Raw genomic sequence first — 72,089 nt, forward strand, 5'->3', positions numbered from 1 at the left:
TCAAATATGTCCATAAGTTTTGCTATCTGTTGGTACTTGTACGTATATATAATGTAAATATGTCAATAAGTTATTAAGAATATTCTAAGTATAGTAAATATCTTATTTAAATATATCTATATATGTATATCAATATGCCAATATTGCAAAATACAATATTGTAGACTATATAAATACAATAAAGCGTTACAATTTACAATAATATGTTTTATTTCTCCAAAGAAATATTGATATCATACGAAGTATCTGTATTCTATATAAGATAAAGAAAGAATACGTATGCTTCATATAAGGTTATTTATACGTATTTTATGTTCCTACAATAAATGATTCCAAGTTGGAAACCATAATGATGGCATAATGTCTACTATACGATGAACAAGCATCTTAGAAGTAAGTAAAGGTATCAATATAAGACATTAGAATACTGTAGTGAAAAGATATCTATATGTAAATGGTTATAACACAGTGATATCCTTTGTGCTTCAAATATCCGTACAACATCTTTGGCATGCTCACATTTTGAGGTAACATGATGTGTTCAGCCTCACAGTTTGAGTAACAAACGATCCAATGAATATTACGAGAGCATAAATACGTAAAAATCACATTATATACATTCTAACATGGTATTCAAGGTAATCTATATACATAAGGAATCAATTCATGTGTTTGCATTCACATAACATATCATCACAACAACATATACAACTCTACAATATATATAACCCTACAATAGAAACACTTCAGGTGTTTGCATCCAGCCTAGTATAGCCCCTAAAGCTACGCAACCAACAACACATGCTTAAAACACTTACATGCAAACGAAAGATAATATGTCTACAATATGATACATATATTCCTGTCCCAATATCAAAAACCAATATACTTACATACATCTACCTACTTACAAACTAATCATATATACATGCAATTTGTCATTCGTCTAAGCTTCGTACACCATTAGACCCATACAGTATCCAAAACATGATATTCTATGCTAAAATCCCATATCACCTACACATACATGTACCCACTTACAAACTAATCACATATACATGCAATTTGTCATTCGTCTAAGCTTCGTACACCATTAGACCCATACAATATCCAAAAGACAATATTCTATGCTAAAATCACATATCAGCTACACATACATGTACCCCACTTACAAACTAATCATATATACATGCAATTTGTCATTCCTCTAAGCTTCGTACACCATTAGACCCATACAATATCCAAAAGATGATATTCTATATTAACATCACATATCAGCTACACATACATGTACCCCACTTACGAAGTAATCATATATACATGCAATTTGTCATTCGTCTAAGCTTCGTACACCCTTAGACCCATACAATATCCAAAAGATGATATTCTATGGTAAAATCCCATATCAGCTACTGAAAATACAATATCAATACATAAAATACCCCTCATTAATATTCATTACCATCTCATTAATATTCATTATCATTTCATTAATATTCATAAATAATTAATTCATTACTCTAGTTTTTAAAAGGATAAAATCATTTATGTGAAAATACCTAAAGAAATCTTGTTTGAACACTTCTTCCAAAAAGCACAATAGTGAAAGTTGTCTTGCGTACACAATTCATTCAGTCTTTTTCCTCTTTGCAAGTCAGGTAGGAAGGGCCACCCTTTCTCTCCCCTCTACGTATGTGGCAAGGTCTTAACAAAATGCGTAACAATTCCCACGCCGGTTTAAAGTGGTCCTTTGCTCACAAAACAAAAAACACACTTCACCCCTCCATCTTATGTGCGGTTCCCTCAATATGGGGCAATACATTAACTTTTAAAAAGTGACACGTACCTATCTCATTCTTAAATTCTCTGTCGTTAAAATAATGATTCCTATTTCTTTCTTTTTTCACATATTTTTCAGTTTCCATGCAGTAGAAATCACAGTCCCCCAATTAAGCAATGTCCAGAGCACAGTTCGCTCCCCCCAACTCCAGCATTCTGGAACACACACATACAAGCAGGTGTCTATGTTACGTTCGTTACTCTTCACCCATCAAAGGGCTCCCTCCCTCCTACGCCTTACATCTTAGACAGTCAATATCTTTTAACATTTGTTGTTTATCCAGAGTTTCCCATGTTTCTAAATACATGAAACTAACTTATTTGACATGTCTTTCTCACCTCCCATGGTTAAAGCATTGTGCGACATCTATATGTCACATTAAATTGACACTTTCTTACTTCCTTAATTGACACAATGATGAAATTACGAGACAGCTCCAAAAGAAGCATCTGCTACGCTTACAATGGTGTTTGTCGGCAATCCAATGAACAAAGAACACCCACGTTGGATAGATTCAGCCCCTAGACTACTGAGCTCAGACACAACACAGACACTGCTAGCGTCACGCAACCTCGTACAGAGCAGGCAGACAAGCCACTGACGCGGTCTGAGCTTGCCCAGCGGCTCCCCGAGTCGTCAGCGCTTCATGCGGCGCAAACGGGTACCACTTTCCGGATGGCCCTCGTATATTACATTTAGGAACATACATTGTATTTTTGTTACTATTGGCGTATTGTAGAATTTTTCCAGAGTAAAATTTACCCATGAAAAGCATAATATTTATTAAAAGCAAGACTTGCTTGACTCTTGCAGCAAGACCAAAACCAAGACCAAGACTGGGTGTGCAAGTCCAAGACCAAGACCAAGACCACCCCGGTCTTGGTCTTGGTCTTGCATTTGCTCCTCACTAGTGTAGAGGTGGAAATTAAACTTCTTCCGACAGTTTTGAAACGTTATGAGGAGGAAAAGCATGCAAAATTACCTCCGTTTCTCAGTTTACTGAAGTGATGGATCGTTTCAAAATTGCTTTTCATGAAATTCACAAATTAGCCGTAATTGCTGTCACCATTCCTGTATCTAGTTCACCTTGTGAACGTTCTTTCTTGTGTCTTAGACGGGTTAAAACATATCTAAGAAATAGAATGGCAAACTGTCGCCTAAGCGATCTTTGTTTCCTTTCAGTAGAAAGAAAACTTGTAATGAATATTGATGTAGAGAATGTGGTAAAATTATTCGATGTTGGACATAACAATCAACGCAATGTACTCCATTAAAGTGCAGGTATAAAAGTTTATTGTAAGCTTGTTCGTACCATGTGATCAGCCCTTCATAGTTCAAAATACATTGTTGTTTCTGTGGATTATGATGAAGTTTTGTTAATTGCTATTTACTTCTTTATCCAATTTATAATTGTTTTATTTTTTTTTCAACTTGAGTTTCAATTTCAAAGATTTCTGTGTAAGGTATGATCAAACAATTATGCTGTCGAATTTCCCTATTCTTTTAGTAACATAGATCTTTGCTGTTGCATATAGAGATCACATCAAAAAATCTAATGTGCACAAATTAAGGATATTCGAGAGAAAATATAAATGATTTATATTTTTTTGTATCTTGCTTTTTTGTAATCAATGCTTCAAAGATAAAAAATGTTTGCAATAGCTTATTTTATTCTTGTTTTACTTACTTATTGTGTATTTTATAATATTAACGAAAGGTAGAATATTATCTGTTAGTCTGTGTTGTTTGAACCTTCTTTTATTTCTATGCATTCATGTGCATTCTTGGAGGGAGAGAAAGTAAAGCTGTTTTGAACTTCATCGACCACACAGTACACACCGTTATTATTGTTTTTTTTTTGTTTTTTTTTTAAACTGGAAGTAGAGGTATTGTGTCTGCCATGCGGAATTTGGTAGGTCGAGAGTATAGCCACGAACTCCCGCAGCCCATCCTAAGTCCTGCATTTCTTCAGATCCACCAGGCGAATGTCGGAATTGCACCTTCCATAAGGCCAAGACAACTGTTTTCCACATCCTTGTCCCTCCCCTATTTCGGTCTGAGCCTTAGCTAACTAAAGAGTTTAAAGATTGAAAATTATTGTCCAAAAATATGTCTACATTGCCCAGTTCTTATTTTCATTGTCCGCCCACTCAGCAACTACGTCCGCCTCTTTCCGCCCACCCCATCGAACGTTTTTGGCGCCGTCCCTGACCCGTTTCATACATCCACACCAATAAATACACATATTAGTTTGCTGGCGCCCGGGCAACTGCCCCGGTTCCAGTATCTTGTTTTGATCTGGCCGTAGTTCAATTACTTTTTGTTACTTTTACCCTTGAACTCTAACACTGAGTAATGAATGTGCCTTTACGTTATTAAAATGATGAAGTGAGCAGTCTTTGAAGCAAAAAGAGGAAATATGTTTTTCTTTCCCTAATATCAAACAGTGTTAGAACAGACATTTAAATCGGGACTCCTTACAGCAAAAGAAGCATACGTGGTCCTTTTCTTTCTTTCGTTTGTTTACCTTCACTACATTTTAGAATTTGACGTGAATTCAAATACACAAACACTTCACACCCACACCAATGGCCAAAGCTCAGCGGTAGAACATCAGCTTAAGATTCGGAAGATGGTGTGATTGATCCCTCGTGGATAAATATTTCAACTGAGGAGATTACCAAGATTCTTCCTCGGTGGCCCTATTGACTAATTTCACTGTTCAACAACGAAAATGTAAATTGAACAAAATCAGCTAATTCTTATTGATTTTGTGGTGCTGATCACGAATTTGAAAGTTATTTTCGAATATTAGCTCTACTTTTCGTTTTACAGGCATGTCTAATAATAACGCTTTAAAAATAAATATATTCGCTTCGTTTGGGGTAAAATTTTACACTGATCCGGCAACACTGGAGAAACTATATGAACGCTTGGTTTCATTGTGTTCCTTATCTCAGTAGTGATCTGCTATTGTTAGAAAAGACAGGTTTAGTGCAGTTATCAGCGTTTTGGGTGTGACGTTTGTGTAGTGCAGGACATAAAAATACAACTACAAGTACGCAAAAATACTGGTATTTCGAATGTATATTTTTAAATAGTTGTCGGAACTATTTCAAGTGACATTTTGAGGATTTCAATAAACAAAAATGCCGCGAAATTGTGTAAACAGTGCGGATAGCTTCTGCTACGTGTGTGGGGAAGTGACATTTTCCTCACAAAAGCAGACTATAACACCACTAATAAGAAAAGCCTATCAATATTACTTTGGTTGTAAAATTGGAGACCAAGATAAATCTTGGGCACCCCACATTGTGTGTAACACTTGTGCCAGCAATTTAAGAAATTGGGTTAATGGGAAGGGGCGCTCAATGCCTTTTACAGTGCCCATGATTTGGAGGGAGCCAAGCGACCACATCAGAGACTGTTATTTTTGTATGGTTCCTTCCGTCAAGAAGGGAATTTCCACGAAGAAGAAGCGGGCCTTGATCTATCCTAACATTCCTTCTGCAATGCGCCCTGTTCCACATGGAGAAGGACTACCTGTTCCTGACCCACCTAAAGAAAACGATCTTTTTTTCTGATGATGATCAAGAAGTTGAAGCTCCTGAATCAAGTACTTCGAAGGACCCTACGTTTGTTGTAGAACCTCCATGTGAACCACATAGACTTACTCAAGAGGAACTAAGTGATCTAATCAGAGACTTGGACCTCTCGAAAAGCAAAGCCGAAATTTTAGCGTCACGCTTAAAGCAATGGAATTTATTCCAGGAAAAAGTAAATATTTCAGTGTATCGGAATAGGGAGAAGATGTTCACTTCATTTTTTACTATGGAAGACACTTGTGGCATGTACAGATGTAAATGGTCTCATGAGGGCACTTAAAATTAATTACGAACCTACGGAGTGGAGGCTCTTTATAGATTCGTCCAAGGTGAGTTTAAAGGCAGTGCTTTTACATATTGGAAATGAACTTCCTTCAATTCCTGTAGGCTACGCAGTTCATATGAAGGAATCTTATGAAAACTTGAAACGTTTACTTCAAGCCATTAAATATTATGATTTTCAGTGGCTCATTTGTGGTGACCTTAAAGTAATAGCACTGTTGCTAGGTATGCAGTTAGGGTATACAAAGTATTGTTGCTTTATATGTGAATGGGACAGTAGAGATCGTGGATCTCATTACCGCAAAAGTGATTGGAGTACCAGAGAAACTCTTCAGCCGGGAGTGAAAAATGTGCAGCATGAACCACTGGTAGATCGTAACCGAATTTTGCTTCCCCCTCTACATATTAAATTAGGTCTTATGAAAAGTTTTGTTAAGAGCATGAACCAAGAGGATGAGGCCTATAAGTACCTAAGAGGACAATTCCCTCGATTAAATGATGCCAAAGTTAAAGAGGGTGTTTTCATAGGGCCACAGATAAGCAACTATTCAAAGATCACAAGTTCGACGAAATTCTCCAAGGTGAGGAGAAAGCTGCGTGGGAATGCTTGAAGAGTGTTTGTTCACAGTTCTTGGGAAGACACCGAGCAACAAATTACAAACAACTGGTAGCAAAGTTGTTATTGTGCTACGAAAATCTTGGTTGCAATATGTCTCTGAAACTCCACTTTCTTCATTCACATCTAGACTTCTTTCCCGAAGATTGTGGAGCAGTAAGTGACCAACATGGTGAGCGTTTTCATCAAGATATTGCAGCCATGGAGAAGAGATATGAGGCAAAGTGGAGTTCTAACATATTGGCCGACTACTGTTGGACTATTGCAAGGGATGCTCCAGATGTAACCTACAAAAGGCAAGCCAAGCGAAGACGCTCAAAATAAAATAAACATAATCCTGTACAAGGGATCACTTGAAACGTTTGTCTACATTGCAGTGTAGTTCTTGCACAAAAAGGTATTTGCACATATTTTTTAAATGTTTTGATGTTAATACTGATTTTTATTACGGAATTGTTAATGTTTAACTTGACCACGGTTACTTTATTTTCTGTATCGCTGTAAAACTGGTATTTGCGCAATTTTGAAAAAGGAAGTACAAGGGTATAGAAAGCTCTAGGTTAGGGTACTTCTTAACTCCCCAGCTTATCACATCACAGTGAAATAGATAAAAAAAAGTGAAATGTAGGTTTTTACAAGGATTTTGCTTAAATGTTCTATAAATGTTAATATATTTGTATATATACAGCTACTGTTGTACAAGGGCGTTTTTTCACAACCTGAGCTAAGAAAATTCTTCTATTATCATTTCATTTCATATTATGCTTAAATGAATGTAAAAATCGCAATTTCAAAGAATTTACATACTTTCGATCAAAATTTGTTGAACAGTGTTTCCCTTATTTCTATCCTCTGAGTCTCGGATGTTTCAAACCCTTAAAATAAATTCAAATGTAATTGAAATAACGCTACTATCCTGTAGTCGATGTTAAATTAATATTGTAAGTTTTGAGATTAGATTTGAAGGAGGGGTATTAATTAGTATATCCTGTTGAAAATCCATGTCACCACTGATTTACTGTTCTGCATAATTCCTACAATGTAATATTCTCAGAAATGCTTAATGCTTAATTTTCTCAGAAATGCATATTTTGACGCAGAATTAATATAAACCTGTGATAAAAATTGGTATTCACTGTCTGAACTTACTGAATGGAATATCTGTAGACCAGTCCCACAAACATCAGATAACAGGATGATACAACCTGGTCATGGGAGTAACTACACTTTTACACAAAACAGCATTACTGCCGCATCTTACCTGATGGTTAGTAATCAGGAGATTGTAGCACTGGCTCTGTGATAAATTTCGGAATTTCTCTAGTAGTAGCAGTTTTGGGATTAAGCTACAGTTAAAATAGTTTAAAAGAAAATACTTCTGAAAGATTTATTTATAAAGAACCACTGGTTTTTGTTAGCCTCATTTCGCCAGGCTTTAGTTAATAGAATAGGTCCACCAAGCGCTGACTCCGTTTTCCTTGGAGATCGCTAGTATCGCTTATTAACATCGCAGCAGAAGGTTTCTACTTAGTTGCCACGGCCAAGAACGTTAGGAAATTAGACGTACTAGAGACAAGACCAGAAGGTAGACGAGAAGGAGAACCAGTACCAGTAGCAAATAGTAGGTGTTGATAGTATTCAGTATCTTAATTTTCTCGAACTATTGGGAAAAAATGAAATGAAATCTTGAAGTTTAACGTCCCACGGTTATGCTAAAGGAGACGGTGATAATGAGAAATGAGTGAAATGGTGGAATGAAGAAAGTGGGAGGAAACAGGAGAATCCCAAGAAAACCCACAAGCACGGTATTTGTTTACCAGAAAGTCCACACGGCTCGAGCTGGGATCGAACCAGGGACCCCAAGCACCGGAGGTGAACGCTCTACCACTGAGTCACCGCCTGTATTTTTAAAGATGTAAGTATGTATTCAATGATGTAAGAAATATTTATATGACAATTAATGACTCTAAAGGTTGTCTGGAATTTTAGTGGACCCACCAAAACCTTGAACAGGTATTTTTGTTAATTTTGTGATAAAACAAGCGTTATGAGACTACAATAGACTTCAGATTTATGGGAATTCAATGTTGAAACTAATCGTAGTAGTTCTATCTATAACTTCCAGTTGGAATACAGGAATACAATCAGAGAGGAAACTTATTCTTGAAATGTTGAAACTATAATAAAAAACATTTATTGTTATCTCTGTTATTTTGACATTTTTGCTATATTAAGTCTGGTTCATCAGTGCCAGATTAAGGAGGAACTTTGGGGGTTATATCTCCGGGACTCTAAGTGAAAAGGGGCCTCCATTCCCGATCAAAATCGCAACTCGCTGTCTAAAAAAGAAAATCAGGACGATATAATCATCATAAAATAAAATATGATCAAAAATATCAAACATATTTCCTTAAAGGAGGAGTTCGAGTTGAAAACAAGTTTAGTGCAATAGAAAGGGTTTTTAAAAAATAAAAGACAAGTATTTTTTTTTAAAAAAAAATCTTGATAAGCTGTCTCGTTCAGCTTCTATAAGCGTTTTTTTTTTTTTTTTTTTGATAAATCGCAAATGCTGAAGTCACCCGTGGGCTAGTGAGGAACGCGATATGAGTCAGGTACCACTTCCTTGTGCGCAGCTGATAATCCTTTAATAGTGCAGTGGATTTAATAGATTGTTTTGGGTTAGTTAGCAATCTTGCTTTGTGTTAAATTTTTGGAGATGTTTTTGTTAGTTGTTTTCCTACAGCATTAGCATAAAAAATAGAGAGAGAGCAATGACTACGTATTGTTTCTTCTAGACATGTTTTTGGGATGCACTGTCTCCCGGAGCTCTAAGAGTACCCCCACCCCTCGGAGGAGACCAAAATAATACGTCTATAATATAATAAAAAATAGAATACAGTAGTACCGTGTGAAAACAATATACGTTCCTCCGAAAACTAGTGTGGCAACCCCGGAACATTTTGTTTTCTGAAAGTAACACTGGTGCGAAGTGCAAACACGTGCTAGTACAGCGCGTGCTGTGTCTGTGAGGTGAGGTAGCAATGCCTAACACGTGCTGTCTTTTCGGTTCTAATTCTCATGCGATTAAAGATGACGGACATAAAGTATCTTTTTTTTACGTTGTAGTCAAGACGATTCATTAGAGATCAATAGCAACGGTGACACTCATGATGCTGAAGGTGCCCTTTAAAAATAAATGTAAACACAACTGCTATACGATGTGAATTGGAAAGTGAAGCATACCAGATTGTATAAGGAATCAGTGACGTGTCAGTGTTCCTTAGGGCATTGATCTATCTTTTAATTTTTCTGTATCAAGTGACAGTGATGATGAAACAGATAACGAGAGTTGTTCCGCGGAAAGTGATGCGAATAAGACAAATTTAACCAGTAAAGTCTTTTTATTGACACCTTAAATATTAGACATACTTTGAAAACATTGTACAATGGAAATCTTATCAGTTTAAAACTTCCTTTTAAAGATCTAAACCCCAGTCCTTATAGTGTCTTTTCTGGAGGAAATTGTACTGTTTCCACAGGGTATTCAAATTAATTTCTGAATACCACCATAGTACTGAATACGAAGTGATAACCTTCAGAAGAAATTGCAATAGAAATGTGGTTTAAATTGCGAGAGTTTGGTGGAAGGAGAGTGATTACAAAAGGAAAATTTCGTCCAAAGCTTTTCCCGGAGGGAGAGTTCCTAGCATCGCTGCTACGTTCCCTCTTTGCACAGCCATACTTATTCGTTGTATAAGATAGGATGAGGCTCGGGTGTCTCCTGTGTTAATAGTTATGCGGTGCCCAACCTCATTAATGAAGTTTAGACCTTCCTGACCCCAGGAACCACAAGTTTCAATGGCTATGGTGACGAAATGGTATTTGTCCAAGAAGTTGTTATATTTTCGTCTCTTTTCATATTCTCTGCGAGTTGCAACCGTCCCAGCTTTTGTGGAAGATGAAGGAAGATTAGAGGGGGCTAGGATATCGGTACAAGTGAAATCCCATATTAAAGCCTTCCCTCGTTTCCAAGGCACCAAAGACATTCCGTCAGGTCTCTTGCCATCAGAGCGACTACACCCCATTGGCTCTCTCACGGAAGGCGTTCCAGAGGAGATGAGGGCTCTCATAATGAGATCGTTAACAGTGGAGTGTCGAGAGTATCTGCCAGCACTAGACCATGTATACCTTTCTTATCCACTAAACTTCCGCAAGCAGGGCACTGGTGTTGTTCACAGACATCTGCTCCCAAACGTAACGCACAAGCGATTCGAAAACTTTCGTCGGGAAGATGCAGCCCTAGGGATGAAGATGGGATAGCTTGTAACCAGGCACCTGCTTTAGGAGAAGAAGTAGCAAGAAGACGTGCCTTATCTTCAGGATTTGTGGAGGACTGAAGAATAGAAGATAATCTGGAGTCTATAATAGGAGCGTCCCATGAACTTTGAAAACTTCTCTTATCAAAATCAGGTAAATCGAGTCCGCCGCACGATATCCACTGGGACATACAATCATTTATCTCAGCTTCTGAATCCTGATGAATATCCTGGCGAAGAAGAGAAGTGATCAAAGGCATAGAGCTATACATGGATGAAAGGAAAGATGGAGTAGCCAAGTCAAGGGCTCGACGAATTCCTAGACCTCCGTGATCCACAGGGAGAGATCCTTGTAGCCATGAGTTATCTGTGAGAGAGCAGTTGAGAAGAGAGATACCACTAAAGTATCATTCGTAATCTGGCATAAGTTACAGATGTTATTTCACTTTTGCCACATATGCCGCTCCTGTACATAGCTTGAAGCACAAAATTATAAATTCACCATTAAAAATTGCAACAAAACTTGAAAATGTTTCACAATTGCAACTAGGATTAAAGAATAGGTACTTAGATGTTCTAGAAATCTCGTTCGAAATGTATTTAAATGTTTTCGGTTTCGAAATTCTATAGTTCCTCCTATAAAGTGCTGATCTTATACCTTGCAGGAGAAACTAAGTTTTAGAATGTTATAAAAGAAGTGTGCAGCTCACCATCAGACATTATTTTCTACATGCAGATGGCATTTCTAAATCTTTGAAATCAGTTCTGGAAAAACAAATCCCACTTCAGAACGCCACTGTATCACTCACGAACGAAATGCTTGGTACTACATGTATGGAAGCCAGCTCTCGCAGTATGAACACGGATGACATCATCACAAAATCTTTTTTTCTTTCGCTAACGACTGAACTTAACGCGATCAAACAAACACCATTCTTTTTAGAATTTTCAACTCTACAAATGGAAATAATTTAAAAGTACATTTCCAAGTTCGACAGCTCTTTTAACTTTCCTACTGTACTTTCACAGAAATGTATTAGGTGAAGTCAGCAGCAGTCACAATTTTTCCTAGCCGCAGGTCCCCCGATGGTTTAATCCAGCCCTGCGGTTCATACAATTTCCGGTTGTAATGAAGGAAGGAACTTGGAGATGCAACATACTCGGTTAATTGTGTTTTTGTTTCATTGTGATCACCATTGAAACCAGAAATTCTTTGCTTCTACACTTCTGCTTTGTATAGAATGTTAACAGAGGAAGGAGAACACATTCCTAAGAGACTGAAACGATTCGAAAAGACCTTTTCTCAATATCTCTTATCGGTTTTGGTCTCTGTTGATCAACATTGAAATTAGAACTCACTTAATTTCTATCACTTCGAGTTTAGATAGAGGTTTAACGGAATAATTGGAGCTTATATCTGGAACGTTGAATTTATTTTATAAAGCCATATTTAAACTCTGCAATTCTCCTGAACGTGTTCACCTTCAATGTTTATTTACTTTGCAACCACGTTGTACTATTTTCTTACTATTGTTTCTCCTAATTTAGTGATTGAGTTCGTTGAATAAGCCATGGCATTGGAAAGGGTAATTACATTAAAATATGATATTTAGGGATGCGCACGAGACAATATGTGTGGCTGTCTCGTCTCGAAAATGTGCTGTAAAAGTAATGTCTCGACTCGAAAAATGTATATTTCTCTATTGGAAGAGCAGTGTCTCGACTCGAATTTTGTCAGGAAAATCCAGTCTCGACTCGTCTCGTGCGCATCCCTAATGATATTGGTGGAGTTTCACCACTGGCAAGTGCCCATCAATGGTTTACTGACACTGTTAAGTTTTCTGTTGATGATGAGTTCAGCATAAAAGATGATGTATATAGAAAGTTGTTCTATCTCAAGTACGTACAGAAGAACTACGCGGAGTCGCTCTACGTGGATCTGAAGGAATTGTGTATTTTACCGGTACAGATGAGAAACATGTAGTATCAGTTTTTTGGCCTGATGTTCAAATTGTTACCGTTAAGTTATTATGTACTCTAATAGAACTAGCAAATTTGTAAATTAGCCATGGTGAATAAGGTATGATGTTTAAAATATCTGATAATTGTATTCTGTAGATCATGAATTTGCAATACGAACGGGACATAAGCTAATATGCACAGAAGTTTGAAGACCTATTTCATATTTTGTACTTACACAAGGACAAAAGTTTGGTCTAGCCTATTGCAATAAGATAAGGACATATCTCAAGTGCAATAGGACATATGTATATTTGAATTGAATTGCCCGTTTCGAGTTTCCACTGATCTTAACACCTATTCTGGAAAGGTAGTTCCTACTTAGAAATAGCAATCCTTCAGAACTCATGCATAAATTTGATAGCATGCCAATTGATCCTATCAACTGGAATAAGGTATCAAGTTCAATCTCGTGTCTACCTGTACAAAGCACCTATTTGTGACATAAATTCCCGGAACTAATAAATAATATGTATATAAGTGCCATGTCCGAGCTGGACAATGCTAATCTAATTTCATCAGAAGTTCAAAGAGATGTATGTAGTAGTAAGCCAGGTGTAAAAATTAAAAATAGAGAGGAGTTTCTGTTCGAGCCGCCAAATTTGTAAAAATTAAAAATAGAGAGAGAGAGAGAGAGAGATCTATAGAGATGTATGGGTGGTTGTTCGGAGCGCCAAATTTTTTAAAAGTTGAAAAGAAACTGTGAGATTCTGGGTTTTGGGTTCGTGTTCCGGATTCCACAATTGCTATCATGTGCACCACCGTTGAAGTCTCCGTACTTCGAACTAAAATGTTTTATGACTTGATGAAGACTGATTTCCCGGTTTCAAACTCCTATCTCTCCGCGGTATCCCAGGGCTTTAGGGAAATAAGATCTCTTAAACAGTGAGAGCAAATGAACATTTATTTTATTTGCATCTGTATCCGTGTATTCACATGCTGCAATGCTGATAAAGAATTTTGCTCTAATTTCTGGTTTGCAGAAACGAACTAGACTGATTTTCACTTTCCATGAAAATTGGATAATAATAATAATAATAATAATAATAATAATAATAATAATAATAATAATAATAATAATAATAATAATAATAATAATAATAATAATAATAATAATAATAATAATAATAATAATAATGTTGCAAGAAATAAACTTATATCTTGAAATTAATATTTTGATTGAAAGTCATGAAAATCAGTTCAAAAAGTTCAGTCCATGGTAGATAGAATTGGAAAATTGCCTAGATTGCCCTATTAGTTTAGCCTAACAAACCCTTAAAAACCAATGTTGTGTTTCAGGTGAGAGACAACTTGTTCATGAAAGAAAAAATTCACGAATTTAGGTTAACAATATAATAAAAGCTTTAATGAGTAAAAACAAAAAAGAAATGTTTAAAAAAACAAGCAAGACGAAAATTGACACTGAACATGTAATTTATGATAAAGATGAGAAGTAAGGCATAAGGCCTTAGCAACAAAATTAAATTAAGTAAGTTACATTTATGTTGTCTTTCTCGACCTAGAGCTCGAATGAATTATTATAAGTAACCCGACACACATAAACAAACTAATGAAACCGATATCCATAACCAGTCCTAGGTGAAATTTATGATTGTTTATCCCCACATAATGAGCTCTCATGAGTATGTGCAATACAAAACTGGTTCATTTAGAACCTTACATTTGAAAATTCTTATTCACGTGATAATGGGGCGAAAAAATATATGGTTAACGTTGATCAGCTGATACTTTATGACTAATGACATTTTCAAAAAATATTGAATTTAAGAATGGTATAGTTTTCTGGAATCTGAATTTAAATACATACGATTTAGGTTCGATGAAGTTTAAAAAAATAATAAGTGGAATAATCTAGAATACGTGGATAAGGTGAAAAAGTTGAAATAAGGTGAAATAAGTTGAAATAAGTCATGACTTTGATTTGAGATTTAGTGAGAAATTTTTGAAAGAAAAATGGAATGATCTAAGGAAATTAAGTAAGCCTATGCCTGGGTTCTAATCGTTTCTAATCATAACTGAGAGTAGGAGATAATTACACCAAATATGAAATTTGATATCAACATAAACAAGAAGAACACACCATACATACATAATATCAATGCGAGTAGTATTGTTATTTAACCATGCATAACATATACACACATATTGGCGAATATAGAAAAACTACCAAGACACAAAATATATATAGATATATCATAAATATAGGCATGCATACATACATAGAAGACAATTAATACTCAACTATTCATATTAAATGCAAAGACGTCTTTTAAAAGAATTCTCTGACAAATGTGTCTATTTTCCATGGTTTTCCTTATGTTACAACAGTAGCATATGCATTAGGGTGGAGTGAAAACAGACCAAAATTTGTTTTTTCGAAATTCGATTTTGGATAGGGGGCAAAAGTTGCATCATATTATAGTACTTTACCATGGAAAATTTCAATTCTCTAAAATAATTTTTAGCCGGGGCGCATTGGGCCTTAAGTTTGATAGATTATGCAAATAAGTGAAAAGGGGCCAATTTTTAAAAAATCTAAATTCGAATTTGGATATGGGGCAAAAGCTGCATCATATCGTAGTACTTTACCATGGGAAATTTTAATCCTCTAAAATATTCTTAGCTGGGGGTCAATGGGCCTTAAGTTTCGTAGATTTTGTAAACAAATACACGTTTGTTGTGTATTTGTATAATTATTAGACAGCTCTTCGCTTGAAGTAGACTGTAATTTGAAGGTGTTAAGATTCGTTATCGTGACGAGTTGAATTTCTGAAGCTACCGAAGTTCATATTCTATGTAACAGGATACATCAACCCAGAATTCATCACTAAGAGGTGGCTGCCGTCGAGTTCAAACCCACCCACTCGCTAACATTACATTGAATGTTTCATAAGTTTTGTTCACGTCTTCCTGCAAAATACTGCGACTTTGTCTCAAAAGTAGGTATGTATTTTCTCGAGTAAATTTTGGAACGAATACAGAAATCGCTCTCTCGTGCCTCACATACTGAAAGAAGTTTCACTAATTATTTCCACTAATCTTTCCACTACTTACGTATGATATTTCAAATTTATTTTCTGAAGCGCGAATTTCTTGCAATTTTTCATCTGTCTTACGAGTCAGTATTAGCGTTCTGTTATATTATACTCATTCCAGTTTATCATTTCTGTGTAATTATTATTCTCGAAGTTTAATACTGGCACTTCGAAGGAACGAATTTCAGAAGGTTTACACTGCTTTCTGGATTGGAATATTTTATCAGCAGCAAGGATTCGTGTAGTTGATCTGTCGACATTAATCATGGCAATGAGAATGTTTTGAGGATACGCATAGAATGCATTTCTGGAAATTACTTTATTGACGTGTCTTGTATAGTTCTTGCAAACATCGCGGAAGTTTTATGGTCAAGAACAAATGTTTAGCTCCGTATTTGACAAGAGGTTTCAGTTTGATGTTGAACCACACTGGTGCATATACTTTTATCAAGAACTGTGATTGAGTATTGAGCTCCTCTGAAGGATTTGGCATTGATATATACACCTATAGACGCAAAAGTCTGTCAGCCATTGTTAACCACCGAACATGCTCAAGTTTCTCAGGTTTCTTAATCTGCTAGGCTTTTATCAGTCTCATCTTATTACAGATTGGAGTATTTCACACAAGTACCTCTGATCATAACTGAGATCAGGCACATTTAGGAGTGTAGGAGGTTCTGAAGAAATCTTTTCGAAGCCGTACACTGAATTTGTTTCACATTTCACAAATGATCTACCAATAGAGCCAAAGAAAGTGTAAGGGCCAGTATTTACAACATCGATTTCTTTTAGTAAATGACGAAGTGGTAGTTCAATGAACTGCAATAAGCACATGCACCACTGGAAGGACCTCCGTAAATGGTTTCCGAGCACTCTAATCACTCCTCCTTTTGACCCAACATTAATATTAGTGCCATCGCAGGCCGATAGCTACCACATCTGATAGATCCACATTATTTTCTTGTAATTCGCGGCAGATGAAACTAGCAATATTATTTGTAGATGCTGATCCGGTCAAAGCATTTCCAGCATAGCCGAGAAATTTGTTACCCGTTTCTACATGATACAATAATGTTCTTCTAGCTTCATATGTCTGACTGTCGAACATCGTGAGCGTTTGGTCTTTCTTCCAATCAAAATAGATGGCACGAGGTTTCACTTTATTAACAGTCTCTTTAGTTCTTACACTTATACCATTTTCACAATCTTTCTTTGAATTTTACTTCTGTCAGTTATGTTTTGCGATTGCTCTAGACTCACATATTAAAAATCTTCCAAAACCGCAGTAGCAATTGCTGCAATTTTTCTTCTAGTCAGGCCGGTTTTCTCCTTCACTTTTGCTAATGTTGGGACGAATTTTCTAATTTGCGTGCATCCAATCTGTGCTTACTCTCTTATCTTCTTCAAAGGATATTTCCAACTAAAATATGATCTCCTCCAGCTTCAGTGTGTTCTTTATTGTCTTCCTATCTTGTTTCCGAAGATGGCAAGTAGTCTGAAGATTCGATAATGTAACTAGTAGAGTATAATACTCTTTGATTGAAAGCTTCACGGTAAGGTCGCTTTTTGGCTTTCCTTCCTTCTCTTTTTTTGAATTTCTTTATCTAAGTAATATCGATAATACCGAATATCATTTTTTACTCACCACCCAGCAACACAAATAGGCTAGTTATCGCCCGGGGCAAGAACTCGCCTTAGCACCTCCGACCAACCAAACCAAAAGGCACCCCAATTATACCTGATATTGGCATCAGATAGTTCTATTCCATTCTTTCTTCAAGCGGTAAACCTTGATTTCAAAATTGTAGTACATATTTTAATTTTTAGTACAAGATAAAACACTAAACTACTTGGTAACTGATTGACAAATAATCTGAGGGTAGCATGCTTGACACATTCTTACAGTCTTAACGAAATAGCTGCAAATCACAATGTTTTTGGAATTATATCAGGATTTGGATATGTGTAGAATGAATCAACAGTCTTTTGCTTTAAAATAGAATATTTAATTATGAAAAACAATCAAGCTGTTGTTTTGAGTACACTCGAACATTTTACAAATCTCTTAAATCGATGTAAGTTAAATGAAAACACAAAAAGCTGGAACTAAAATTTAACCTTGCGGGCTCTTTTGGATGCAGAGGTTTTTACAATGTCCTCAAAACATAGCTTTGAAGCTAACTTATGCTCTATGGATATGATCCTAAGGTTTGTGAGTCGTTGTTGCCCTCTTAAATTTCTTAGGTAATTTTTTTTATGATCTTTAGTTTGCTAAAACTCCTTTCTTGCTTTATAGTGAAAATAATTATTTGCCCAGTTTTGCGCCCCCCAATTCGGCGCCCGGGGCACAAGCTCCCTTTTCCCCCTTGTTACGTCACTGTCACCACCAACCAAACTATTATACTATTAACAATACTGCCAAAAGTTCATTGTAGGATATCAGAAGACTTATTAAATAGCAAAATGCTTTTTTCTTTATGACAAACTCGCAAAATGCTTATAGTTAGTTGATCACTTTTCGTCTTATTATTCCCAAGTTTCAGGACCATTGCGCCCTGGCTAAAAATAATTTTAGAGAATTAAAAATTCATGTTGTTATCTATTGACAAACGATGCATCTTTTGCCCTCTATCCATAATACAAATTAAAAGTCTGCATTCAGCGAAGATTTGCTAAATAGTTACATAGTAAACGGAAATTGATTTGCAAACTTTCAAACTTAAAGCCCCTTGCGCCCCGGCTAAAATTATTTTAGAGAATTGAAATTTTTTATGGTAAAGTACTACGATATGATGCAACTTTTGCCCCCTATCCAAATTCGAATTTCGAAAAAAAAAAATTCGCTCCACCCTAATATGCATATAGCAGTAGGGTGTCGTCATTAGTGAGATCTATGCGCATACTTCCGATCGCTCTATTATTTAGAGGATTAGAATGATACATTAAATGCGGCTTTGCTTAGCCTACTTTATGTTTACTAACCCATATGTATTCTTCATGACAGAATATAATACCTGTTTCCTTTTATTGACGGATTCCGTATCTCTAACACAAAAATGACTGATTATGAGATTATTTCCGTTTTCTAATCACTAATTAACCTTTGAGCTTTCTACGTCAAATACTTTTATTGAGACATTACTGCAGATTATTCATTAAGCTCCTGTTAGCATATTGATTGAAATAAATTCATTAACTTACCAACCCCTATGTGAATAACTTTACAAACAGTGAGTTTATATAATTTAAACAATACACTGAATGCGCTTCTACAAAATATATCAAGCTTTGTTTTTAATTATCTTACATCCCAAGAGTGCCTGTCAATAACGTAGATGACACACTTTCACATCATGTTAATTTAAATATTCTAATTTAAGTACTTAGATTACCTTGTTTTATCAAAAATTTGCAGTTCGAACTACTAAAAGTCTACATGTTATTTTGTTTACATTTAGTTTGTCTTTCTTTATCCACAATTATGAATCATGACTGACAAACAAAAAAAAAAAAAAAAAAAAAAAAAAAAATACGGGAATTAATATGTATTTAATGAGAACGATGCAGTCACTAATATCACAAAATATATAAATAAAATTGCTAAAGTGAAAATGAAATGAAAATGAAATTTGAATTTTACGTCCCACGGTTATGCCGGTTAGGCTAAAGGAGACGGGAAATTGCTAAAGTGTCTCTATAGTTCAATGTAAGAAGACTTTAAGGTAAAAATTTTAAACTTTGATAGCTTAAGTTCGAAATAGAGTACTTATTTTCAATGAATTGAAATTAAGTTTTTGAAATCTCAACTATTTCCGGCTTTTAATTTCTCTACAGAGAATGTCTTGCATCTTTATTTAATGCTGAGAATCGCCCTTTCAACACCAATAAATAGGGTCCTACCTTTCGTTGTCGCCACTGCGCTGAACACACATACAGAGAGGTCCTTATGTTTCCTTGTTTCGTGCCTGTGCGACGAATATTCTGGATCCTGGGATCTCTCATCGGGCTTTTCCTGTGTCTTCCTCCTAAACTGCCAGGAGCGGCTTTGGTCTGTCCATCTCCATCGAAGCAGGGCTTCCGTCGATAAATCTCTTCCACAAACCACTTTTCTGCACTAGCATTTTCAATTATCACACTGCATCAATATCACTCTTTCTATCGTGAGTAGGTGCTGCACGGACTAATTATATTAAGTGTTTTTAAGAAGTGTTCATGGTAATGCAAACTAATCGCGTATTCTTAAAGCTAGTCTAAGTGCTGTCTGGAAATTTGTCAGCAACATTCAGGTTTGTTTTCCCGACTCGTTACTAATCTTAGCTGAACCAGTTCGTTAACGCTTGTTGTCTGGAATTTTTCGTAAATATATGTGGTGTATATCCCTAAAAAAGTATCACTCACACAAAAGGTATGTAAATATTTTATCACACAAAAGGTATGTAAATATTTTAATGTATTTCGGAGTTTCAAAGTTTTTCTTAGTTGAAGAAAATCTACGTAAAAATGTCTATACTTTAGTGCCGCAGAAAATCGTCCACCGGGCTGCTCTCTAAGTTAGCTGATCATTATGTCTCTTAATTAACGTGTGGTATGTCTTAGAGTGTAGTATGTGTGCCACTTTGGGTATGCTTGAATGTTTTTGACGCACTAGTTACCGGTCTTCAACTGCCACTGACTTCAAAATTTTGAATTCCCAACTCGCCGATCTTTTAGGACACGCCTGTAACTGCGTTTTTGATTTCCTCCTTTTTCTCTCATTCGTCAAATTATTTTCGTGTTCTCAACTTATTTTATTCGTACCCGCCGATTTACGGTGCTCTAGCATCGTCTCTCCAAGGTACGTGATTTCTATAAAATTTGCAAGTTGTATCTAAAATTTTTATGAAAGTTCATTTGGAGATTTCTTGTTTGGTTCGTACTATTGGACCAACATACAAACCTGTGCCAAAATATTATCTAAGTTCTACGTGGAGACATTCTGACGGAAATGTGAGTGTAACAGATTTATAAAGATTAATTTCCACTTCGATTCTATTCAATTTGAGTAGACTTTACTATTTTTTCTCCTCTTCCACAGAAGGATGTTAACAGCTCTTCTGTTTCTTTGCTTGGGTTCAAGAAACACACTCTGTATGTGTAGCCTCGTGTGGCTTCAAACGTTCAGCGAGTATTGCTTAAGAGACAAAAGAAGAGTAGTTTGTATTCCTGGTTTCAACGACAGGTATACAGAATTTTTTTCTTTTAAAAAAGCATCTTACTCTCGGAAGTAGAAAGAAAATAAAGAATGTCACTTCAGTTCCCCTTGCTTTTTAACACGCAAAATTTAAATTAACATTCGCTTAAGTTGTTTCAATCATATGTGTAATTGAATTTTTAAAAAAATATTAAAAATTAAATAAAAATGAATATGAGGGAACTATCACACAGGTAACTCACGATTATCAACACTTTTCGCTGTATTCAACGCAAGATATGTCAATGGATGTCCCTCCATTTGATTCTGCAAATCAGATGGAGAATATACCTGATGACCGAGAAATGTCAATGGTTCTTAAGAACAAAGTAACTTAGCAGATAAAAACGTAAAAGATCAAACCACTTCTTCTTAGTTTAGTGACACACAGGTTGATAGCTTCTTTATATTGTGCATCATGTAACACTGAAATAGTGTTTTTGATCTGAGAAGGTAAACTAGTGTTGACCACGACACTCGAAACATATTTCGTTCCACTCTTCGTTGAACGTGTGGAGATGATTTTTCGTGGAGGAAAGACTCTTTCTACCGCTATTTCATCTCGTAATTTTAAATTTTCTGTTTGGTTTGGTATATAAGCTTCCAAAATTTCAACTCACAGTCAGCATCCTGAAAAGAACCAGATTCACGAGAAAACGCATCAAACCGCACAATCACAAAAGTCTTGGCCAGTGAGGGGATCGAACCCACGACCTTCGCGTTATTAGCACGACGCTCTAACCAACTGAGCTAACCGGCCACGACGACAAAGGCTGCAATTTCTTTTTTTAAAATCTAGAATATATACTGACTCGATCAAAATTTATAGCTGATTTACGCGTTGATGCGTCTATTTAAATACCATGGCATCTTAAGAATCGACCAATGATTATCATAATACCAGAAAGAGTCATCAGATCATTCAAAGCATTAATAGTTGTATTTTCGAAGTAAAAATGAATCTTTTCTCGCCCGAACAGGGACTCGAACCCAGGACCGTTAGGTTAAAAGCCTAACGCTCTACCGACTGAGCTTTCCGGGCTGGCAACAATTGGCCTGGACATAAAATTTCTGTTCAAAGTCATTTCTCAGCACGTGCACACAATTACATGTATAATTTAAGGACGAAAGTATGTACCCCTGACATCAAGGGAATAATAAGGTTTTTAAGAGGCTGTGTGATCACCACGGACAGAGATACAAGCTCTGCGACCTAATTCTATGCTTCTCAAATCTCATGTATCTCAATGTCTACGTCTTTCCATACCGTTTTAAACGTGCTTAATAGCATTCAACTCGAAGCAACAGGCAGGCCAGTCCATTCACCGACTATTCTGTGTTCTCAAGAGCTTCACTACCTTTATTTTTCGATGCGGCCACTCATTGTCACCCACTAATAAAAAGTTGTAGCCGATCACCCATCTGAAAAAAAGCACATCGGCAGAAGCGCAGTCTACAATAACCTTCACCGGTAAATGTACCGCGTTAATACATAATAGGGGTTCGTATGTAAATGACATATCATATTTTCTCATACAAAAACACCGGAACATCAAAATGATCATGTTAGACAATGTTTCTGGATTCATTGTATGTTCTCACTTCTCGTGAGAAGAGTATATGTGCTCAGTTACTAGTCACATTGAGTCTGCTTTCATCGGAGATTGGAATGCGAAACAACTCCTCGGTCACTCGTGATGTTGTTGGAACAATACCAATCGTTTCCACCAGTGTGACAGTGTCAACGAAATGTAACGCATTGGATTTAGGGAATGAGATCATTCCCATGCAGTCGACATACTATGACAAGCGTGAGATTGGGCACCTTGGAGACCTCTTAAATGTGGTTGCATTTGTATCGCCACCCGGATAACTCAGTTGGTAGAGTGTTATGCTTTCAGCCTAACGATCCAATGGTCAAATCACTTTTTTTTGAGATGTTGCGTTTGTCTTTACTTTTAAAATATCGAATATTAATGTCTTGAATAATTTAAAGACTATTTCTGCTATTATGACAATTAATGATTGATCCTGAAGATGGTACGGAATTTAAATAGGCATATCAAAGCATAAAATAGGTGTTTATTTTGATCGAATAAACACTTTTTTCTCCCGAAAAGAAATGAAACTTTAACTTACGACAAGCGAAATGTCTCAAGTCTTATAAGCAACAGCAGTCTATGAAAGGTTTTGATCTCAAACACTGTTTTAGTGTCCGATGATTTACAGTAACTCCTCGTCTCTCGTCTCATGCTCAACGATGAACTCCCTCGTGTTTATATGAATAGCTTTCGCGGCATTGATATAGGATACTTGAGATCGACTCTCAGAGGTAGCTCATGCGTTCCGGATACCACGTAAAGCTTTCGGTGCAAGTATGTTATAGCATGGTTGCTGAACGGAACGCTAAATTAAATCAATTCATCTCGATTCCGTGGGCAATACTAATTGAATTAAGATTACTTAAAGGACCACAGAGACAAGTGTTCCGGTTGGGACGATTCAAAAACAAAAGGGAAAGAGGATAAAAACCATATTCTTAAAACAGAAAGGTATAGGATTCGTGTGTCTATTCGAGCGATCGTTTCCATTTTCAAAAAAAGTTACTATGCATTGAATGATATAAGAAATATTTATGCTAATATGACAATTAATGATCCTAAAGGTGATATGGAATTGAAATTGGTGCACCAAATTCTAGAAGAAATATTTTTATTAAATTTGTGGTCAAACACACGTTATTAGACCAAAATAGACTTCAGACTTATGAGAACTCAATGATAAAACTGATCGTAGCAGATCTATCTATAACTTCGGGTTGTAATACTGGAAAAGATCAAAGTTGAATCTTATTCTTGAAACTACATGAAAAAGCTATTTATTGCTATCTCTGTTACTTTAACATTTTTTGCTATATGAAGATAAGTAAACGGTTCATAGAATTTCTGGTTGCAATAAAGGAATGAAATCCGAAGTGGAGCTTACTTTTGGGACATTTAATGGATGTTAACTGGATGCTACTCACTATCTATTATAGCTTTTGTTCAATTGCGATCAACATTGTAACCTCAAATTCTTTACTTCTATAATTGTGGTTTGTATAGATTGTTAACGGAGGAAAAAGAACAATTTCCTAAGAGGCTGAAACGATTCGAAAAGACCTTTTCTCCCTATCTCTTACCGGTTTTGGTCTATGTTGATCAACGTTCAAATGGGACATCACTCAATTTCTACCACTTCCAGTTTCAACAGAGATTTAACGGATTAAATGGAGCTTATCATTGGGGTGCAAAATTTATTTTATGAAGCCATATTTGCGTTGCGCAATGGTCCTGAACGTATTCACCTTTAATGTTTATTTACTTTGCAACCACATTGTACTATTTTCTTACTATTGTTTTTCCTAATTTAGTGATTGAGTTCGTTGAATAAGCCATGGTATTGGAAAGGGTAAATACATTAAAATATGATATTGCTGTAGCTTCACTACTACCAAGTACCCATCAACGACTCTCTGACACTTACAATGATGATGTGTTCAGCATAAAAGTTGATGTTTATAGCAAGTGGTTGTTTGTGAAAGCACGCACAGAAGCACTACGTGAAGATGCTGTACGTCATTCTGAAGGAATGATGTATATTACCGGTACAGATGAGAAACATGCAGTATCAATTTTCTGGACTGATGTTTAAATTGTTACCATTAAGTTATTATGTACTCTAATGGAACTAGCAAATTCAGAAATTAGCCATGATAAATACCTGATAACTGTATTCCCTAGATCATGAATTTGCAATACGAACGGGACATAAGCTAATATGCACAGAAGTTTGAAGACCTATTCCATATTTTGTGCTTACACAAGAACAAAAGTTTGGTCTAGCATATTGCTATAAGATAAGGACATGTCTCAAGTACAATAAGACATATGTATATTCGAATTGCCCGCTTCGAGTTTCCACTGATCCTAACAGTTATTCTGGAAAAGTAGTTCCTACAATTAGAAATAGTAACCCTTCAGAACTGTTATGCCTAAATTTGATAGCATGCCAATTTATCCTATCAACTGGAATAAGGTATAAAGTACAATTTCGAGCCTACCTAAACCATGCCAGGTAACTGTGACCATTATCGACAGTTTTCGTTGCATTCAATGCAAAAGATATCAATTTATGTCCTTCTATGTCATTCTGCAAATTAGATGGAGAATATACCTGATAACCGAGAAATGTCAATGGCTCTTAAGAACAAAGTAACTTAGCAGATAAAAACGTAAAAGATCAAACCACTTCTTCTTAGTTTAGTGACACACAGGTTGATAGCTTCTTTATATTGTGCATCATGTAACACTGAAATAGTGTTTTTGATCTGAGAAGGTAAACTAGTGTTGACCACGACACTCGAAACATATTTCGTTCCACTCCTCGTTGAACGTGTGGAGATGATTTTTCGTGGAGGAAAGACTCTTTCTACCGCTATTTCATCTCGTAATTTTAGATTTTCTGTTTGGTTTGGTATATAAGCTTCCAAAATTTGAACTCACAGTCAGCATCCAGAAAAGAACCAGATTCACGAGAAAACGCATCAAACCGCACAATCACAAAAGTCTTGGCCAGTGAGGGGATCGAACCCACGACCTTCGCGTTATTAGCACGACGCTCTAACCAACTGAGCTAACCGGCCACGAAGACAAAGGCTGCAATTTCTTTTTTTAAAATGTAGAATATATACTTACTCGATCAAAATTTATAGCTGGTTTACGCTTTGATGCGTCTATTTAAATACCATGGCATCTTAAGAATCGACCAATGATTATCATAATACCAGAAAGAGTCATCAGATTATTCAAAGCATTAATAGTTGTATTTTCGAAGTAAAAATGAATCTTTTCTCGCCCGAACAGGGACTCGAACCCTGGACCGTTAGGTTAAAAGCCTAACGCTCTACCGACTGAGCTATCCGGGCTGGCAATAATTGGCCTGGACATAAAATTTCTGTTCAAAGTCATTTCTCAGCACGTGCACACAATTACATGTATAATTTAAGGACGAAAGTATGTTTCGGTAACTTAATGTATGCTTTGGCATATATTGCTGAAGTTTAAACCCTACGTAAAATGTAGTTCTACACTAAAGTATGATTCAAGAAACAACAGAAAAAACACACGTGGTTAGAAGAACGTAGATGACGCTTTTAAACAGATCCAATAACTTCATTGAAAGCACTGTAACTCATGATGTATCCCTGACATCAAGAGAATAATATGGATTTTAAGAAGCTGTGTGATCACCACGGACAGAGATACAAACTCTGCGACCTAATTCTATGCTTCTCAAATCTCATGTATCTCAATGTCTACGTCTTTCCACACCATTTTAAACGTGCTTAATAGGATTCAACTCGAAGCAACAGGCAGGCCAGTCCATTCACCGACTATTCTCTGTTCTCAAGAGCTTCACTACCTTTATTTTTCGATGCGGCCACTCATTGTCACCCACTAATAAAAAGTTGTAGCCGATCACCCATCTGAAAAAAAGCACATCGGAAGAAGCGCAGTCTACAATAACCTTCACCGGTAAATGTACCGCGTTAATACATATAGGGGTTCGTATGTAAATGACATATCATATTTCCTCATACAAAAATACCGGAACATCAAAATGATCATGTTAGACAATGTTTCTGGATTCATTGTATGTTGTCACCTCTCGTGAGAAGAGTATATGTGCTCAGTTACTAGTCACATTGAGTCTGCTTTCATCGGAGATTGGAATGCGAAACAACTCCTCGGTCACTCGTGATGTTGTTGGAACAATACCAATCGTTTCCACCAGTGTGACAGTGTCAACGAAATGTAACGCATTGGATTTAGGGAATGAGATCATTCCCATGCAGTCGACATACTATGACAAGCGTGAAATTGGGCACCTTGGAGACCTCTTAAATGTGGTTGCATTTGTATCGCCACCCGGATAACTCAGTTGGTAGAGTGTTATGCTTTCAGCCTAACGATCCAATGGTCAAATCACTTTTTTTTGAGATGTTGCGTTTGTCTTTACTTTTAAAATATCGAATATTAATGTCTTGAATAATTTAAAGACTATTTCTGCTATTATGACAATTAATGATTGATCCTGAAGATGGTACGGAATTTAAATAGGCATATCAAAGCATAAAATAGGTGTTTATTTTGATCGAATAAACACTTTTTTCTCCCGAAAAGAAATGAAACTTTAACTTACGACAAGCGAAATGTCTCAAGTCTTATAAGCAACAGCAGTCTATCAAAGGTTTTGATCTCAAACACTGTTTTAGTGTCCGATGATTTACAGTAACTCTCGTCTCTCGTCTCATGCTCAACGATGAACTCCCTCGTGTTTATATGAATAGCTTTCGCGGCATTGATATAGGATACTTGAGATCGACTCTCAGAGGTAGCTCATGCGTTCCGGATACCACGTAAAGCTTTCGGTGCAAGTATGTTATAGTATGGTTGCTGAACGGAACGCTAAATTAAATCAATTCATCTCGATTCCGTGGGCAATACTAATTGAATTAAGATTACTTAAAGGACCACAGAGACAAGTGTTCCGGTTGGGACGATTCAAAAACAAAAGAGAGAGAGGATAAAAACCATATTCTTAAAACAGAAAGGTATAGGATTCGTGTGTCTATTCGAGCGATCGTTTCCATTTTCAAAAAAAGTTACTATGCATTGAATGATATAAGAAATATTTATGCTAATATAACAATTAATGATCCTAAAGATGATATGGAATTGAAATTGGTGCACCAAATTCTAGAAGAAATATTTTTATTAAATTTGTGGTCAAACACACGTTATTAGACCAAAATAGACTTCAGACTTATGAGAACTCAATGATAAAACTGATCGTAGCAGATCTATCTATAACTTCGGGTTGTAATACTGGAAAAGATCAAAGTTGAATCTTATTCTTGAAACTACATGAAAAAGCTATTTATTGCTATCTCTGTTACTTTAACATTTTTTGCTATATGAAGATAAGTAAACGGTTCATAGAATTTCTGGTTGCAATAAAGGAATGAAATCCCAAGTGGAGCTTACTTTTGGGACATTTAATGGATGTTAACTGGATGCTACTCACTATCTATTATAGCTTTTGTTCAATTGCGATCAACATTGTAACCTCAAATTCTCTACTTCTATAATTGTGGTTTGTATAGATTGTTAACGGAGGAAAAAGAACAATTTCCTAAGAGGCTGAAACGATTCGAAAAGACCTTTTCTCCCTATCTCTTACCGGTTTTGGTCTATGTTGATCAACGTTCAAATGGGACATCACTCAATTTCTACCACTTCCAGTTTCAACAAAGATTTAACGGATTAAATGGAGCTTATCATTGGGGTGCAAAATTTATTTTATGAAGCCATATTTGCGTTGCGCAATGGTCCTGAACGTATTCACCTTTAATGTTTATTTACTTTGCAACCACATTGTACTATTTTCTTACTATTGTTTTTCCTAATTTAGTGATTGAGTTCGTTGAATAAGCCATGGTATTGGAAAGGGTAAATACATTAAAATATGATATTGCTGTAGCTTCACTACTACCAAGTACCCATCAACGACTCTCTGACACTTACAATGATGATGTGTTCAGCATAAAAGTTGATGTTTATAGCAAGTGGTTGTTTGTGAAAGCACGCACAGAAGCACTACGTGAAGATGCTGTATGTGATTCTGAATAAATGATGTATATTACCGGTACAGATGAGAAACATGCAGTATCAATTTTCTGGACTGATGTTTAAATTGTTACCATTAAGTTATTATGTACTCTAATGGAACTAGCAAATTCAGAAATTAGCCATGATAAATACCTGATAACTGTATTCCCTAGATCATGAATTTGCAATACGAACGGGACATAAGCTAATATGCACAGAAGTTTGAAGACCTATTCCATATTTTGTGCTTACACAAGAACAAAAGTTTGGTCTAGCATATTGCTATAAGATAAGGACATGTCTCAAGTACAAGAAGACATATGTATATTCGAATTGCCCGCTTCGAGTTTCCACTGATCCTAACAGTTATTATGGAAAAGTAGTTCCTACATTAGAAATAGTAACCCTTCAGAACTGTTATGCCTAAATTTGATAGCATGCCAATTTATCCTATCAACTGGAAAAAAATAAATCTTTGAGTTTTCCGTCCCACGGTTATGCCGGTTAGGCTAAAGGAGACGGTGATTATGAGAGATGAGTGAAATGGTGGAATGAAGAAAGTGGGAGGAAACTGGAGAACCCCGAGAAAACCCACGAGCATCCTATCAACTGGAATAAGGTATAAAGTACAATTTCGTGCCTACCTAAACCATGCCAGGTAACTGTGACCATTATCGACAGTTTTCGTTGCATTCAATGCAAAAGATATCAATTTATGTCCTTCTATTTCATTCTGCAAATTAGATGGAGAATATACCTGATGACCGAGAAATGTCAATGGCTCTTAAGAACAAAGTAACTTAGCAGATAAAAACGTAAAAGATCAAACCACTTCTTCTTAGTTTAGTGACACACAGGTTGATAGCTTCTTTATATTGTGCATCATGTAACACTGAAATAGTGTTTTTGATCTGAGAAGGTAAACTAGTGTTGACCACGACACTCGAAACATATTTCGTTCCACTCCTCGTTGAACGTGTGGAGATGATTTTTCGTGGAGGAAAGACTCTTTCTACCGCTATTTCATCTCGTAATTTTAGATTTTCTGTTTGGTTTGGTATATAAGCTTCCAAAATTTGAACTCACAGTCAGCATCCAGAAAAGAACCAGATTCACGAGAAAACGCATCAAACCGCACAATCACAAAAGTCTTGGCCAGTGAGGGGATCGAACCCACGACCTTCGCGTTATTAGCACGACGTTCTAACCAACGGAGCTAACCGGCCACGATGACAAAGGCTGCAATTTCTTTTTGTAAAATGTAGAATATATACTTACTCGATCAAAATTTATAGCTGGTTTACGCTTTGATGCGTCTATTTAAATACCATGGCATCTTAAGAATCGACCAATGATTATCATAATACCAGAAAGAGTCATCAGATTATTCAAAGCATTAATAGTTGTATTTTCAAAGTAAAAATGAATCTTTTCTCGCCCGAACAGGGACTCGAACCCTGGACCGTTAGGTTAAAAGCCTAACGCTCTACCGACTGAGCTATCCGGGCTGGCAATAACTGGCCTGGACATAAAATTTCTGCTCAAAGTCATTTCTCAGCACGTGCACACAATTACATGTATAATTTAAGAACGAAAGTATGTTTCGGTAACTTAATGTATGCTTTGGCATATATTGCTGAAGTTTGAACCCTACGTAAAATGTAGTTCTACACTAAAGTATGATTCAAGAAACAACAGAAAAAACACACGTGGTTAGAAGAACGTAGATGACGCTTTTAAACAGATCCAATAACTTCATTGAAAGCACTGTAACTCATGATGTATTCCTGACATCAAGAGAATAATATGGATTTTAAGAAGCTGTGTGATCACCACGGACAGAGATACAAACTCTGCGACCTAATTCTATGCTTCTCAAATCTCATGTATCTCAATGTCTACGTCTTTCCACACCATTTTAAACGTGCTTAATAGGATTCAACTCGAAGCAACAGGCAGGCCAGTCCATTCACCGACTATTCTCTGTTCTCAAGAGCTTCACTACCTTTATTTTTCGATGCGGCCACTCATTGTCACCCACTAATAAAAAGTTGTAGCCGATCACCCATCTGAAAAAAAGCACATCGGAAGAAGCGCAGTCTACAATAACCTTCACCGGTAAATGTACCGCGTTAATACATATAGGGGTTCGTATGTAAATGACATATCATATTTCCTCATACAAAAATACCGGAACATCAAAATGATCATGTTAGACAATGTTTCTGGATTCATTGTATGTTGTCACCTCTCGTGAGAAGAGTATATGTGCTCAGTTACTAGTCACATTGAGTGTGGTTTCATCGGAGATTGGAATGCGAAACAACTCCTCGGTCACTCGTGATGTTGTTGGAACAATACCAATCGTTTCCACCAGTGTGACAGTGTCAACGAAATGTAACGCATTGGATTTAGGGAATGAGATCATTCCCATGCAGTCGACATACTATGACAAGCGTGAAATTGGGCACCTTGGAGACCTCTTAAATGTGGTTGCATTTGTATCGCCACCCGGATAACTCAGTTGGTAGAGTGTTATGCTTTCAGCCTAACGATCCAATGGTCAAATCACTTTTTTTTGAGATGTTGCGTTTGTCTTTACTTTTAAAATATCGAATATTAATGTCTTGAATAATTTAAAGACTATTTCTGCTATTATGACAATTAATGATTGATCCTGAAGATGGTACGGAATTTAAATAGGCATATCAAAGCATAAAATAGGTGTTTATTTTGATCGAATAAACACTTTTTTCTCCCGAAAAGAAATGAAACTTTAACTTACGACAAGCGAAATGTCTCAAGTCTTATAAGCAACAGCAGTCTATCAAAGGTTTTGATCTCAAACACTGTTTTAGTGTCCGATGATTTACAGTAACTCTCGTCTCTCGTCTCATGCTCAACGATGAACTCCCTCGTGTTTATATGAATAGCTTTCGCGGCATTGATATAGGATACTTGAGATCGACTCTCAGAGGTAGCTCATGCGTTCCGGATACCACGTAAAGCTTTCGGTGCAAGTATGTTATAGTATGGTTGCTGAACGGAACGCTAAATTAAATCAATTCATCTCGATTCCGTGGGCAATACTAATTGAATTAAGATTACTTAAAGGACCACAGAGACAAGTGTTCCGGTTGGGACGATTCAAAAACAAAAGAGAGAGAGGATAAAAACCATATTCTTAAAACAGAAAGGTATAGGATTCGTGTGTCTATTCGAGCGATCGTTTCCATTTTCAAAAAAAGTTACTATGCATTGAATGATATAAGAAATATTTATGCTAATATAACAATTAATGATCCTAAAGATGATATGGAATTGAAATTGGTGCACCAAATTCTAGAAGAAATATTTTTATTAAATTTGTGGTCAAACACACGTTATTAGACCAAAATAGACTTCAGACTTATGAGAACTCAATGATAAAACTGATCGTAGCAGATCTATCTATAACTTCGGGTTGTAATACTGGAAAAGATCAAAGTTGAATCTTATTCTTGAAACTACATGAAAAAGCTATTTATTGCTATCTCTGTTACTTTAACATTTTTTGCTATATGAAGATAAGTAAACGGTTCATAGAATTTCTGGTTGCAATAAAGGAATGAAATCCCAAGTGGAGCTTACTTTTGGGACATTTAATGGATGTTAACTGGATGCTACTCACTATCTATTATAGCTTTTGTTCAATTGCGATCAACATTGTAACCTCAAATTCTCTACTTCTATAATTGTGGTTTGTATAGATTGTTAACGGAGGAAAAAGAACAATTTCCTAAGAGGCTGAAACGATTCGAAAAGACCTTTTCTCCCTATCTCTTACCGGTTTTGGTCTATGTTGATCAACGTTCAAATGGGACATCACTCAATTTCTACCACTTCCAGTTTCAACAAAGATTTAACGGATTAAATGGAGCTTATCATTGGGGTGCAAAATTTATTTTATGAAGCCATATTTGCGTTGCGCAATGGTCCTGAACGTATTCACCTTTAATGTTTATTTACTTTGCAACCACATTGTACTATTTTCTTACTATTGTTTTTCCTAATTTAGTGATTGAGTTCGTTGAATAAGCCATGGTATTGGAAAGGGTAAATACATTAAAATATGATATTGCTGTAGCTTCACTACTACCAAGTACCCATCAACGACTCTCTGACACTTACAATGATGATGTGTTCAGCATAAAAGTTGATGTTTATAGCAAGTGGTTGTTTGTGAAAGCACGCACAGAAGCACTACGTGAAGATGCTGTATGTGATTCTGAATAAATGATGTATATTACCGGTACAGATGAGAAACATGCAGTATCAATTTTCTGGACTGATGTTTAAATTGTTACCATTAAGTTATTATGTACTCTAATGGAACTAGCAAATTCAGAAATTAGCCATGATAAATACCTGATAACTGTATTCCCTAGATCATGAATTTGCAATACGAACGGGACATAAGCTAATATGCACAGAAGTTTGAAGACCTATTCCATATTTTGTGCTTACACAAGAACAAAAGTTTGGTCTAGCATATTGCTATAAGATAAGGACATGTCTCAAGTACAAGAAGACATATGTATATTCGAATTGCCCGCTTCGAGTTTCCACTGATCCTAACAGTTATTATGGAAAAGTAGTTCCTACATTAGAAATAGTAACCCTTCAGAACTGTTATGCCTAAATTTGATAGCATGCCAATTTATCCTATCAACTGGAAAAAAATAAATCTTTGAGTTTTCCGTCCCACGGTTATGCCGGTTAGGCTAAAGGAGACGGTGATTATGAGAGATGAGTGAAATGGTGGAATGAAGAAAGTGGGAGGAAACTGGAGAACCCCGAGAAAACCCACGAGCATCCTATCAACTGGAATAAGGTATAAAGTACAATTTCGTGCCTACCTAAACCATGCCAGGTAACTGTGACCATTATCGACAGTTTTCGTTGCATTCAATGCAAAAGATATCAATTTATGTCCTTCTATTTCATTCTGCAAATTAGATGGAGAATATACCTGATGACCGAGAAATGTCAATGGCTCTTAAGAACAAAGTAACTTAGCAGATAAAAACGTAAAAGATCAAACCACTTCTTCTTAGTTTAGTGACACACAGGTTGATAGCTTCTTTATATTGTGCATCATGTAACACTGAAATAGTGTTTTTGATCTGAGAAGGTAAACTAGTGTTGACCACGACACTCGAAACATATTTCGTTCCACTCCTCGTTGAACGTGTGGAGATGATTTTTCGTGGAGGAAAGACTCTTTCTACCGCTATTTCATCTCGTAATTTTAGATTTTCTGTTTGGTTTGGTATATAAGCTTCCAAAATTTGAACTCACAGTCAGCATCCAGAAAAGAACCAGATTCACGAGAAAACGCATCAAACCGCACAATCACAAAAGTCTTGGCCAGTGAGGGGATCGAACCCACGACCTTCGCGTTATTAGCACGACGTTCTAACCAACGGAGCTAACCGGCCACGATGACAAAGGCTGCAATTTCTTTTTGTAAAATGTAGAATATATACTTACTCGATCAAAATTTATAGCTGGTTTACGCTTTGATGCGTCTATTTAAATACCATGGCATCTTAAGAATCGACCAATGATTATCATAATACCAGAAAGAGTCATCAGATTATTCAAAGCATTAATAGTTGTATTTTCAAAGTAAAAATGAATCTTTTCTCGCCCGAACAGGGACTCGAACCCTGGACCGTTAGGTTAAAAGCCTAACGCTCTACCGACTGAGCTATCCGGGCTGGCAATAACTGGCCTGGACATAAAATTTCTGCTCAAAGTCATTTCTCAGCACGTGCACACAATTACATGTATAATTTAAGAACGAAAGTATGTTTCGGTAACTTAATGTATGCTTTGGCATATATTGCTGAAGTTTGAACCCTACGTAAAATGTAGTTCTACACTAAAGTATGATTCAAGAAACAACAGAAAAAACACACGTGGTTAGAAGAACGTAGATGACGCTTTTAAACAGATCCAATAACTTCATTGAAAGCACTGTAACTCATGATGTATTCCTGACATCAAGAGAATAATATGGATTTTAAGAAGCTGTGTGATCACCACGGACAGAGATACAAACTCTGCGACCTAATTCTATGCTTCTCAAATCTCATGTATCTCAATGTCTACGTCTTTCCACACCATTTTAAACGTGCTTAATAGGATTCAACTCGAAGCAACAGGCAGGCCAGTCCATTCACCGACTATTCTCTGTTCTCAAGAGCTTCACTACCTTTATTTTTCGATGCGGCCACTCATTGTCACCCACTAATAAAAAGTTGTAGCCGATCACCCATCTGAAAAAAAGCACATCGGAAGAAGCGCAGTCTACAATAACCTTCACCGGTAAATGTACCGCGTTAATACATATAGGGGTTCGTATGTAAATGACATATCATATTTCCTCATACAAAAATACCGGAACATCAAAATGATCATGTTAGACAATGTTTCTGGATTCATTGTATGTTGTCACCTCTCGTGAGAAGAGTATATGTGCTCAGTTACTAGTCACATTGAGTCTGCTTTCATCGGAGATTGGAATGCGAAACAACTCCTCGGTCACTCGTGATGTTGTTGGAACAATACCAATCGTTTCCACCAGTGTGACAGTGTCAACGAAATGTAACGCATTGGATTTAGGGAATGAGATCATTCCCATGCAGTCGACATACTATGACAAGCGTGAAATTGGGCACCTTGGAGACCTCTTAAATGTGGTTGCATTTGTATCGCCACCCGGATAACTCAGTTGGTAGAGTGTTATGCTTTCAGCCTAACGATCCAATGGTCAAATCACTTTTTTTTGAGATGTTGCGTTTGTCTTTACTTTTAAAATATCGAATATTAATGTCTTGAATAATTTAAAGACTATTTCTGCTATTATGACAATTAATGATTGATCCTGAAGATGGTACGGAATTTAAATAGGCATATCAAAGCATAAAATAGGTGTTTATTTTGATCGAATAAACACTTTTTTCTCCCGAAAAGAAATGAAACTTTAACTTACGACAAGCGAAATGTCTCAAGTCTTATAAGCAACAGCAGTCTATCAAAGGTTTTGATCTCAAACACTGTTTTAGTGTCCGATGATTTACAGTAACTCTCGTCTCTCGTCTCATGCTCAACGATGAACTCCCTCGTGTTTATATGAATAGCTTTCGCGGCATTGATATAGGATACTTGAGATCGACTCTCAGAGGTAGCTCATGCGTTCCGGATACCACGTAAAGCTTTCGGTGCAAGTATGTTATAGTATGGTTGCTGAACGGAACGCTAAATTAAATCAATTCATCTCGATTCCGTGGGCAATACTAATTGAATTAAGATTACTTAAAGGACCACAGAGACAAGTGTTCCGGTTGGGACGATTCAAAAACAAAAGAGAGAGAGGATAAAAACCATATTCTTAAAACAGAAAGGTATAGGATTCGTGTGTCTATTCGAGCGATCGTTTCCATTTTCAAAAAAAGTTACTATGCATTGAATGATATAAGAAATATTTATGCTAATATAACAATTAATGATCCTAAAGATGATATGGAATTGAAATTGGTGCACCAAATTCTAGAAGAAATATTTTTATTAAATTTGTGGTCAAACACACGTTATTAGACCAAAATAGACTTCAGACTTATGAGAACTCAATGATAAAACTGATCGTAGCAGATCTATCTATAACTTCGGGTTGTAATACTGGAAAAGATCAAAGTTGAATCTTATTCTTGAAACTACATGAAAAAGCTATTTATTGCTATCTCTGTTACTTTAACATTTTTTGCTATATGAAGATAAGTAAACGGTTCATAGAATTTCTGGTTGCAATAAAGGAATGAAATCCCAAGTGGAGCTTACTTTTGGGACATTTAATGGATGTTAACTGGATGCTACTCACTATCTATTATAGCTTTTGTTCAATTGCGATCAACATTGTAACCTCAAATTCTTTACTTCTATAATTGTGGTTTGTATAGATTGTTAACGGAGGAAAAAGAACAATTTCCTAAGAGGCTGAAACGATTCGAAAAGACCTTTTCTCCCTATCTCTTACCGGTTTTGGTCTATGTTGATCAACGTTCAAATGGGACATCACTCAATTTCTACCACTTCCAGTTTCAACAGAGATTTAACGGATTAAATGGAGCTTATCATTGGGGTGCAAAATTTATTTTATGAAGCCATATTTGCGTTGCGCAATGGTCCTGAACGTATTCACCTTTAATGTTTATTTACTTTGCAACCACATTGTACTATTTTCTTACTATTGTTTTTCCTAATTTAGTGATTGAGTTCGTTGAATAAGCCATGGTATTGGAAAGGGTAAATACATTAAAATATGATATTGCTGTAGCTTCACTACTACCAAGTACCCATCAACGACTCTCTGACACTTACAATGATGATGTGTTCAGCATAAAAGTTGATGTTTATAGCAAGTGGTTGTTTGTGAAAGCACGCACAGAAGCACTACGTGAAGATGCTGTACGTCATTCTGAAGGAATGATGTATATTACCGGTACAGATGAGAAACATGCAGTATCAATTTTCTGGACTGATGTTTAAATTGTTACCATTAAGTTATTATGTACTCTAATGGAACTAGCAAATTCAGAAATTAGCCATGATAAATACCTGATAACTGTATTCCCTAGATCATGAATTTGCAATACGAACGGGACATAAGCTAATATGCACAGAAGTTTGAAGACCTATTCCATATTTTGTGCTTACACAAGAACAAAAGTTTGGTCTAGCATATTGCTATAAGATAAGGACATGTCTCAAGTACAATAAGACATATGTATATTCGAATTGCCCGCTTCGAGTTTCCACTGATCCTAACAGTTATTCTGGAAAAGTAGTTCCTACAATTAGAAATAGTAACCCTTCAGAACTGTTATGCCTAAATTTGATAGCATGCCAATTTATCCTATCAACTGGAATAAGGTATAAAGTACAATTTCGAGCCTACCTAAACCATGCCAGGTAACTGTGACCATTATCGACAGTTTTCGTTGCATTCAATGCAAAAGGTATCAATTTATGTCCTATGTCATTCTGCAAATTAGATGGAGAATATACCTGATGACCGAGAAATGTCAATGGCTCTTAAGAACAAAGTAACTTAGCAGATAAAAACGTAAAAGATCAAACCACTTCTTCTTAGTTTAGTGACACACAGGTTGATAGCTTCTTTATATTGTGCATCATGTAACACTGAAATAGTGTTTTTGATCTGAGAAGGTAAACTAGTGTTGACCACGACACTCGAAACATATTTCGTTCCACTCCTCGTTGAACGTGTGGAGATGATTTTTCGTGGAGGAAAGACTCTTTCTACCGCTATTTCATCTCGTAATTTTAGATTTTCTGTTTGGTTTGGTATATAAGCTTCCAAAATTTGAACTCACAGTCAGCATCCAGAAAAGAACCAGATTCACGAGAAAACGCATCAAACCGCACAATCACAAAAGTCTTGGCCAGTGAGGGGATCGAACCCACGACCTTCGCGTTATTAGCACGACGCTCTAACCAACGGAGCTAACCGGCCACGATGACAAAGGCTGCAATTTCTTTTTGTAAAATGTAGAATATATACTTACTCGATCAAAATTTATAGCTGGTTTACGCTTTGATGCGTCTATTTAAATACCATGGCATCTTAAGAATCGACCAATGATTATCATAATACCAGAAAGAGTCATCAGATTATTCAAAGCATTAATAGTTGTTTTTTCGAAGTAAAAATGAATCTTTTCTCGCCCGAACAGGGACTCGAACCCTGGACCGTTAGGTTAAAAGCCTAACGCTCTACCGACTGAGCTATCCGGGCTGGCAATAATTGGCCTGGACATAAAATTTCTGTTCAAAGTCATTTCTCAGCACGTGCACACAATTACATGTATAATTTAAGGACGAAAGTATGTTTCGGTAACTTAATGTATGCTTTGGCATATATTGCTGAAGTTTGAACCCTACGTAAAATGTAGTTCTACACTAAAGTATGATTCAAGAAACAACAGAAAAAACACACGTGGTTAGAAGAACGTAGATGACGCTTTTAAACAGATCCAATAACTTCATTGAAAGCACTGTAACTCATGATGTATCCCTGACATCAAGAGAATAATATGGATTTTAAGAAGCTGTGTGATCACCACGGACAGAGATACAAACTCTGCGACCTAATTCTATGCTTCTCAAATCTCATGTATCTCAATGTCTACGTCTTTCCACACCATTTTAAACGTGCTTAATAGGATTCAACTCGAAGCAACAGGCAGGCCAGTCCATTCACCGACTATTCTGTGTTCTCAAGAGCTTCACTACCTTTATTTTTCGATGCGGCCACTCATTGTCACCCACTAATAAAAAGTTGTAGCCGATCACCCATCTGAAAAAAAGCACATCGGAAGAAGCGCAGTCTACAATAACCTTCACCGGTAAATGTACCGCGTTAATACATATAGGGGTTCGTATGTAAATGACATATCATATTTCCTCATACAAAAACACTGGAACATCAAAATGATCATGTTAGACAATGTTTCTGGATTCATTGTATGTTCTCACCTCTCGTGAGAAGAGTATACGTGCTCAGTTACTAGTCACATTGAGTCTGCTTTCATCGGAGATTGGAATGCGAAACAACTCCTCGGTCACTCGTGATGTTGTTGGAACAATACCAATCGTTTCCACCAGTGTGACAGTGTCAACGAAATGTAACGCATTGGATTTAGGGAATGAGATCATTCCCATGCAGTCGACATACTATGACAAGCGTGAGATTGGGCACCTTGGAGACCTCTTAAATGTGGTTGCATTTGTATCGCCACCCGGATAACTCAGTTGGTAGAGTGTTATGCTTTCAGCCTAACGATCCAATGGTCAAATCACTTTTTTTTGAGATGTTGCGTTTGTCTTTACTTTTAAAATATCGAATATTAATGTCTTGAATAATTTAAAGACTATTTCTGCTATTATGACAATTAATGATTGATCCTGAAGATGGTACGGAATTTAAATAGGCATATCAAAGCATAAAATAGGTGTTTATTTTGATCGAATAAACACTTTTTTCTCCCGAAAAGAAATGAAACTTTAACTTACGACAAGCGAAATGTCTCAAGTCTTATAAGCAACAGCAGTCTATGAAAGGTTTTGATCTCAAACACTGTTTTAGTGTCCGATGATTTACAGTAACTCCTCGTCTCTCGTCTCATGCTCAACGATGAACTCCCTCGTGTTTATATGAATAGCTTTCGCGGCATTGATATAGGATACTTGAGATCGACTCTCAGAGGTAGCTCATGCGTTCCGGATACCACGTAAAGCTTTCGGTGCAAGTATGTTATAGCATGGTTGCTGAACGGAACGCTAAATTAAATCAATTCATCTCGATTCCGTGGGCAATACTAATTGAATTAAGATTACTTAAAGGACCACAGAGACAAGTGTTCCGGTTGGGACGATTCAAAAACAAAAGGGAAAGAGGATAAAAACCATATTCTTAAAACAGAAAGGTATAGGATTCGTGTGTCTATTCGAGCGATCGTTTCCATTTTCAAAAAAAGTTACTATGCATTGAATGATATAAGAAATATTTATGCTAATATGACAATTAATGATCCTAAAGATGATATGGAATTGAAATTGGTGCACCAAATTCTAGAAGAAATATTTTTATTAAATTTGTGGTCAAACACACGTTATTAGACCAAAATAGACTTCAGACTTATGAGAACTCAATGATAAAACTGATCGTAGCAGATCTATCTATAACTTCGGGTTGTAATACTGGAAAAGATCAAAGTTGAATCTTATTCTTGAAACTACATGAAAAAGCTATTTATTGCTATCTCTCTTACTTTAACATTTTTTGCTATATGAAGATAAGTAAACGGTTCATAGAATTTCTGGTTGCAATAAAGGAATGAAATCCGAAGTGGAGCTTACTTTTGGGACATTTAATGGATGTTAACTGGATGCTACTCACTATCTATTATAGCTTTTGTTCAATTGCGATCAACATTGTAACCTCAAATTCTTTACTTCTATAATTGTGGTTTGCATAGATTGTTAACGGAGGAAAAAGAACAATTTCCTAAGAGGCTGAAACGATTCGAAAAGACCTTTTCTCCCTATCTCTTACCGGTTTTGGTCTATGTTGATCAACGTTCAAATGGGACATCACTCAATTTCTACCACTTCCAGTTTCAACAAAGATTTAACGGATTAAATGGAGCTTATCATTGGGGTGCAAAATTTATTTTATGAAGCCATATTTGCGTTGCGCAATGGTCCTGAACGTATTCACCTTTAATGTTTATTTACTTTGCAACCACATTGTACTATTTTCTTACTATTGTTTTTCCTAATTTAGTGATTGAGTTCGTTGAATAAGCCATGGTATTGGAAAGGGTAAATACATTAAAATATGATATTGCTGTAGCTTCACTACTACCAAGTACCCATCAACGACTCTCTGACACTTACAATGATGATGTGTTCAGCATAAAAGTTGATGTTTATAGCAAGTGGTTGTTTGTGAAAGCACGCACAGAAGCACTACGTGAAGATGCTGTACGTCATTCTGAAGGAATGATGTATATTACCGGTACAGATGAGAAACATGCAGTATCAATTTTCTGGACTGATGTTTAAATTGTTACCATTAAGTTATTATGTACTCTAATGGAACTAGCAAATTCAGAAATTAGCCATGATAAATACCTGATAACTGTATTCCCTAGATCATGAATTTGCAATACGAACGGGACATAAGCTAATATGCACAGAAGTTTGAAGACCTATTCCATATTTTGTGCTTACACAAGAACAAAAGTTTGGTCTAGCATATTGCTATAAGATAAGGACATGTCTCAAGTACAATAAGACATATGTATATTCGAATTGCCCGCTTCGAGTTTCCACTGATCCTAACAGTTATTCTGGAAAAGTAGTTCCTACAATTAGAAATAGTAACCCTTCAGAACTGTTATGCCTAAATTTGATAGCATGCCAATTTATCCTATCAACTGGAATAAGGTATAAAGTACAATTTCGAGCCTACCTAAACCATGCCAGGTAACTGTGACCATTATCGACAGTTTTCGTTGCATTCAATGCAAAAGGTATCAATTTATGTCCTATGTCATTCTGCAAATTAGATGGAGAATATACCTGATGACCGAGAAATGTCAATGGCTCTTAAGAACAAAGTAACTTAGCAGATAAAAACGTAAAAGATCAAACCACTTCTTCTTAGTTTAGTGACACACAGGTTGATAGCTTCTTTATATTGTGCATCATGTAACACTGAAATAGTGTTTTTGATCTGAGAAGGTAAACTAGTGTTGACCACGACACTCGAAACATATTTCGTTCCACTCCTCGTTGAACGTGTGGAGATGATTTTTCGTGGAGGAAAGACTCTTTCTACCGCTATTTCATCTCGTAATTTTAGATTTTCTGTTTGGTTTGGTATATAAGCTTCCAAAATTTGAACTCACAGTCAGCATCCAGAAAAGAACCAGATTCACGAGAAAACGCATCAAACCGCACAATCACAAAAGTCTTGGCCAGTGAGGGGATCGAACCCACGACCTTCGCGTTATTAGCACGACGCTCTAACCAACGGAGCTAACCGGCCACGATGACAAAGGCTGCAATTTCTTTTTGTAAAATGTAGAATATATACTTACTCGATCAAAATTTATAGCTGGTTTACGCTTTGATGCGTCTATTTAAATACCATGGCATCTTAAGAATCGACCAATGATTATCATAATACCAGAAAGAGTCATCAGATTATTCAAAGCATTAATAGTTGTATTTTCGAAGTAAAAATGAATCTTTTCTCGCCCGAACAGGGACTCGAACCCTGGACCGTTAGGTTAAAAGCCTAACGCTCTACCGACTGAGCTATCCGGGCTGGCAATAATTGGCCTGGACATAAAATTTCTGTTCAAAGTCATTTCTCAGCACGTGCACACAATTACATGTATAATTTAAGGACGAAAGTATGTTTCGGTAACTTAATGTATGCTTTGGCATATATTGCTGAAGTTTGAACCCTACGTAAAATGTAGTTCTACACTAAAGTATGATTCAAGAAACAACAGAAAAAACACACGTGGTTAGAAGAACGTAGATGACGCTTTTAAACAGATCCAATAACTTCATTGAAAGCACTGTAACTCATGATGTATCCCTGACATCAAGAGAATAATATGGATTTTAAGAAGCTGTGTGATCACCACGGACAGAGATACAAACTCTGCGACCTAATTCTATGCTTCTCAAATCTCATGTATCTCAATGTCTACGTCTTTCCACACCATTTTAAACGTGCTTAATAGGATTCAACTCGAAGCAACAGGCAGGCCAGTCCATTCACCGACTATTCTCTGTTCTCAAGAGCTTCACTACCTTTATTTTTCGATGCGGCCACTCATTGTCACCCACTAATAAAAAGTTGTAGCCGATCACCCATCTGAAAAAAAGCACATCGGAAGAAGCGCAGTCTACAATAACCTTCACCGGTAAATGTACCGCGTTAATACATATAGGGGTTCGTATGTAAATGACATATCATATTTCCTCATACAAAAACACTGGAACATCAAAATGATCATGTTAGACAATGTTTCTGGATTCATTGTATGTTCTCACCTCTCGTGAGAAGAGTATATGTGCTCAGTTACTAGTCACATTGAGTCTGCTTTCATCGGAGATTGGAATGCGAAACAACTCCTCGGTCACTCGTGATGTTGTTGGAACAATACCAATCGTTTCCACCAGTGTGACAGTGTCAACGAAATGTAACGCATTGGATTTAGGGAATGAGATCATTCCCATGCAGTCGACATACTATGACAAGCGTGAGATTGGGCACCTTGGAGACCTCTTAAATGTGGTTGCATTTGTATCGCCACCCGGATAACTCAGTTGGTAGAGTGTTATGCTTTCAGCCTAACGATCCAATGGTCAAATCACTTTTTTTTTAGATGTTGCGTTTGTCTTTACTTTTAAAATATCGAATATTAATGTCTTGAATAATTTAAAGACTATTTCTGCTATTATGACAATTAATGATTGATCCTGAAGATGGTACGGAATTTAAATAGGCATATCAAAGCATAAAATAGGTGTTTATTTTGATCGAATAAACACTTTTTTCTCCCGAAAAGAAATGAAACTTTAACTTACGACAAGCGAAATGTCTCAAGTCTTATAAGCAACAGCAGTCTATGAAAGGTTTTGATCTCAAACACTGTTTTAGTGTCCGATGATTTACAGTAACTCCTCGTCTCTCGTCTCATGCTCAACGATGAACTCCCTCGTGTTTATATGAATAGCTTTCGCGGCATTGATATAGGATACTTGAGATCGACTCTCAGAGGTAGCTCATGCGTTCCGGATACCACGTAAAGCTTTCGGTGCAAGTATGTTATAGCATGGTTGCTGAACGGAACGCTAAATTAAATCAATTCTTCTCGATTCCGTGGGCAATACTAATTGAATTAAGATTACTTAAAGGACCACAGAGACAAGTGTTCCGGTTGGGACGATTCAAAAACAAAAGGGAAAGAGGATAAAAACCATATTCTTAAAACAGAAAGGTATAGGATTCGTGTGTCTATTCGAGCGATCGTTTCCATTTTCAAAAAAAGTTACTATGCATTGAATGATATAAGAAATATTTATGCTAATATGACAATTAATGATCCTAAAGATGATATGGAATTGAAATTGGTGCACCAAATTCTAGAAGAAATATTTTTATTAAATTTGTGGTCAAACACACGTTATTAGACCAAAATAGACTTCAGACTTATGAGAACTCAATGATAAAACTGATCGTAGCAGATCTATCTATAACTTCGGGTTGTAATACTGGAAAAGATCAAAGTTGAATCTTATTCTTGAAACTACATGAAAAAGCTATTTATTGCTATCTCTGTTACTTTAACATTTTTTGCTATATGAAGATAAGTAAACGGTTCATAGAATTTCTGGTTGCAATAAAGGAATGAAATCCGAAGTGGAGCTTACTTTTGGGACATTTAATGGATGTTAACTGGATGCTACTCACTATCTATTATAGCTTTTGTTCAATTGCGATCAACATTGTAACCTCAAATTCTTTACTTCTATAATTGTGGTTTGTATAGATTGTTAACGGAGGAAAAAGAACAATTTCCTAAGAGGCTGAAACGATTCGAAAAGACCTTTTCTCCCTATCTCTTACCGGTTTTGGTCTATGTTGATCAACGTTCAAATGGGACATCACTCAATTTCTACCACTTCCAGTTTCAACAGAGATTTAACGGATTAAATGGAGCTTATCATTGGGGTGCAAAATTTATTTTATGAAGCCATATTTGCGTTGCGCAATGGTCCTGAACGTATTCACCTTTAATGTTTATTTACTTTGCAACCACATTGTACTATTTTCTTACTATTGTTTTTCCTAATTTAGTGATTGAGTTCGTTGAATAAGCCATGGTATTGGAAAGGGTAAATACATTAAAATATGATATTGCTGTAGCTTCACTACTACCAAGTACCCATCAACGACTCTCTGACACTTACAATGATGATGTGTTCAGCATAAAAGTTGATGTTTATAGCAAGTGATTGTTTGTGAAAGCACGCACAGAAGCACTACGTGAAGATGCTGTACGTCATTCTGAAGGAATGATGTATATTACCGGTACAGATGAGAAACATGCAGTATCAATTTTCTGTACTGATGTTTAAATTGTTACCATTAAGTTATTATGTACTCTAATGGAACTAGCAAATTCAGAAATTAGCCATGATAAATACCTGATAACTGTATTCCCTAGATCATGAATTTGCAATACGAACGGGACATAAGCTAATATGCACAGAAGTTTGAAGACCTATTCCATATTTTGTGCTTACACAAGAACAAAAGTTTGGTCTAGCATATTGCTATAAGATAAGGACATGTCTCAAGTACAATAAGACATATGTATATTCGAATTGCCCGCTTCGAGTTTCCACTGATCCTAACAGTTATTCTGGAAAAGTAGTTCCTACAATTAGAAATAGTAACCCTTCAGAACTGTTATGCCTAAATTTGATAGCATGCCAATTTATCCTATCAACTGGAATAAGGTATAAAGTACAATTTCGAGCCTACCTAAACCATGCCAGGTAACTGTGACCATTATCGACAGTTTTCGTTGCATTCAATGCAAAAGATATCAATTTATGTCCTTCTATGTCATTCTGCAAATTAGATGGAGAATATACCTGATGACCGAGAAATGTCAATGGCTCTTAAGAACAAAGTAACTTAGCAGATAAAAACGTAAAAGATCAAACCACTTCTTCTTAGTTTAGTGACACACAGGTTGATAGCTTCTTTATATTGTGCATCATGTAACACTGAAATAGTGTTTTTGATCTGAGAACGTAAACTAGTGTTGACCACGACACTCGAAACATATTTCGTTCCACTCCTCGTTGAACGTGTGGAGATGATTTTTCGTGGAGGAAAGACTCTTTCTACCGCTATTTCATCTCGTAATTTTAGATTTTCTGTTTGGTTTGGTATATAAGCTTCCAAAATTTGAACTCACAGTCAGCATCCAGAAAAGAACCAGATTCACGAGAAAACGCATCAAACCGCACAATCACAAAAGTCTTGGCCAGTGAGGGGATCGAACCCACGACCTTCGCGTTATTAGCACGACGCTCTAACCAACGGAGCTAACCGGCCACGATGACAAAGGCTGCAATTTCTTTTTGTAAAATGTAGAATATATACTTACTCGATCAAAATTTATAGCTGGTTTACGCTTTGATGCGTCTATTTAAATACCATGGCATCTTGAGAATCGACCAATGATTATCATAATACCAGAAAGAGTCATCAGATTATTCAAAGCATTAATAGTTGTATTTTCGAAGTAAAAATGAATCTTTTCTCGCCCGAACAGGGACTCGAACCCTGGACCGTTAGGTTAAAAGCCTAACGCTCTACCGACTGAGCTATCCGGGCTGGCAATAATTGGCCTGGACATAAAATTTCTGTTCAAAGTCATTTCTCAGCACGTGCACACAATTACATGTATAATTTAAGGACGAAAGTATGTTTCGGTAACTTAATGTATGCTTTGGCATATATTGCTGAAGTTTGAACCCTACGTAAAATGTAGTTCTACACTAAAGTATGATTCAAGAAACAACAGAAAAAACACACGTGGTTAGAAGAACGTAGATGACGCTTTTAAACAGATCCAATAACTTCATTGAAAGCACTGTAACTCATGATGTATCCCTGACATCAAGAGAATAATATGGATTTTAAGAAGCTGTGTGATCACCACGGACAGAGATACAAACTCTGCGACCTAATTCTATGCTTCTCAAATCTCATGTATCTCAATGTCTACGTCTTTCCACACCATTTTAAACGTGCTTAATAGGATTCAACTCGAAGCAACAGGCAGGCCAGTCCATTCACCGACTATTCTCTGTTCTCAAGAGCTTCACTACCTTTATTTTTCGATGCGGCCACTCATTGTCACCCACTAATAAAAAGTTGTAGCCGATCACCCATCTGAAAAAAAGCACATCGGAAGAAGCGCAGTCTACAATAACCTTCACCGGTAAATGTACCGCGTTAATACATATAGGGGTTCGTATGTAAATGACATATCATATTTCCTCATACAAAAACACTGGAACATCAAAATGATCATGTTAGACAATGTTTCTGGATTCATTGTATGTTCTCACCTCTCGTGAGAAGAGTATATGTGCTCAGTTACTAGTCACATTGAGTCTGCTTTCATCGGAGATTGGAATGCGAAACAACTCCTCGGTCACTCGTGATGTTGTTGGAACAATACCAATCGTTTCCACCAGTGTGACAGTGTCAACGAAATGTAACGCATTGGATTTAGGGAATGAGATCATTCCCATGCAGTCGACATACTATGACAAGCGTGAGATTGGGCACCTTGGAGACCTCTTAAATGTGGTTGCATTTGTATCGCCACCCGGATAACTCAGTTGGTAGAGTGTTATGCTTTCAGCCTAACGATCCAATGGTCAAATCACTTTTTTTTTAGATGTTGCGTTTGTCTTTACTTTTAAAATATCGAATATTAATGTCTTGAATAATTTAAAGACTATTTCTGCTATTATGACAATTAATGATTGATCCTGAAGATGGTACGGAATTTAAATAGGCATATCAAAGCATAAAATAGGTGTTTATTTTGATCGAATAAACACTTTTTTCTCCCGAAAAGAAATGAAACTTTAACTTACGACAAGCGAAATGTCTCAAGTCTTATAAGCAACAGCAGTCTATGAAAGGTTTTGATCTCAAACACTGTTTTAGTGTCCGATGATTTACAGTAACTCCTCGTCTCTCGTCTCATGCTCAACGATGAACTCCCTCGTGTTTATATGAATAGCTTTCGCGGCATTGATATAGGATACTTGAGATCGACTCTCAGAGGTAGCTCATGCGTTCCGGATACCACGTAAAGCTTTCGGTGCAAGTATGTTATAGCATGGTTGCTGAACGGAACGCTAAATTAAATCAATTCATCTCGATTCCGTGGGCAATACTAATTGAATTAAGATTACTTAAAGGACCACAGAGACAAGTGTTCCGGTTGGGACGATTCAAAAACAAAAGGGAAAGAGGATAAAAACCATATTCTTAAAACAGAAAGGTATAGGATTCGTGTGTCTATTCGAGCGATCGTTTCCATTTTCAAAAAAAGTTACTATGCATTGAATGATATAAGAAATATTTATGCTAATATGACAATTAATGATCCTAAAGATGATATGGAATTGAAATTGGTGCACCAAATTCTAGAAGAAATATTTTTATTAAATTTGTGGTCAAACACACGTTATTAGACCAAAATAGACTTCAGACTTATGAGAACTCAATGATAAAACTGATCGTAGCAGATCTATCTATAACTTCGGGTTGTAATACTGGAAAAGATCAAAGTTGAATCTTATTCTTGAAACTACATGAAAAAGCTATTTATTGCTATCTCTGTTACTTTAACATTTTTTGCTATATGAAGATAAGTAAACGGTTCATAGAATTTCTGGTTGCAATAAAGGAATGAAATCCGAAGTGGAGCTTACTTTTGGGACATTTAATGGATGTTAACTGGATGCTACTCACTATCTATTATAGCTTTTGTTCAATTGCGATCAACATTGTAACCTCAAATTCTTTACTTCTATAATTGTGGTTTGCATAGATTGTTAACGGAGGAAAAAGAACAATTTCCTAAGAGGCTGAAACGATTCGAAAAGACCTTTTCTCCCTATCTCTTACCGGTTTTGGTCTATGTTGATCAACGTTCAAATGGGACATCACTCAATTTCTACCACTTCCAGTTTCAACAAAGATTTAACGGATTAAATGGAGCTTATCATTGGGGTGCAAAATTTATTTTATGAAGCCATATTTGCGTTGCGCAATGGTCCTGAACGTATTCACCTTTAATGTTTATTTACTTTGCAACCACATTGTACTATTTTCTTACTATTGTTTTTCCTAATTTAGTGATTGAGTTCGTTGAATAAGCCATGGTATTGGAAAGGGTAAATACATTAAAATATGATATTGCTGTAGCTTCACTACTACCAAGTACCCATCAACGACTCTCTGACACTTACAATGATGATGTGTTCAGCATAAAAGTTGATGTTTATAGCAAGTGGTTGTTTGTGAAAGCACGCACAGAAGCACTACGTGAAGATGCTGTACGTCATTCTGAAGGAATGATGTATATTACCGGTACAGATGAGAAACATGCAGTATCAATTTTCTGGACTGATGTTTAAATTGTTACCATTAAGTTATTATGTACTCTAATGGAACTAGCAAATTCAGAAATTAGCCATGATAAATACCTGATAACTGTATTCCCTAGATCATGAATTTGCAATACGAACGGGACATAAGCTAATATGCACAGAAGTTTGAAGACCTATTCCATATTTTGTGCTTACACAAGAACAAAAGTTTGGTCTAGCATATTGCTATAAGATAAGGACATGTCTCAAGTACAATAAGACATATGTATATTCGAATTGCCCGCTTCGAGTTTCCACTGATCCTAACAGTTATTCTGGAAAAGTAGTTCCTACAATTAGAAATAGTAACCCTTCAGAACTGTTATGCCTAAATTTGATAGCATGCCAATTTATCCTATCAACTGGAATAAGGTATAAAGTACAATTTCGAGCCTACCTAAACCATGCCAGGTAACTGTGACCATTATCGACAGTTTTCGTTGCATTCAATGCAAAAGGTATCAATTTATGTCCTTCTATGTCATTCTGCAAATTAGATGGAGAATATACCTGATGACCGAGAAATGTCAATGGCTCTTAAGAACAAAGTAACTTAGCAGATAAAAACGTAAAAGATCAAACCACTTCTTCTTAGTTTAGTGACACACAGGTTGATAGCTTCTTTATATTGTGCATCATGTAACACTGAAATAGTGTTTTTGATCTGAGAACGTAAACTAGTGTTGACCACGACACTCGAAACATATTTCGTTCCACTCCTCGTTGAACGTGTGGAGATGATTTTTCGTGGAGGAAAGACTCTTTCTACCGCTATTTCATCTCGTAATTTTAGATTTTCTGTTTGGTTTGGTATATAAGCTTCCAAAATTTGAACTCACAGTCAGCATCCAGAAAAGAACCAGATTCACGAGAAAACGCATCAAACCGCACAATCACAAAAGTCTTGGCCAGTGAGGGGATCGAACCCACGACCTTCGCGTTATTAGCACGACGCTCTAACCAACGGAGCTAACCGGCCACGATGACAAAGGCTGCAATTTCTTTTTGTAAAATGTAGAATATATACTTACTCGATCAAAATTTATAGCTGGTTTACGCTTTGATGCGTCTATTTAAATACCATGGCATCTTAAGAATCGACCAATGATTATCATAATACCAGAAAGAGTCATCAGATTATTCAAAGCATTAATAGTTGTATTTTCGAAGTAAAAATGAATCTTTTCTCGCCCGAACAGGGACTCGAACCCTGGACCGTTAGGTTAAAAGCCTAACGCTCTACCGACTGAGCTATCCGGGCTGGCAATAATTGGCCTGGACATAAAATTTCTGTTCAAAGTCATTTCTCAGCACGTGCACACAATTACATGTATAATTTAAGGACGAAAGTATGTTTCGGTAACTTAATGTATGCTTTGGCATATATTGCTGAAGTTTGAACCCTACGTAAAATGTAGTTCTACACTAAAGTATGATTCAAGAAACAACAGAAAAAACACACGTGGTTAGAAGAACGTAGATGACGCTTTTAAACAGATCCAATAACTTCATTGAAAGCACTGTAACTCATGATGTATCCCTGACATCAAGAGAATAATATGGATTTTAAGAAGCTGTGTGATCACCACGGACAGAGATACAAACTCTGCGACCTAATTCTATGCTTCTCAAATCTCATGTATCTCAATGTCTACGTCTTTCCACACCATTTTAAACGTGCTTAATAGGATTCAACTCGAAGCAACAGGCAGGCCAGTCCATTCACCGACTATTCTCTGTTCTCAAGAGCTTCACTACCTTTATTTTTCGATGCGGCCACTCATTGTCACCCACTAATAAAAAGTTGTAGCCGATCACCCATCTGAAAAAAAGCACATCGGAAGAAGCGCAGTCTACAATAACCTTCACCGGTAAATGTACCGCGTTAATACATATAGGGGTTCGTATGTAAATGACATATCATATTTCCTCATACAAAAACACTGGAACATCAAAATGATCATGTTAGACAATGTTTCTGGATTCATTGTATGTTCTCACCTCTCGTGAGAAGAGTATATGTGCTCAGTTACTAGTCACATTGAGTCTGCTTTCATCGGAGATTGGAATGCGAAACAACTCCTCGGTCACTCGTGATGTTGTTGGAACAATACCAATCGTTTCCACCAGTGTGACAGTGTCAACGAAATATAACGCATTGGATTTAGGGAATGAGATCATTCCCATGCAGTCGACATACTATGACAAGCGTGAGATTGGGCACCTTGGAGACCTCTTAAATGTGGTTGCATTTGTATCGCCACCCGGATAACTCAGTTGGTAGAGTGTTATGCTTTCAGCCTAACGATCCAATGGTCAAATCACTTTTTTTTTAGATGTTGCGTTTGTCTTTACTTTTAAAATATCGAATATTAATGTCTTGAATAATTTAAAGACTATTTCTGCTATTATGACAATTAATGATTGATCCTGAAGATGGTACGGAATTTAAATAGGCATATCAAAGCATAAAATAGGTGTTTATTTTGATCGAATAAACACTTTTTTCTCCCGAAAAGAAATGAAACTTTAACTTACGACAAGCGAAATGTCTCAAGTCTTATAAGCAACAGCAGTCTATGAAAGGTTTTGATCTCAAACACTGTTTTAGTGTCCGATGATTTACAGTAACTCCTCGTCTCTCGTCTCATGCTCAACGATGAACTCCCTCGTGTTTATATGAATAGCTTTCGCGGCATTGATATAGGATACTTGAGATCGACTCTCAGAGGTAGCTCATGCGTTCCGGATACCACGTAAAGCTTTCGGTGCAAGTATGTTATAGCATGGTTGCTGAACGGAACGCTAAATTAAATCAATTCTTCTCGATTCCGTGGGCAATACTAATTGAATTAAGATTACTTAAAGGACCACAGAGACAAGTGTTCCGGTTGGGACGATTCAAAAACAAAAGGGAAAGAGGATAAAAACCATATTCTTAAAACAGAAAGGTATAGGATTCGTGTGTCTATTCGAGCGATCGTTTCCATTTTCAAAAAAAGTTACTATGCATTGAATGATATAAGAAATATTTATGCTAATATGACAATTAATGATCCTAAAGATGATATGGAATTGAAATTGGTGCACCAAATTCTAGAAGAAATATTTTTATTAAATTTGTGGTCAAACACACGTTATTAGACCAAAATAGACTTCAGACTTATGAGAACTCAATGATAAAACTGATCGTAGCAGATCTATCTATAACTTCGGGTTGTAATACTGGAAAAGATCAAAGTTGAATCTTATTCTTGAAACTACATGAAAAAGCTATTTATTGCTATCTCTGTTACTTTAACATTTTTTGCTATATGAAGATAAGTAAACGGTTCATAGAATTTCTGGTTGCAATAAAGGAATGAAATCCGAAGTGGAGCTTACTTTTGGGACATTTAATGGATGTTAACTGGATGCTACTCACTATCTATTATAGCTTTTGTTCAATTGCGATCAACATTGTAACCTCAAATTCTTTACTTCTATAATTGTGGTTTGTATAGATTGTTAACGGAGGAAAAAGAACAATTTCCTAAGAGGCTGAAACGATTCGAAAAGACCTTTTCTCCCTATCTCTTACCGGTTTTGGTCTATGTTGATCAACGTTCAAATGGGACATCACTCAATTTCTACCACTTCCAGTTTCAACAGAGATTTAACGGATTAAATGGAGCTTATCATTGGGGTGCAAAATTTATTTTATGAAGCCATATTTGCGTTGCGCAATGGTCCTGAACGTATTCACCTTTAATGTTTATTTACTTTGCAACCACATTGTACTATTTTCTTACTATTGTTTTTCCTAATTTAGTGATTGAGTTCGTTGAATAAGCCATGGTATTGGAAAGGGTAAATACATTAAAATATGATATTGCTGTAGCTTCACTACTACCAAGTACCCATCAACGACTCTCTGACACTTACAATGATGATGTGTTCAGCATAAAAGTTGATGTTTATAGCAAGTGATTGTTTGTGAAAGCACGCACAGAAGCACTACGTGAAGATGCTGTACGTCATTCTGAAGGAATGATGTATATTACCGGTACAGATGAGAAACATGCAGTATCAATTTTCTGGACTGATGTTTAAATTGTTACCATTAAGTTATTATGTACTCTAATGGAACTAGCAAATTCAGAAATTAGCCATGATAAATACCTGATAACTGTATTCCCTAGATCATGAATTTGCAATACGAACGGGACATAAGCTAATATGCACAGAAGTTTGAAGACCTATTCCATATTTTGTGCTTACACAAGAACAAAAGTTTGGTCTAGCATATTGCTATAAGATAAGGACATGTCTCAAGTACAATAAGACATATGTATATTCGAATTGCCCGCTTCGAGTTTCCACTGATCCTAACAGTTATTATGGAAAAGTAGTTCCTACATTAGAAATAGTAACCCTTCAGAACTGTTATGCCTAAATTTGATAGCATGCCAATTTATCCTATCAACTGGAAAAAAATAAATCTTTGAGTTTTCCGTCCCACGGTTATGCCGGTTAGGCTAAAGGAGACGGTGATTATGAGAGATGAGTGAAATGGTGGAATGAAGAAAGTGGGAGGAAACGGGAGAACCCCGAGAAAACCCACGAGCATCCTATCAACTGAAATAAGGTATAAAGTACAATTTCGTGCCTACCTAAACCATGCCAGGTAACTGTGACCATTATCGACAGTTTTCGTTGCATTCAATGCAAAAGATATCAATTTATGTCCTTCTATTTCATTCTGCAAATTAGATGGAGAATATACCTGATGACCGAGAAATGTCAATGGCTCTTAAGAACAAAGTAACTTAGCAGATAAAAACGTAAAAGATCAAACCACTTCTTCTTAGTTTAGTGACACACAGGTTGATAGCTTCTTTATATTGTGCATCATGTAACACTGAAATAGTGTTTTTGATCTGAGAACGTAAACTAGTTTTGACCACGACACTCGAAACATATTTCGTTCCACTCCTCGTTGAACGTGTGGAGATGATTTTCGTGGAGGAAAGAATCTCTCTACCGCTATTTCATCTCGTAATTTTAGATTTTCTGTTTGGTTTGGTATATAAGCTTCCAAAATTTCAACTCACAGTCAGCATCCAGAAAAGAACCAGATTCACGAGAAAACGCATCAAACCGCACAATCACAAAAGTCTTGGCCAGTGAGGGGATCGAACCCACGACCTTCGCGTTATTAGCACGACGCTCTAACCAACTGAGCTAACCGGCCACGATGACAAAGGCTGCAATTTCTTTTTGTAAAATGTAGAATATATACTTACTCGATCAAAATTTATAGCTGGTTTACGCTTTGATGCGTCTTTTTAAATACCATGGCATCTTAAGAATCGACCAACGATTATCATAATACCAGAAAGAGTCATCAGATTATTCAAAGCATTAGTAGTTGTATTTTCGAAGTAAAAATGAATCTTTTCTCGCCCGAACAGGGACTCGAACCCTGGACCGTTAGGTTAAAAGCCTAACGCTCTACCGACTGAGCTATCCGGGCTGGCAATAATTGGCCTGGACATAAAATTTCTGTTCAAAGTCATTTCTCAGCACGTGCACACAATTACATGTATAATTTAAGGACGAAAGTATGTTTCGGTAACTTAATGTATGCTTTGGCATATATTGCTGAAGGTTGAACCCTACGTAAAATGTAGTTCTACACTAAAGTATGATTCAAGAAACAACAGAAAAAACACACGTGGTTAGAAGAACGTAGATGACGCTTTTAAACAGATCCAATAACTTCATTGAAAGCACTGTAACTCATGATGTATCCCTGACATCAAGAGAATAATATGGATTTTAGGAAGCTGTGTGATCACCACGGACAGAGATACAAACTCTGCGACCTAATTCTATGCTTCTCAAATCTCATGTATCTCAATGTCTACGTCTTTCCACACCATTTTAAACGTGCTTAATAGGATTCAACTCGAAGCAACAGGCAGGCCAGTCCATTCACCGACTATTCTCTGTTCTCAAGAGCTTCACTACCTTTATTTTTCGATGCGGCCACTCATTGTCACCCACTAATAAAAAGTTGTAGCCGATCACCCATCTGAAAAAAAGCACATCGGAAGAAGCGCAGTCTACAATAACCTTCACCGGTAAATGTACCGCGTTAATACATATAGGGGTTCGTATGTAAATGACATATCATATTTCCTCATACAAAAATACCGGAACATCAAAATGATCATGTTAGACAATGTTTCTGGATTCATTGTATGTTCTCACCTCTCGTGAGAAGAGTATATGTGCTCAGTTACTAGTCACATTGAGTGTGGTTTCATCGGAGATTGGAATGCGAAACAACTCCTCGGTCACTCGTGATGTTGTTGGAACAATACCAATCGTTTCCACCAGTGTGACAGTGTCAACGAAATGTAACGCATTGGATTTAGGGAATGAGATCATTCCCATGCAGTCGACATACTATGACAAGCGTGAAATTGGGCACCTTGGAGACCTCTTAAATGTGGTTGCATTTGTATCGCCACCCGGATAACTCAGTTGGTAGAGTGTTATGCTTTCAGCCTAATGATCCAATGGTCAAATCACTTTTTTTTTTAGATGTTGCGTTTGTCTTTACTTTTAAAATATCGAATATTAATGTCTTGAATAATTTAAAGACTATTTCTGCTATTATGACAATTAATGATTGATCCTGAAGATGGTACGGAATTTAAATAGGCATATCAAAGCATAAAATAGGTGTTTATTTTGATCGAATAAACACTTTTTTTCTCCCGAAAAGAAATGAAACTTTAACTTACGACAAGCGAAATGTCTCAAGTCTTATAAGCAACAGCAGTCTATCAAAGTTTTTGATCTCAAACACTGTTTTAGTGTCCGATGATTCACAGTAACTCCTCGTCTCTCGTCTCATGCTCAACGATGAACTCCCTCGTGTTTATATGAATAGCTTTCGCGGCATTGATATAGGATACTTGAGATCGACTCTCAGAGGTAGCTCATGCGTTCCGGATTCCACGTAAAGCCTTCGGTGCAAGTATGTTATAGCATGGTTGCTGAACGGAACGCTAAATTAAATCAATTCATCTCGATTCCGTGGGCAATACTAATTGAATTAAGATTACTTAAAGGACCACAGAGACAAGTGTTCCGATTGGGACGATTCAAAAACAAAATGGAAACAGGATAAAAACCATATTCTTAAAACAGAAAGGTATAGGATTCGTGTGTCTATTCGAGCGATCGTTTCCATTTTCAAAAAAAGTTACTATGCATTGAATGATATAAGAAATATTTATGCTAATATGACAATTAATGATCCTAAAGATGATATGGAATTGAAATTAGTGCACCAAATTCTAGAAGAAATATTTTTATTAAATTTGTGGTCAAACACACGTTATTAGACCAAAATAGACTTCAGACTTATGAGAACTCAATGATAAAACTGATCGTAGCAGATCTATCTATAACTTCGGGTTGTAATATTGGAAAAGATCAAAGTTGAATCTTATTCTTGAAACTACATGAAAAAGCTATTTATTGCTATCTCTGTTACTTTAACATTTTTTGCTATATGAAGATAAGTAAACGGTTCATAGAATTTCTGGTTGCAATAAAGGAATGAAATCCGAAGTGGAGCTTACTTTTGGGACATTTAATGGATGTTAACTGGATGCTACTCACTATCTATTATAGCTTTTGTTCAATTGCGATCAACATTGTAACCTCAAATTCTTTACTTCTATAATTGTGGTTTGTATAGATTGTTAACGGAGGAAAAAGAACAATTTCCTAAGAGGCTGAAACGATTCGAAAAGACCTTTTCTCCCTATCTCTTACCGGTTTTGGTCTATGTTGATCAACGTTCAAATGGGACATCACTCAATTTCTACCACTTCCAGTTTCAACAGAGATTTAACGGATTAAATGGAGCTTATCATTGGGGTGCAAAATTTATTTTATGAAGCCATATTTGCGTTGCGCAATGGTCCTGAACGTATTCACCTTTAATGTTTATTTACTTTGCAACCACATTGTACTATTTTCTTACTATTGTTTTTCCTAATTTAGTGATTGAGTTCGTTGAATAAGCCATGGTATTGGAAAGGGTAAATACATTAAAATATGATATTGCTGTAGCTTCACTACTACCAAGTACCCATCAACGACTCTCTGACACTTACAATGATGATGTGTTCAGCATAAAAGTTGATGTTTATAGCAAGTGGTTGTGTGTGAAAGCACGCACAGAAGCACTACGTGAAGATGCTGTACGTCATTCTGAAGGAATGATGTATATTACCGGTACAGATGAGAAACATGCAGTATCAATTTTCTGGACTGATGTTTAAATTGTTACCATTAAGTTATTATGTACTCTAATGGAACTAGCAAATTCAGAAATTAGCCATGATAAATACCTGATAACTGTATTCCCTAGATCATGAATTTGCAATACGAACGGGACATAAGCTAATATGCACAGAAGTTTGAAGACCTATTCCATATTTTGTGCTTACACAAGAACAAAAGTTTGGTCTAGCATATTGCTATAAGATAAGGACATGTCTCAAGTACAATAACACATATGTATATTCGAATTGCCCGCTTCGAGTTTCCACTGATCATAACAGTTATTCTGGAAAAGTAGTTCCTACAATTAGAAATAGTAACCCTTCAGAACTGTTATGCCTAAATTTGATAGCATGCCAATTTATCCTATCAACTGGAAAAAATGAAATCTTTGAGTTTTACGTCCCACGGTTATGCCGGTTAGGCTAAAGGAGACGGTGATTATGAGAGATGAGTGAAATGGTGGAATGAAGAAAGTGGGAGGAAACGGGAGAACCCCGAGAAAACCCACGAGCATCCTATCAACTGGAATAAGGTATAAAGTACAATTTCGTGCCTACGTAAACCATGCCAGGTAACTGTGACCATTGTCGACAGTTTTCGTTGCATTCAATGCAAAAGATATCAATTTATGTCCTTCTATTTCATTCTGCAAATTAGATGGAGAATATACCTGATGACCGAGAAATGTCAATGGCTCTTAAGAACAAAGTAACTTAGCAGATAAAAACGTAAAAGATCAAACCACTTTTTCTTAGTTTAGTGACACACAGGTTGATAGCTTCTTTATATTGTGCATCATGTAACACTGAAATAGTGTTTTTGATCTGAGAAGGTAAACTAGTGTTGACCACGACACTCGAAACATATTTCGTTCCACTCCTCGTTGAACGTGTGGAGATGATTTTTCGTGGAGGAAAGACTCTTTCTACCGCTATTTCATCTCGTAATTTTAGATTTTCTGTTTGGTTTGGTATATAAGCTTCCAAAATTTGAACTCACAGTCAGCATCCAGAAAAGAACCAGATTCACGAGAAAACGCATCAAACCGCACAATTACAAAAGTCTTGGCCAGTGAGGGGATCGAACCCACGACCTTCGGGTTATTAGCACGACGCTCTAACCAACTGAGCTAACCGGCCACGATGACAAAGGCTGCAATTTCTTTTTGTAAAATGTAGAATATATACTTACTCGATCAAAATTTATAGCTGGTTTACGCTTTGATGCGTCTATTTAAATACCATGGCATCTTAAGAATCGACCAATGATTATCATAATACCAGAAAGAGTCATCAGATTATTCAAAGCATTAATAGTTGTATTTTCGAAGTAAAAATGAATCTTTTCTCGCCCGAACAGGGACTCGAACCCTGGACCGTTAGGTTAAAAGCCTAACGATCTACCGACTTGTTTTTTTTAAACATCTTTATTTCCCAAGGTCACTTACATACCTGAAAAAAATTTGTCGTTTAGACATAAGACATAGACGGTAAATACAAGTAGAAAGTTGGCATATATACAGTGCTTTAAGAACAATACAAATAGCATCATCAAATTACATTTTTAGAGCTTATCAAGGTAGACGAGAACTTGTAAAATATTGACAGTATTATATAGAAATTTAGAGGTACTACAAATATTATCTTACAGATATTACACTAGTCATATCATGTTAAAATGAGGCAGTCAAAAAGTTTGCGAAAGTCTTGTAAAAAGGTACCATACCAAAAGTTTTCCACCTGGTGCGTTTTAAGAATTCATGATAATCCGTGACACTTATGCGACTGCGACTGGAATCAATATAGTATAAGGTGTGTCCTATTAGCCAAGTAACAGCATTATTGGGGGTTGGAGGGTACCAATGATAATCGGGTAAGGTAATAATATCAGGTGTGAAATGGTGTGGAGATGTCCGACATACGATAGCAAGGAGAGCACATAGTTTTAACCACACAGACATTACTAGCTGGCAAGAGGTGTATCTGTGGATAATGGTGTCGGGGTGCCCACAATGGGAACACGCATTCTGTGGTAGGCGATGGATGTCGAACAAACGTTGATTAGTAGCATGAATATCATGTACAACACTATACCATAAACTACGTACACACGTCGGAAGAAACTTTCTATGAATATTAAACCATATGCGATTCCAGTTACAACTATTATTGTTCTGCTGTACTCGTATCGTAGTTGTAGTAAAGGTCATTTTTAAAAAATACAGATAAAGATCACGAGAACAGATTTCTCTTATCTCATCATGTTTAGATAGATAACTCCAGGCTAGGACGAATTTATATATATATAAGGGTGCGTGTTGAAGGAAAGGAACATTGGATGGATTTGGAGCAGGTAAGGTGGGCGTCCAACATTGTAGCCATTGTTGTGTATGACTATGGTCCAAATGATACAATTTATAGCTACGTAATAAAAATAATATTTTACACTTGAGTCGTACATTGATTAAAGCAAGGCCACCATTGTCGACTGGTAACACCATTACTACTTGAGGAACTCGGAAGAAAAAGTCGCACCAAATAAACCAGCCAATGATCGATTGCACTTTTTTGGCACAGATGTCCGGAAGTGGCCATACCTGTGCTGTATACCATAATTGAGAACATATATAAGTATTCACATACCATACTCTCTGGATTAAATTCAGCTGTCGATGACGATTTTGTAGAACAACTGTCCTGATTTTATTGATTATTGGCGTCCAGACTGTCTCAGAGTCTGAATCAAGATTACTCGTAAAATTAACACCTAAAATTTTTATTTTCGTCACAATTTCGGAATGGCAGATAGTTAACCCTTTATTGACCGTGGCCCAATTATTAAAGGTTAAACTCTTCGTTTTATTGACATTAATACTTGCTCCACTAGCATTACAATAGCTATTTAAGCACTGGTGCACATAGTTGACCTGAGCAACAGTGGTACAACTGATTGAGACATCATCAGCAAAAGCAAAACAAACAATATTTTGAAAATCATGTAAATGTGAGACTGGAAAACAGGACAAATTTTGCAATAAAGGTTCAAGAACTAAGCCAAATAACAACATTGACAATGGACATCCTTGTCTGATACCTCGCTTGATAGATATGGGTGAGCTAAAGTAACCATTGATGTGAAGCTGGGATTTTGCATTGTGATATAAATTTTTAATATTATCAATAAAACGTGAATCAAAACCAAATGCTTGTAATACAGCGTAAAGATAGTTATGCTCGACAAAATCAAAAGCATGTTTGAAATCTATAGAAGTGACACAGGCAGGGAGCTGTTGCACTTTAAAATATCCCATGATGTCTCGTAGGCTACACAGGGCATAGTAAATATTACGTTCTTTTGATAGCGCTGCCTGCTTACCACTTAAAAGTTTCTCGATAACTTTTTCCATGCGTACTTTATATACCTTAGACAATAATTTTACATCAGTATTTAACAGCGTAATGGGTCTAAAATTAGAAATATGAGCTTGGGCTCCTTTTTTTGGAACTAAAATAATGATACCATCATTTTGCATAACATTGCCAGATTGAAACATATCATTAAGTACAGCAGTAAAAGTATCTCCTACCACATCCCAATACTGTTTATAGAAGAGAAAAATGAGTCCATCCTTGCCAGGACTGCTACAATGCTTTGTAGTATTTAACACATCATAAATCTCTTGTTTAGTAATCGGGGCTAACAGTTGTGCATTGTCAGCCGCTGTTAATTTACAAGATATATTGGAAAAGAAAGTGGGCCATATCTGAGTAGAAACTGGATGCGATTCAAATAGTTGTTCATAATGCTGTGTTAAACTGGACATAATATCAGGTAATGCAGTGACAACTTGGCCATTTTCTAATACAAGATGTTCCATAAAATTAGTTCTTCGTCTATTATGTTGCCGCATGATGTGGAAAAATGAAACTCGTTCATTAGACAACAATAATTTAGAATCGAATGATTTAGTGATAGTCTGTAAATAGTCGTTTTCTAATCGAATTAATTTTGCTCTGATTTTATTAATATGCATATACGTGTGCGCAGAGGGAGGCTGTTGCCACAACTCATGTAACACTTTGTAAAGGTATTCAATGGTAGTTTTGCTGTTCTGACGGTATTCAGAATGCATCCATTGGAAAAATGATTTAATTTTATGCTTAGCATATTGAACCCACCACAAATTTAAACTGCCAAAATATCTCTGTTGTCGACACCAGTAAGCCCATTTCTCTCGAAACAGTTCTTTAATATCATCAGATTTCAGAAGCTGTGGATTAAGTTTCCAGTTAGAGGGACCGAACGTTGGGCTCAAACCAAGGAGAGGGGGAGGAAATTTGAGCAACATACACACAGCACTATGATCACTAAACGGAGCCATAAGAACATTAATGTCACACACACGAGGTACGAGATCGAAGGAGGTATAGATCCTGTCTATGCGTGACTTCACTGATGGAGTGACATGCGTATAAATGATATCAGTTCGTTTGGACCGCCAGGTATCAACTAATCGGAATCCGTGGACCAGTCTTTCTAGCGCTAAGCATTTATTAAAATAGCCAGTAGAATCGTCACAAAACAAAATGGAATTGAAATCTCCAGCAAGGATAATACTCGTATGCGGAATAGAAAACAGAGGCACGATATCAGCATTAAAAAATTTTTTTACGGTCAGTTTTGTGTAGAAAACCTGACATGCAATACACATTTACATATAGAATGTTATCGCATACAAGGCTGAGCCCATTGCCAGACGGTAAACGAGTAAGGTGTTGCACATGAATTCCTTTCTTCACTAATATTGCAGTACCTCTACCACTATATCCAAGATTAACAAAACAATTATACCGTTCTATGAAACTTAAATCGGCAATTTTGAGTTCTTGCAAATTGAGTATATCAAAGTCATGTAATCGTATAAAGTTATGTAACAAGCGTTGTTTCGTAGGACTAGTTATACCATTTAAATTTAAAGTACCCACTTTACGAACAGTGACAATAGGGTAAGACATACACAGCGGATAGAAAGTAAATAGAAGTATTAGAGCTGCAAAATAAACAAACTGCATGATGAGACCTGACAAACAGAAAAAAGAAAAAAACAACACTATTCAGGTTGATTCTTTACACTGTCTGTTTGTAGTGAATCGTCAAGGACAGTCGAGAAGCTAGGTTGCGATGATGTAATCGAAGCACCAACAACAGGCTCACGTGAGTCACGTGTCACGACAGCCTTCCCTTTCCCTGTGTTTGTTTTGATTTTCTTGTGTGTTGACAAGGAAATCTTACCTGCTTTTTCACTTATATACACCGTTCTCACAGTTTTGCTGCTTTCCGCATCTACTGAGTCAGATAAAGGAGGCGGAAGGTCGTGAAGTACCTTAGTAGGCGGTATCTGCGAAGCACTGACATTGGAAGCCTCCTCTATTGCCGACACACTTAGTACCGAACACTGGTCATTGACATCAGGAACCATGGGCGGATCACCTATATCTTCGGTGGACGCACTAGTTATCGAATCCTGTATCCCGGTATCCGTTGGTCGATCCAGGGAAGTAGGCACAGTCAGCACTGGAAACTCATTGAGGTCCTGTAGCGATGGAGCACTGTGGGCACTGGGTAATGAGTCAGATAAGGCCGTTGTTAACGTACTGTTACCAGGTTGAAAGCTCTGATCGGTTGAGTAACGAGGAGTTTGAGGAAGAGTTTTTCCAGATAACTGGGACATATTGAGCGTCAGAGGAGCTGTACTCAAATGTTTGGCGCGCTGTAGGCGTCGGGGACAAGAATTAAACGTGTGATCGACCTGGTGGCACGCGAAGCAAGTTGGGGGTTGCCCAGAGTATATAACACTTGTTCGATAACCTTGGATGAGTAATTTCGAAGGAATATGCTTCTTGAGTTCCATATACGCTATACGTACGCCATTAAACACAGGAAAGCGGTACTTCTGGGACCACTGCTCATTTTCTATCTTTTTCACACTTCCGTAATTACTGAGGGCAGAATTGAGAAAACTAACATCTAGTTCAAGAGGGAGATCTGTGTTACGCACATGTGTAAGAGTATCTGAAGCATTTTGCACTGAAACAAGGCTCCGGGAGCCATCTTGATGCAAAAAGGGAAGCTCACTTGGTGTATTGAGGAGAAATTGTTCAAATTTTTCCGGAGAACTAAATTTCAAGAACACGCAATCTTCCTCACTGTTTAATTGAATACCATCAATCTGATCCAAATTCACATGTACCTGTTCATCCAGCCAAACAAGGATATCCAAAGCAGTTGGGCGAATATGTCGTGTACTTTTATCGAATGTAAGCTTCACTGTGTTCTGACGTAAACCACGAAACATGATGCGCACCAAATCAAACCAAAAACAACAAATACTTTTCAAACAATAACTATATACTCGACAAGTATCAAAGCTGTTCACTATAGCAAGATAGCACTAAACACAGTCACTTGAAATAGCACTTAGCTAGCCGCACTTAACTGGCTACTCTGTAGGCACAACGAGCAGGAGCAAACGTCCGCACTCCTTCACGTCTACCGGTGAACTTGGCCGACTGAGCTATCCGGGCTGGCAATAATTGGCCTGGACATAAAATTTCTGTTCAAAGTCATTTCTCAGCACGTGCACACAATTACATGTATAATTTAAGAACGAAAGTATGTTTCGGTAACTTAATGTATGCTTTGGCATATATTGCTGAAGTTTGAACCCTACGTAAAATGTAGTTCTACACTAAAGTATGATTCAAGAAACAACAGAAAAAACACACGTGGTTAGAAGAACGTAGATGACGCTTTTAAACAGATCCAATAACTTCATTGAAAGCACTGTAACTCATGATGTATCCCTGACATCAAGAGAATAATATGGATTTTAAGAAGCTGTGTGATCACCACGGACAGAGATACAAACTCTGCGACCTAATTCTATGCTTCTCAAATCTCATGTATCTCAATGTCTACGTCTTTCCACACCATTTTAAACGTGCTTAATAGGATTCAACTCGAAGCAACAGGCAGGCCAGTCCATTCACCGACTATTCTCTGTTCTCAAGAGCTTCACTACCTTTATTTTTCGATGCGGCCACTCATTGTCACCCACTAATAAAAAGTTGTAGCCGATCACCCATCTGAAAAAAAGCACATCGGAAGAAGCGCAGTCTACAATAACCTTCACCGGTAAATGTACCGCGTTAATACATATAGGGGTTCGTATGTAAATGACATATCATATTTCCTCATACAAAAACACCGGAACATCAAAATGATCATGTTAGACAATGTTTCTGGATTCATTGTATGTTCTCACCTCTCGTGAGAAGAGTATATGTGCTCAGTTACTAGTCACATTGAGTGTGGTTTCATCGGAGATTGGAATGCGAAACAACTCCTCGGTCACTCGTGATGTTGTTGGAACAATACCAATCGTTTCCACCAGTGTGACAGTGTCAACGAAATGTAACGCATTGGATTTAGGGAATGAGATCATTCCCATGCAGTCGACATACTATGACAAGCGTGAAATTGGGCACCTTGGAGACCTCTTAAATGTGGTTGCATTTGTATCGCCACCCGGATAACTCAGTTGGTAGAGTGTTATGCTTTCAGCCTAACGATCCAATGGTCAAATCACTTTTTTTTGAGATGTTGCGTTTGTCTTTACTTTTAAAATATCGAATATTAATGTCTTGAATAATTTAAAGACTATTTCGCTATTATGACAATTAATGATTGATCCTGAAGATGGTACGGAATTTAAATAGGCATATCAAAGCATAAAATAGGTGTTTATTTTGATCGAATAAACACTTTTTTTCTCCCGAAAAGAAATGAAACTTTAACTTACGACAAGCGAAATGTCTCAAGTCTTATAAGCAACAGCAGTCTATCAAAGTTTTTGATCTCAAACACTGTTTTAGTGTCCGATGATTCACAGTAACTCCTCGTCTCTCGTCTCATGCTCAACGATGAACTCCCTCGTGTTTATATGAATAGCTTTCGCGGCATTGATATAGGATACTTGAGATCGACTCTCAGAGGTAGCTCATGCGTTCCGGATACCACGTAAAGCCTTCGGTGCAAGTATGTTATAGCATGGTTGCTGAACGGAACGCTAAATTAAATCAATTCATCTCGATTCTGTGGGCAATACTAATTGAATTAAGATTACTTAAAGGACCACAGAGACAAGTGTTCCGGTTGGGACGATTCAAAAACAAAAGGGAAAGAGGATAAAAACCATATTCTTAAAACAGAAAGGTATAGGATTCGTGTGTCTATTCGAGCGATCGTTTCCATTTTCAAAAAAAGTTACTATGCATTGAATGATATAAGAAATATTTATGCTAATATGACAATTAATGATCCTAAAGATGATATGGAATTGAAATTGGTGCACCAAATTCTAGAAGAAATATTTTTATTAAATTTGTGGTCAAACACACGTTATTAGACCAAAATAGACTTCAGACTTATGAGAACTCAATGATAAAACTGATCGTAGCAGATCTATCTATAACTTCGGGTTGTAATACTGGAAAAGATCAAAGTTGAATCTTATTCTTGAAACTACATGAAAAAGCTATTTATTGCTATCTCTGTTACTTTAACATTTTTTGCTATATGAAGATAAGTAAACGGTTCATAGAATTTCTGGTTGCAATAAAGGAATGAAATCCGAAGTGGAGCTTACTTTTGGGACATTTAATGGATGTTAACTGGATGCTACTCACTATCTATTATAGCTTTTGTTCAATTGCGATCAACATTGTAACCTCAAATTCTTTACTTCTATAATTGTGGTTTGTATAGATTGTTAACGGAGGAAAAAGAACAATTTCCTAAGAGGCTGAAACGATTCGAAAAGACCTTTTCTCCCTATCTCTTACCGGTTTTGGTCTATGTTGATCAACGTTCAAATGGGACATCACTCAATTTCTACCACTTCCAGTTTCAACAGAGATTTAACGGATTAAATGGAGCTTATCATTGGGGTGCAAAATTTATTTTATGAAGCCATATTTGCGTTGCGCAATGGTCCTGAACGTATTCACCTTTAATGTTTATTTACTTTGCAACCACATTGTACTATTTTCTTACTATTGTTTTTCCTAATTTAGTGATTGAGTTCGTTGAATAAGCCATGGTATTGGAAAGGTTAAATACATTAATATATGATATTGCTGTAGCTTCACTACTACCAAGTACCCATCAACGACTCTCTGACACTTACAATGATGATGTGTTCAGCATAAAAGTTGATGTTTATAGCAAGTGGTTGTTTGTGAAAGCACGCACAGAAGCACTACGTGAAGATGCTGTACGTCATTCTGAAGGAATGATGTATATTACCGGTACAGATGAGAAACATGCAGTATCAATTTTCTGGACTGATGTTTAAATTGTTACCATTAAGTTATTATGTACTCTAATGGAACTAGCAAATTCAGAAATTAGCCATGATAAATACCTGATAACTGTATTCCCTAGATCATGAATTTGCAATACGAACGGGACATAAGCTAATATGCACAGAAGTTTGAAGACCTATTCCATATTTTGTGCTTACACACTGAGAAAAATCCATTATCCGGACAGCGGTATATTGTACAAATACAAGGATTCGTTATGTTTACTAAGGAAATCTGTACGGAGCGTACTTTATCCATATGCTACACAGATACTGCCTTTTACCCGCTTAGATATTACATCATGTCGCTGCAGGATGTCTGACTTCTAACAATCTTCTGTATTTTACATACATATACGTATGTTAAATACTTCAGCTATATGTTATATACGTCCATCTGTGTGTGAGATCCAGGCCGCCTATAGACACCTCTTTCTTTCGCCATGGCTGACGTCATTGAACTACCGTCTTTTGCTTGCGAAACGAGGTTGTTTACAAACGGAAAAGAAGAGAGGAAGGAAACAAATGCTTGGGTATGTACACTAGTTAACTATTACTTTAGTTAAATATTCCATTAATTATATATTCTTTTAGTGTAACTTGCTTTAATATAGTACTAAGTAAGTAATGTAGTTTATGAATACAATTCTTACTATTGTAAAACTCGTTAATGATTGAGGACAATGGAATGGGTGAATCTGAATTTTGAGAAATCTTTGAATATTAATGTTTTGAAACATTTTACATTTCAAGGTAGCAAAATGAATGTTATGTGTTTATTCATTCCGTTTTATATGTGACGATTTATTACTTGGTGCAGATTTACTACAGGGCTGCTTAACATAATTGCTAATAAACCGTTTTCAGCGCGAAAATTCCCTTGTGTAGTGAAGATTTAGGATTTAGATTTCTGGGCTTTCGGCATCAATGGCCTTGTTAGCCCGTCGCATATGAGGGATGACTTCCCTCGGTGATCACACTATCCGGGGAAAGGAAGGGAAGAATGGATTGGGGAAAAATGGGGCCGCGGTGGCTCAGTGGTAGAGCGTTCACCTCTGGTGCTTGGGGTCCCGGGTTCGATCCCAGCTCCCGCCAAGTGAACTTTATGGTGGACAAACACCGTGTGCGTGGGTTTTCTCGGGGTTCTCCCGTTTCCTCTCACTTTCTTCATTCCACCATTTCATACATTACTCATCATCACCGTCTCCTTTAGCCTAACCGGCATAACCGTGGGACGTAAAACTCAAAGGTTTCATTTTCATTTTTGGATTTGGGAAGGAAGAAAACGGCCTGGGACCTATATGTTAGGTACCACTCCGGCATTTGCCTGCTGTGAATGAGGAAAAGCCAAGGAAACCTCATTCAGGATGGCTGGACTTAAAATCTTTTGATACTTTTTCGACCGAGTTCCCCCACCGGGATCGAACCCGGGACCGTTCGCACCGAAGGCGAGAGCGTTAGCGAATACGCTACGCGGGGCCACTAGTGTAGTTTAGAAAACTCATTTTTACTAGGATATTTGCAAGATTTTTTTTTCTTTTAGTTTAACGCCCCATGACTGTACATCAATGTAAGAGAGAAGGTGACGATGAGATACATGATAATGGTGGAATCAAGAAAATGTAAGGAAACTGGAAAGTCTTAAGAATAACCACACCTACAGTGTTCACCAAAAGCCTATTTGTCGGGAGCAGGAATCGAACCAGGGACCTACCGCGTCAGAGGTAAGCGCTCTCAGAGCTTTCTTTTGTTTAAAGAACTTGTTTACAATGAAATATATATATATATATATATATATATATATATATATATATATATATATATATATATATATATATATATATATATATATTACGAAGATATTGACATATTTTACAGCCTTACTGAAATTTAAAAAAAAAAGTAGTCAGGGAGAGCTTACTTGTCAGGTTTTTATTTTTTAATTTAATTTATTTTTTATTATTTATTTTTGCTTTGTTATGTTCCCTAGTTAATTAATGTTTGGGTTACTGAAAATTAAAACCTTTTTAGTATTATTGTTATGTCATCACTTTGGAACCAAAACGTTAGATTTTTTTCTTGTGTTTTCATATAGGAAGTTGGTGAGTGTGCCTTAGCACTGGTTTCGTTTCTAGAACGTAATTGAAGGTCATGTTGAGTTAAGTCTTGGTGGGTTTGAGTTCGTGAAGTGTCAGGCACTGCTTGTGCCCCTGTCTTCTGTTTGTGATGTTTCCTGGCTTTGGGCTGTGACGTATTTATGTTGAGGAGTACCAACGCAGGCCGCGTGATATACAGGTAGCTACAACACAACTTCAACAGTTAACGAGTGCCAGGTCTTTGAATTTCAGCTTTCGTTACGGCGTGACTAATGCAGTATATTGCTAGGTTGAAATTCTATGGGTGGTAAAAACGGTATGGTAAGAAATACAACGTAATTGTTATTAGTTTAATTAGTGTTTCTTCATAGTATTGTTTCACTATTTCTAGAAGGAATTAAGTATTAACGAAGTAATGAATAAGCAAAAGCACACATTGATTGACGTTTACTATTTCTCATACTCCATTGAGAATGTTTTGATCCTCAGTTGCGCAAACATCCAGTGTGCGTTTATTTTCTTTCTTTTTTGGGGGGTTTACACTGCCTCACAGATGAGCTCCCTCGTGGTTAGTGAACACTCCTTTGGCGTGGGACACCCGGGTTCGATTCCCGGCCGGGGGCCGCGGTGGCTCAGTGGTAGAGCGTTCACCTCTGGTGCTTGGGGTCCCGGATTCGATCCTAGCCCCGCCAAGTGAACCTTGTGGTGGACAAACACTGTGTGCGTGGGTTTTCTCGGGGTTCTCCCATTTCCTCCCACTTACTTCATTCCACCATTTAATTCATTGCTCATCATCAGCGTCTCCCTTAGCCTAACCGGCATAACTGTGGGACGTAAAACTCAAAGGTTTCATTTCATTTTTTCTTAATCTCTTGCACCGACCGACCGATCTCGATCAAATTTCCAACGTAGATGCGGTTCTGGCCTGGGAGTGTTTTTAGCTATTTACTTTGACAGTAGAACTTAGGGGAGGGGGAGGAGGGGGACAGAAAAAATAAATGACTTAATTTACTTTGAAGTGTAAAAGTGCGAGCGTTTTCTTCTCTCTCTCTCTCTCTCTCTCTCGCTCTGTCTCTCTCTCTCTCTCTTCACTTCTCCAGTCTCCTCTCACTTTTAGGGCCGCGGTGGCTCAGTGGTAGAGCGTTCACCTCTGGTGCTTGGGGTCACGGATTCGATCCTAGCCCCGCCAAGTGAACCTTGTGGTGGACAAACACCGTGTGCGTGGGTTTTCTCGGGGTTCTCCCATTTCCTCCCACTTACTTCATTCCACCATTTCATTCATTTCTCATAATCACCGTCTCCTTTAGCCTAACCGGCATAACCGTGGGACGTAAAACTCAAAGATTTCATTTCATTTTTTCCTCTCACTTTGATTTCATGATTTCGCACTCTGATGAAAAGTATTAAATACCGCCAGGAAAAGTACTAATATATAACCTCTCTTTTAGGCGCCCCTCCAACCACGCGCCCGGGACACGTGCTTTGCTTGCTCGCCCATAGCTGCGGCTCTGTGAGCTACATAAGTAACATACAATGCTTACGTAATACTTTGGGTCATAAGTACTATTAAGAAAGGAAGAATTGCATTTTTTTAACTTTGGGAAAGGAGCTACTATGGGATTAAAGATAAGGTAGGAAAGGCAACACATTCCAGTCTGTGCTTTCACCCAGCAGACATATTGTTTGGAACCAAAAAAATGTGACTTTTGGAATCTTGTACTTAGGTTCACAGCGGAAGCGACGAAATAACTTGAATCATCCATTGTAGCTCTCCCCGCAGCCAGTTTCTAAAATGTTGGCAATAAGTTTGCGAAACGAGAGGTGACGACTCCAATTTTGGGTGAAAAGTCGCTATAAGAAATAATCGAGAAATTCATTGTCTATAAGCATTGTAAAAGTTGTAGATGTAAACTAAACAATATGTTCTAATCACTGGCGCAAATCCCGGGGGGGGGGATGACGGATACATGTCCCCTCCAATCTTGGAACTGAGGGGGACTTCTCCCAAATAATCCGATTTGAAATGTGTTTTTTGGGAGAAATTTGATGATTTTTGTCCGATTGCTACAAAGGAACGTGAGATGTCCCCCAGAATAAGCCTCAAATCTGCAGCCTCCTAACGCTAAAGACAACTCTGATCCTCCACAACATTGTTTTTCAACTTCATAAGTATTTTGGACATCGCCAAAAAAAGTATGGTAACGGTCTTACCCCCCCCCCCAATGTTGAAGACAGATTTGCGCCGCTGGTTCTATTCACATCTTTGTAAACAGGGCGCAACCAATCCTTTAATTCAGGGATCATTTCAGGTTGTTTCGGGTACTTTTGTTCATGTTGTGGTCAAAATAGTTCCGAAATAATTAACACTACAGTACTTACGTTAAGCAATTTTTTGTAAAAGAAAAAGTGCAGAATAATTAAAAGACCCCAGAGGACAAATATAACAAACACCTTCTTCGCCTTTTTTCACGCATCTATAGCTAATCTTGTTGCTATCGGTAATGATGTATTACGTGTGTCTCTCAACGGAAACTCTGCGAACTAAAGGACATCAAGTTTGTAGTTATTCTTCGTTAGAGGGCAAGGGTAACATAACAATGCAGGATTGTGGAGTAGTGAGTACGCTGTATT

General features: G+C 36.8%; 19 non-coding genes across 19 annotated transcripts; all 19 read right to left on the reverse strand.

Annotated features, from left to right (window-relative positions):
- Positions 1-21,650: 21,650 nt before the first annotated feature.
- Positions 21,651-21,724, reverse strand: TRNAI-AAU (transfer RNA isoleucine (anticodon AAU)). The gene has a single exon. It is a non-coding gene; the product is annotated as a tRNA-Ile (tRNA).
- A 209-nt stretch (positions 21,725-21,933) lies between these two features.
- On the reverse strand, positions 21,934-22,006 carry TRNAK-UUU (transfer RNA lysine (anticodon UUU)). The gene has a single exon. It is a non-coding gene; the product is annotated as a tRNA-Lys (tRNA).
- A 3,568-nt stretch (positions 22,007-25,574) lies between these two features.
- Positions 25,575-25,648, reverse strand: TRNAI-AAU (transfer RNA isoleucine (anticodon AAU)). The gene has a single exon. It is a non-coding gene; the product is annotated as a tRNA-Ile (tRNA).
- Positions 25,649-25,857: 209 nt separating this feature from the next.
- TRNAK-UUU (transfer RNA lysine (anticodon UUU)) lies at positions 25,858-25,930 on the reverse strand. The gene has a single exon. It is a non-coding gene; the product is annotated as a tRNA-Lys (tRNA).
- Positions 25,931-29,828: 3,898 nt separating this feature from the next.
- TRNAI-AAU (transfer RNA isoleucine (anticodon AAU)) lies at positions 29,829-29,902 on the reverse strand. The gene has a single exon. It is a non-coding gene; the product is annotated as a tRNA-Ile (tRNA).
- A 209-nt stretch (positions 29,903-30,111) lies between these two features.
- Positions 30,112-30,184, reverse strand: TRNAK-UUU (transfer RNA lysine (anticodon UUU)). Its single transcript has one exon. It is a non-coding gene; the product is annotated as a tRNA-Lys (tRNA).
- Positions 30,185-34,082: 3,898 nt separating this feature from the next.
- TRNAI-AAU (transfer RNA isoleucine (anticodon AAU)) lies at positions 34,083-34,156 on the reverse strand. The gene has a single exon. It is a non-coding gene; the product is annotated as a tRNA-Ile (tRNA).
- Positions 34,157-34,365: 209 nt separating this feature from the next.
- Positions 34,366-34,438, reverse strand: TRNAK-UUU (transfer RNA lysine (anticodon UUU)). The gene has a single exon. It is a non-coding gene; the product is annotated as a tRNA-Lys (tRNA).
- A 3,744-nt stretch (positions 34,439-38,182) lies between these two features.
- On the reverse strand, positions 38,183-38,256 carry TRNAI-AAU (transfer RNA isoleucine (anticodon AAU)). Its single transcript has one exon. It is a non-coding gene; the product is annotated as a tRNA-Ile (tRNA).
- A 209-nt stretch (positions 38,257-38,465) lies between these two features.
- Positions 38,466-38,538, reverse strand: TRNAK-UUU (transfer RNA lysine (anticodon UUU)). Its single transcript has one exon. It is a non-coding gene; the product is annotated as a tRNA-Lys (tRNA).
- A 3,745-nt stretch (positions 38,539-42,283) lies between these two features.
- TRNAI-AAU (transfer RNA isoleucine (anticodon AAU)) lies at positions 42,284-42,357 on the reverse strand. Its single transcript has one exon. It is a non-coding gene; the product is annotated as a tRNA-Ile (tRNA).
- A 209-nt stretch (positions 42,358-42,566) lies between these two features.
- TRNAK-UUU (transfer RNA lysine (anticodon UUU)) lies at positions 42,567-42,639 on the reverse strand. The gene has a single exon. It is a non-coding gene; the product is annotated as a tRNA-Lys (tRNA).
- A 3,748-nt stretch (positions 42,640-46,387) lies between these two features.
- On the reverse strand, positions 46,388-46,461 carry TRNAI-AAU (transfer RNA isoleucine (anticodon AAU)). Its single transcript has one exon. It is a non-coding gene; the product is annotated as a tRNA-Ile (tRNA).
- A 209-nt stretch (positions 46,462-46,670) lies between these two features.
- Positions 46,671-46,743, reverse strand: TRNAK-UUU (transfer RNA lysine (anticodon UUU)). Its single transcript has one exon. It is a non-coding gene; the product is annotated as a tRNA-Lys (tRNA).
- A 3,748-nt stretch (positions 46,744-50,491) lies between these two features.
- TRNAI-AAU (transfer RNA isoleucine (anticodon AAU)) lies at positions 50,492-50,565 on the reverse strand. The gene has a single exon. It is a non-coding gene; the product is annotated as a tRNA-Ile (tRNA).
- Positions 50,566-50,774: 209 nt separating this feature from the next.
- On the reverse strand, positions 50,775-50,847 carry TRNAK-UUU (transfer RNA lysine (anticodon UUU)). The gene has a single exon. It is a non-coding gene; the product is annotated as a tRNA-Lys (tRNA).
- A 3,898-nt stretch (positions 50,848-54,745) lies between these two features.
- On the reverse strand, positions 54,746-54,819 carry TRNAI-AAU (transfer RNA isoleucine (anticodon AAU)). The gene has a single exon. It is a non-coding gene; the product is annotated as a tRNA-Ile (tRNA).
- Positions 54,820-55,028: 209 nt separating this feature from the next.
- On the reverse strand, positions 55,029-55,101 carry TRNAK-UUU (transfer RNA lysine (anticodon UUU)). The gene has a single exon. It is a non-coding gene; the product is annotated as a tRNA-Lys (tRNA).
- Positions 55,102-59,003: 3,902 nt separating this feature from the next.
- Positions 59,004-59,077, reverse strand: TRNAI-AAU (transfer RNA isoleucine (anticodon AAU)). The gene has a single exon. It is a non-coding gene; the product is annotated as a tRNA-Ile (tRNA).
- Between the last annotated feature and the right edge of the window lie 13,012 nt (positions 59,078-72,089).

Source organism: Thermobia domestica, chromosome 15, assembly GCF_964235325.1.
Source record: "Thermobia domestica chromosome 15, izTheDome1.hap1.1, whole genome shotgun sequence".
Taxonomy (NCBI): Eukaryota; Metazoa; Arthropoda; class Insecta; order Zygentoma; family Lepismatidae; genus Thermobia; species Thermobia domestica.